Source organism: Cupressus sempervirens, chromosome 7 (genome assembly GCF_028749045.1).
Source record: "Cupressus sempervirens isolate cs-2001-9-10 chromosome 7, ASM2874904v1, whole genome shotgun sequence".
In the NCBI taxonomy this organism is placed as follows: domain Eukaryota; kingdom Viridiplantae; phylum Streptophyta; class Pinopsida; order Cupressales; family Cupressaceae; genus Cupressus; species Cupressus sempervirens.
The window spans coordinates 459,283,744-459,355,832 of record NC_143124.1 but is presented as its reverse complement, the minus strand read 5'-3'; the positions used below and the strand labels follow the sequence as shown (position 1 = coordinate 459,355,832).

Sequence of the window (72,089 nt, the reverse complement as noted above, 5' to 3'; positions counted from 1 at the left end):
ATTAACCCTAGGAACTCACACACAAACCCCTCGTTATGTGATGAAGGGATATTAATAGGAATGTCATTATCCTTAACCTAATTGAAAAGATACTAGTTAGCAAGTCTACATATTAGTGATTTCTATTCAAATACATATCCTAGGATCCAATTATTTACTTAAATGATTTAATAGATATGACCTTAGTGTTTGTGGTTATGATAGACAAGTATTGTGATAGTGTATAGAATCGTAATTTCATTATGATAAGAAAGATAAATGTTGATACACATTTTTTATATTGAAATGTTTTGAATAGTTTATGGAAATAATTAGATGGAAGTTACCTGAATAAGTTAGTGTGGATTAAATGATATTGGAATATTCTACACTTATCTACATGTATTTTTATATTATTTCATTGGACTACTGACATTGAGCTAAGTGTGCAGGAAAGTGGAACCATGGAAATTCTTGGGGAAACAAGTTCCAAACCTTGTGAACATAGTTTAACCAAGGCGAATCTTCGGAAGATTCAAAAGCCTCGTTGTGAAAGTATTTTTCTCCATAATTGTATGGTTTCTTGCTTGTGAATATGTTTAATCATATATTAGATGCATTAAAGGCATGCCAAGGAAAATGTAATGTATTTTTAAGTGTGTCACTTGACACTTGTATAGTCTATGTGTTGATGACATTCCACCTATAGTATTGGTCTCAAGGTTACTCAATCTCGGTCGTCTTCCTTCTTTTCAAATTAATGCTTGAGTACACCCATTTGGGAGAGAGTGTTTGGATGGGTCACATCATGTTGGAATTCGAATTCAAACTTGACAAGGAGTTTAGGGGGTCTAGATGGGATCCTAAGGTGTTATTTTATTGTTAAAAAGCCACCCTAATGGTAGTATAGCAGGTTAGGGGCCTAAATTTAATTATTTTAATGTTTTCCTAGCTTTGGGAACCCCTTAAACAAAGCCAACTTGAACCAATTCGAAATTTGAGTTTTTCTATGATAGAACCCTCTCAACCCCACTTGGTCAACCTTCTTATTTTGGAGGAGCAACAATGTAAGATAGGGAGGCTTGATGTTTCTTACTAAAAAAAAAGGGTTAGTGGGGAGTCTTTTAAGGGGGTAGTGACAAGTTAGTGGGTTGTTCACCCAATCTCTAATTTTAGAGATAGCTAAGTTTTGGAGGGAGATTAAAGGGAGCTCTTCTACAACTATCCTTACCGTAGCTTGGACCGAGGTTGGTGACTTAAAACATATTATTTTATTCCTTTCCTTTCATATGAAAAGAAAAAAAAATATGCAACTGTGAAAAGTTATCAATGGAGTATGCATTGCATTGTCAATCTTGTGTTATGAGCTTGTCATTGTGTTGGGAAGAAGTGACTGTGTTTTGTGCTTTTGGAGATCCTTTCTTGGTTTTGTTTTTTGGTTCTTCATTTTTTTTGTTGTTGTTTCTTGTTTGAATGTGAGAGTTGATTGTGATTATGGGTGTGAAGGCTTCACTCACCCTTGGGAGGGCAGAAAAGCCTTGGGTGAAGGGAACAAGTTGGGCTTGACATTGCAAGTGAGAAAAGAAATCTTTTTTTTTTACCTCATGATGAGGTTTGTTATTATCATGGAGCATGGGCTCCATCATGGCCATGAAATCTTATTGTTTGGGAGTTATAAGGAGGTTTGGTGGATGAGGAGAAGATGGTTTTTTTTGAAGGCCTTGAGAGGCAATGCAGTGGCAATATGTTGTTTATGTTGTGGTGGCCTTGAGAGGCAAAATGCATTGGCAATATGATATTTATGTTGTTAGAATTTCTCCTCCTTGAAGAGCCCACCTTCACCCAATGTTTTATGATTCTAATGGTGAATCATTGTGCAAGCCATGGAAGGGTGTTGATTTGTGTTTGTATTGTGTATTCATGCAAAATTTTGTGATGTAGGTGTGTAACCTGTTTGGTTCTTGTTTCCCCGACTCGGTGGGTGGCTTCAAAGGAGCCTAGGTTGGGAGGTGAGCCTCCATGGTTCCTATTTTGTGTGTGTTATGTGCAAGTTTTGTGAAGATGCATGCCATGAAGTATTAGGGTTCCACCATTGTCAAAGTGGAGAAGATCCCAATGTGTTAAAAAAAAAAGGCTCACTGTTCATGTTTCTCAATGTTCATGATTTTGAAAGTCTCTTGTCTTGTTTCAATGTGGTGTAAAAGAGATTGTGCTAGTGTTACCATGTGAGTAAGTAGAGAGAAGAAATTGAGAATGTTGTGCATATATGTCTCCTTGTAAAGAAATGATCATTTGAGGTTTTATGTGTTATGAAGCACTAGTGTGAGTTGGAGAATACACTGATATCATTGTTACCAAATTAAATATTATAGAAGGAAGGATGTAAGGCTGTATGTTTATATATTTTTATTTTATTTTATATGGAATACTCCATGTTAGATTTCATGTGTTATGAGATAAGGTTGTATGTGATTCTTCTCTCTTGGATGTATTTTTAGATATTAATTTCCTAATTGCCATATAGAATAATGTGATGTGATGATAGAGTTGATAAGATAGAAATATATCAGTTACATTGAAAGGATATATGTTGTGCATTTCATAACTTGGAAGAGAATTATTAAGTTTATACTTCATTATCTATGTATAAACATCCATACATTGGACTCTTTAAGTTCTCTTAATTTTCTAAGAAGACAAAACCATACTACTAACAAATATGTTCACTTTAAAAAAAGAGAGGAAGTTTTGATGGAATGAAATGAAGTATTACATGAGTAGAGGAAAAAACCATATTGCAACTTTCCTGTAGGACCCATTCTCCTCTCTGGAAAATGTATGGGATTTGGAAAAATGATCTTTCCTTATTACAGACCATAAAAAAAATAGTAATATCCATAAATATGCCCTAGTAGATGTAATAATGCCACACTACATATATCAAATCGCCAATTTTAAACACTTAAACTAAAACCCAAGTCATGAATTTAAATATTTATTTCATACAATGGATTGACCAACCCAGCATTACCTTAAATGATGAACAAGCAAAATGTTTGCACAGAAAACAAAATGTGGTCCCCATTTTGGCAAGTTGTCTTGTTTCACCTTGGGGCCGTACAAAAAGGTAGTCATGAGTGCTTTATTTGACTAGTCATCCCTTTTTTTTAAAAAACCTCTACCTAAGTAGCCGACATGGAGATTTGGTGCAGGTTATGTTGGTTTGAAATGCACTCCACCACGCCTAGGGAATAGGGAGCCCATACGTATAAACAAGGTGAGGATAGATGGAAGTTATTGATAGGACTATGTCCTGTCACATTTGACTCCTAGGGACCAATCCTTGCATGCCTTGAGTTGGGAGAAACATAAGAGTCAATCATGCTCTTTAAAAGGCGAGAGTTGGGCACATGACCCTAGGATAGAAGGGGGTATGCCTAAAGGGAGATAGCCTCTTAAATAAATAAATAAATAAATAAATCAAATTAAGTAGTAGTTGGGGTACGTGCAACTCATGTAGAGGCTAGGTGGATTTAGATTTTTTTTTTTAAAGGAGAGAGCATATATATATATATATATATATATATATATATATATATATATATATAATGTAGTGGGGTATCAAGTGGGAATGAGGCATAGTTTAGTTTATTATTGTTGAAAATTTTAAAAGGGTTAGTAATTAGGTAGTAGGATTATTTGAGTAGCCTAGTATTGCAATGTTGTGGTAGATAAGTAATGTTAGTTTAATTAGAATAATAAAACTCACTTAGGAATTTCATTACCAATAAGGTATATGGATAAGAGGATAACTAGTAATGTATATAATTAATCAAATAATAATAATAATATTAGAATTTAGATTTATAATGTATCTTTTTTTTGAATTATTGAATAAATTATTTTTAAAAATAAAAATAAGAACTTATAGGGTCGCAATTTAATAATGGAACAAACACCTTAGACATTCCACACAAGGAATGGTAATTTAGTGCATTAAGATTTTAAATGTGAGTAAATCTAATCTTTCCTAGGGGAGGTAAAAGTATGTTTGGAAATTAATATCATTAAATTACTGAGGTTAACAATGTTAGATCTTGTGACACGACATATTAACTCAAACTTAATTAAATGCATTGACTTACTCCCTCATTTGGAAATATAGATATTCAAAATTGGATGGATAATGAGTAAATAATTTATTTGAAGTAAGATCATTGAACGGTCAATAGTTAATTTATTTATTTTTTGTATTAATTTAGAAAATGAATAACTAGCTTTAAAATATAAATTAATTAATTTAAGGGAAAAAAATTAAAATAAAAAAAAAAATAAAAAATAAAAAAATTTGGTTGTATTTTAGCTAGTAAATTTTAGGGCATGACATTTCAGAACCACAAATATTATAGCTTGGCACCTTTTGGCAAACTATGATCTTGCATATACCCAACATAAGCATAATGTCAATGGATTTGTTTAATTGTGGGTTGGAGAATCATAAGGATTTCTTGTCTAGAATGATTAAATTAGGTTTTTTTTAATGTGGAGGCATCACATTTACCTAATGGTATAGAAGGATCTTTAGTTAGATGCAATAATGATTATGTAATGTAAAGGGACTCCCATAGAGGAATAAATGTAATTGGGATGATTGATAGTTTGTAGGCTTTTCAAGACTGGTATCATGTAAAATCCAAGGATGTGAGTGCTACACACACACACACACACACACACATACATACATATATCTATATATGTATGTATATGTATAAATCTATATGTATATGTGTATATGTATATGTATATGTATGTATACATATATATGTGTGTGTGTATATGTGTGAATGTATATACATATGTATGTACATGTAGATACATACATACATACATACATACATACATACATACATACATATATATATACACACACACATATGCATATACATGTACACATACACACACACACGCATGCGCGCTTGCGCACACACACACACACACACAAGCACACACACACACATACATATACATACATACATACATACATATATGTATGTATGACTTAATTATATCAATGACAAATAGTTGTTTATGTCACATTGAGTAGATGAGATCAAAATTTTTACTACCATGATTTGTGTTGACTCAATAAGAAAGAAACAAATAATTAATTAATGTGTTTAGATTGATTTGGATTCTAAAGATATTTTATCCAAGAGGAGGAATTCACATTTAGAGGGAGTCTATAATTTTATGATAAGAAACTATTGATGGCAATGTTAGAAAATTGATAATATATTTAGAAGAAGTCTGAAATTTTATCAGAAGAACACAAAGATGTGAAGGTTAAAAGGTAGGTATATATTTCAAAGGGAGTCGCATTATAATGTGGATTTTCCAATACATTTTTATTTAACATAATTGTTCTTGAGGTATAATTCCTTAAAATGTAGCTCTCTTTTAGAAAGACTTGAGATTTAAGTGCTTATTATCACTCTTTCATGTGGTTCATGGTGGATGTCATGTGTGTGATGCCATGATAGCACCATGCTAGAATATTTCTGAGTTTTTCTTGTACTAGTGTGTTTACAATCTACATAAGATATGGTGAATATAATTCTATGGTGGTGATATGATAATGATGGATAGTTACACATTTTACCATCATTATGTAGTTAACATCTCACACTAATGGTTGACATTTCATGAGGTAATATTTATAGATCGCCAAAATGGTAAAAATTTTGTGAATGCATGTGTGTGAGTGCACACACATGTGTGTGCGCACGTACATGTGTTTGGTAGCTTAAGTGTCATGCCCAAAATGCAAGGACATGAAGACACCAACAAAAACTATTTTTTTATTTTTTTATTTCAAGAGTGATAATAGGATTAAATGTAATAAATAACTATTCGAATAGAATCACTAAACTTTCTCATACATATTTATAATTACAAATTTTAAGTACAATTCAATTGCAAATTTTCTTAACATATTTTAAACTAAATTGCATAACTTAATATGTATCACAATGTTATCTAATTAACTTCAATCAAAAGAATATGATTTCGAATCAAAAGAATGTCATAGGAAGGTGAAACATCATTTTATCCATTTAACATAAATCAAGTAAATATATGCAAAACTGAAATACCAAAAACATCATATGCATGAATATTACTCAATTTTTCCTTTTTCTATTAAACCACCTAGTTCAAGGCTCCATTGGGAAAGAACCAGTAAGAAAATTCAACATCCTTGCCACTTCAATAATAACTTTAAAATACATTTTTTTAACACAAGATTTCAATCCTGAACATAACTGAATTTCAACAATCAATTAAATTTTCTTCTTGACCCTTAACAAGGGATCTATTTCAAATTATGCAAAGCATCACAGGGATCATGGAGAGAACAAAAACTGACTAGGTGACAAACAAGGAACACAATCGGACCTTCATTTCCATATTGGGTTTTCACAATCGATAAAAAACTAGGGAGAAGGTGGATTTTTCCAATAGGAGATGTTAGACACAACACAAAATAGGTGCCCAATCGGGGCTATAACTCAAGAACTTCTGTTCTTCCAATTTTTACATGCCAAAACTCATACGTGATTTGTGCTGACAAGTAGGGGCCCATAACACCCTACCCTCTCTCCCTCTTCTCATCCTAAGAAGAGACTCTACACTGTTGGAGTCCAACTGAAGACCTTTCCTAAAATTGGCCACTTCTGCCTTATTCGAGGGTGAATAATGCCAAAACACCCATACAAGAAAACTTCAAAATTCAAGCAAAAAATGAAGGAAAAGCATTTAAGAAAACATGTTTCAATCCTTCCCAAGCATACCCAACATACATACAAGAATACCAATGAACAACACAATAACATAAGCATGAACAAAGCATGAACAATATGAATAACATAAACAAAATGAGTTGAAGAATCCTACCTTCACAAAAAATTTATGGCCAAATGAACTAGTTTGAGAAGAGCATTCCCTTCCTTCTCCTTCTCCTTAAATCTTAGATTCCACTCTAAAACTAGAGGTTGGGTAAACACTCAAAACCTACTCAAAAATGCCTCTAAATAAGATCATAACTCAACCACCTCAAAAAGGCAATAACTCCCCCACTTGTCTAAAATTCTAGAGGCTTCTAACTCAACTAAACCTAAGGCTAACCTCAATGTGGAGTTAAAATCATTCAACCCATGATGAAATAATTCAATTTTCGCACTAAATAAAAAATGGAGTTTTTGAGTGACCATAAAAGTCAACAAAAGGGGCTAGGAAGGTGGAAAATGTCCCCAACCCATACCCATACCCTTTGGGTACTTAGATTTCATGATTTTAGGCCTTAAGGATTAATGAGGGACCTATCAAAAGCTAGGATATTTTTAGGATTAATAAAAACCATCTAAAATATAGATTACTCACTAATCTTGATTAGGATAATTAACCTCGATTACTCACTGATTAGCAAAAAGGTAACTAAGCTAATCTAACTTAGATCTTTAGTTTACTTGGTTAATCCTAACTATCATGCTGGAATGCATATACAATTCACAAGTGTCAAGCAACACTATAAAAGCATTGTTACGAATCATTAACATTTAAAGATTACAAAATGATACATTCATTCAAACTATGATACAAATAAAACATGAACAACAGGTTTGCATCCTTTGTTAGATTCAACCCTAGTTTCCACAATCGGTACATAGGTTTCAGTTTCATTTCTCTATTAGATTTCTTGGCTAAAATATCCTGCACACTCATTGCACACATTAGTAGCACAAAAAAATTACATGCATATATGTATATAATGTATCAAGGAAATTACATAAGTTAAAACATCCATCTTTCAAATAAGTTAACTATTTAATTCATTTCTACTCACATTTAATCATCAGAAATCATAAAATCAATATAACATAACTTATCCATTCATTTAGATTAAAATACTAGAATAATCATCGTTAGGCATGCATATACCTATCATCATAGACATCACCAATTAATGAATACTAAACTATCTGAAAGCATAAAACCTAACCCTTGAGTTACCAAAATCAACGCCCTTATTATTTGGTCAAAATGCCTCGTATGTTTGTTAGTGAAATTTAGTGTTTAAGCAGTTGAGATAATGTAGTAGTTCTTGAATCACTGAGTAATAAAATGTATAGATGTATCCATTGATCTAAAATTTATTAGGACATTCACAACATAAAACATTGCTTCATATCTATTCTAATCTCCTAAAATAGATTTAACAGAGAAGTTCATATTTAATAAGTACATGCGAGGAGGGACCTTACATTAAGTCAGATAAGCTCATTGTACTAAAATGAATTTATATATATTATATACATAATCTGATATAAGTATATATGTGTGTACAGTTAAATAATAAACTACTATATTAATTCAATAGTAATGAAAACACATGTCCTATAAAAAAGATACGTCTGTCCATATCTTACTGATAATATAAAGAAAGATTATTGTACTTGGAACACATATATCAAGAAGGAAGTATTGTTACATCTTCAAGTGATCCTTTCAAAATTTACATGGTAATAAAGCCTAATTGTAGATGTAAATTGAATGAAAAATATAAGATAGAGACTTTGAAGCATGAGGGCGTACAAGTTCTGCATTTGACAATCATGAGTAAACTATAACACTAGATATATTAGAAATCATGAGTATTAGAAAGAGTATACATATAGCATTTAGAAAATATTAATTTCCAGTAAACCACAAGGAAAGACATCACATATTCAACAAGCATATAAAATACCCATAAATAACTATAAACAAAAAGAAAGACTTTATGTGAAGGGTGTTGATTGTAATGAATCTTGACTTTTTTATTATAACACTCGAATTTTATTAGTTGATACCGCCTAAAGGAGGGAACTTATGTTTTCAGATGACTTTTTGCATTAAATCTTCCCTATAAAATCATGAAATTTCAAAAGCATTCCCACAAAATTAGCTTCCTTTCAATTTTGTCAATTTTTTGCAATTTTCAGATTGAATATTTCTTATTTGTCATTAGTGGATGGCTTTATTCTTGGTGTCCTTTTCATTTTCTACATCCAAAATTTCTTAAAATATATGAATGTGGTGTCGTAGTTGTGGCTAGCAATAATAAGGAGGTGATGACATGTAGTAATTAGTGTGGCATTATATATGGTTATGTATCTATGACTATGCCCTTTGTTTGCTATTTTCAATCACTATATATTTTAGAAATTGCTTTATAGGATATGGATTGTTCATTAGGTTGGCTAATTGTAGTTCCATTATGCTAAGCTAGGCATGATATGAGCAGCAATCTTGGTATCCAAACCATCTAAAATCATGAAAATATTTATTCAAGACTATGTCAAATCCCCCAAAGGCCTAATCAAATTCATCGCTATGGCTAGACTAATGAAATACTAGTTTCAAGTTTTAGGAATGCCCCAAAATGGTGAGGATTGGCCCAATGTAATGACATTGTCAGAAAAAACCAATCCCTCATTATTTTCACTTCTCAATCATCTAAAGAGGCCTCATAAGAAATTTCCTACCAATGGAAATATGTAGTAATATAAGTTCAGTCATTCTTAAGTCTGATCCTATTTTTGCTACCTCCATTTTTTATTTTGATTTACACGGTTTCTCAATTCGCTTCCTCATTTATGCAATGGAAAAACACTCTAAAAAGGAGGTTGATTGATTGCATGAATTAAATAGACCTACTAATTGTGAAAAATTTCAAATATTACCCACAATAATCTCCTTTTCTCTCATCATAGTTGTTCCCTTATTGTTATGCATTAGATCACTTGTAAACTAGGTTTATTGCATAAATTGTTTAACCTTGTAATTTGGAAAATGCATTTAGAATGCAATAAGGTCTCAAATAAATACATTCAATTCATTTAGGATGATGAGAGGAAGAAAAATAAATGATTTTTTCTTGTCAAATTTCATTTTTTCTATGCCCCCTCCATTGGCTTTGAACTTTACTCCTACTTTCCTTAGTTTCACTACAGATGGAAGGTTGAACCTAATGTCTGATGGCTATGGACATGAGTTCCATAAATCCTCCCTTTAATTTTATTAAACATAATATTTTCCCAAAAAAAGATAAGCCATACAACATGTAGTGCCTCTCCCATTTGAATTTTGTAAGTCATCCTAATGGATGCACCCTTGATGATATTTTGTTGTGATGGGATCATGATTGTGACCCTGAGTGGTCTACACCGTTGAGGTGTTTGGATTTATGTTTCTATATAAGTTTCTTTGATTATGCTTTTGACTGATCTATGAGATTATGATGTGATTTTTGGTTCACTGAAGTTTGTGCTAGTGGTTACCAAGATTGATGTGGTATCATGAGGTCGTTTCGTGATTACCTTGAGATGTGTGCAGAGATTGCGCTATGTTCTTTTACCATGCTACACTGGACTAGGTTCCTATAGCAGTGGTTAGTCATGTTTATGATTGTGTTTTCTTATGTGTTTTAAATGCCTTTTTAATGTAGAGTAATCAATCTTTATTAAATGCATTAATGATTAGAAATGGATTGTTCATGTGAGATTATTTGGTTATGTGCTGTGGACATTTACCTTGTTATATTTCTGATTATAGAGATATTTGTTACTCATGTATGTTAAATTTGAGATGACCTAAGGGTCAGATATTATACCTGGTTTTCAGTATCATAGATGTTATACTACTATGCTATTCACTTAATCATTTTGCATGGGGATGCCATTTTGAGATGACAGTGTGTTTTATGCTGATATCTGGTTACTTGGTAGTTGGACATATCTTTGATTATGTTATGTGATGGATTTAATGCTATGGTTATTTACTTCATTCCTATGTTGTTATGCTTTATGCGAACATGAGTGATGTAAATAGATTATTTTAATCTAATTAAATAAATGGTTAAATTAGGTGATTTAACACATTATTGCTTTGGATGTGTTATTATATGCAATTGCATGTGATCGTGTTGTTTAGTGTGCAAGATTTATATCCCTAGCAGTGGCACATGGAGTTAGTGATTCAGCCATTCATATTTTACCAATGTCGTCCTTGTATGGTCAAAGTATCCTTTATTAAAATGTTTAAATTAAACCTTTTGGTGATTATTAAATCTGAACTCATTTGCATTATGTGATTAGACCAGTAAGCATGTCTATGCATTTAGAGGTTCGCATTGTCGCGAAAGTCGTTAAGGTGATTTCTATGTTTTTGGGCTTTTGGGCTTTTTAATTGTTTTATTTTAATTTTTGGCAGCTTTTCCATAGATGAATTCCTATTTATAGGAATAGTCTATTTTCATTTGGGTCGATTCAAGGTTTAACTAGGTTGGTTGGTTATTTGCCCTAATCGATTATTCACTCAAAAAGTGAATAAATATCCAAAGAGGAATTTAATTCTTCACTTCTCACTTTCAAATTGGAAAGTTGGAGAGTAAAACCCAAAATCCTCTTCATGAGGATCTACTATTTTGTTCGTTGTGGGAGCTACGGGCATGGGATTGTCGCAAGGTTGAGCTCATTGGATCCAGCTCGGGGAAACCTTGGATTGCCGCAATTTTCAGCCACTTCTGCGGGCGTTTTATTTTTTGGTTCAGTTTACCGTTTTGCCCTTTTGGCTGTGAGGTAGGGCTTTCTTGTTTTATTGTTTCTGCTCCATTTCTGCTTCTTTTTTTGGTAGCCATTTGTTTAGAGGTTGAGAAATAGTGTTCCCCTCCATTTTTGTATGTTAGTTCTACTCGGTTGGGCGGGTATGAATATTTCCTTATTTTTTGAAATGAGGGTTTGGAGTTTTGCATCGTTATGCTGGCCATTTTTGCATACGGTGTCCATTTTCATTTATTTTTGGATTTTGGGGTTTTTGAACCGAAAGGCCAAATGGGTTTTAATTTTACAATTTTTCCAAAATTTGGGGTTTTTACCTCGTTTTGCATGCTGCGATATTTTCTCGAGTTTTCTTGGCACAATGTGGGTTGTGGACTTGGATGATTCATTTGGATATCAGTCATACCACTTTTGCACTTGTTTTGTTGCATTGGGATGCATGTCACACCCATGCTCTTGAATTTGTGTTCGGTTGAGTGATTTGTCACCTGTTGTTATGATTTCTTTTGGACCTTTTCTTTTGTTTCATGAATGCTAGGATTCATGTAGAATCCATACTCTTTGATTGAGGCCAGTTGAGTAAGTTCATGAATTTTGGTCTTTTTACATCATTGGGATTCATGTAGAATCCATACTCTCGGATTGAGGCCAGTTGAGTGGTTTTATGATGTATGGTTTTATTGGCTTTGGGATTCATGTAGAATCCATCCTTCCTGTGTTGCTTTCAGTTGGGTGTTTTGTTTTGCATTGTGTTCTCATTCATGTCCTTGTGTTATGATCTTCATGATGGTGGTGCGCCACACACAAGTACATGGGCATACATTTGTCGGAGGACTTGCGGGTCTCGACCTTCCATGTCTTTTCTGGGAGTTTTGATCATTGGGGTTGGGATGGGAGTATGCATGCCCACAGGCACTTGTCATAGGATAAGCATGGGTAGGGTAGGGTAGCATCTAGAGGGGGCTTCTAACTCGCAGCTCGACGTTCATGGCGCCGGAGGTTGACGAAAGATAAGAAGTTTTAAGAAAGTGATAACTAAATAAAATGTGTCAGTGTTAATAAAATTTAAGATAATGAAAAGATCTTCCTTCGTGTGATGGTTCCAAGGGAGTCCCTTGAGAGTGTTGCCACACATGATCCGAGCTTGGGCTTTTCGATGCCAAGTGACTCTCCAGGATATCAGCCCCTACTTAGTACCCTATTGAGTGTCTGACCAGGACCTGTACTCCTTGCATTGTCTTAGGTTCTTGGTTGCAGCCATCATATTGTCTAGCATGAGTGTTAGCCATGGATGTTGTGATTTTTGTGTGTTTGTGGTTGGATCATTATCTCCATCAGCACGGTGGATGTGGACCTACGGGTGCCATGTGGTTGGGAGGCATAGCTACCTTCACCACTGGTAGGGATCGATGTACAAAGACGATCTTTTGTCCTAGTGCGACCGTTGCTGGATGTCTTCACTTGGTACTTCAGATTCTGGAGTATGCTTTCTTGTGATTTATGCTTTCATTGGAATGCTTGTATATCATGTTTAGATGATGTTATTTTGTTTGGCGTATTCCCTTATTATGATGTTTAGCATATGATTAGATGATGTGATTTGATTTAGTAGTATATCTGTTGCTTACTGCTGTTTAGCATGTGATAGGTGATGTTATCTACTGTAGGATTATCTTATGCTTTTCTACTAGCATGTTAGATTTCCTTATGCTTATATTGTTGCATGTTTTTAGTAGTGACATCCCTATTATGACAGTATCGACGATTTGGTTGGTGGCTTGGGATGCTACGTGCGGGGGATGGCTAGGACCCACGATGGTCTTATGATGCTATTGATAGTTGGGAGGAACCGCGTACTTAGTTTGGTTGTTTTGTTCCTGAGATTTATTTTTGTACATTGCAATGTTGCTTTTTTTCTCTTTGATGTTTATTTCAGTACGTTCTTTGTTGTTATGGCTTAGATGGATAGATGTTCTCCTTTTTGTGTTGTTGTTGCACTTGAGTGTTCATTCGTCGAGCCTTTGTGGATCCGGTACTCCCTGGTGTGGAGGTTCTTTGCTCTAATTTTGGTCCTTTTTGCTTCTAGGAGTGTTTTCATGTTTCTATGGGCGACATTTGTTCAGCATGGTGTGACACTTTAAAAGTATCGCACGCCCATGTAAACTATGTCGTACGACACTGTAAAGTATCGTGGGCATTCTTGAGAAATGTCGTAGGATACTGAAAAGTGTCACATGCCTTCTTGAGAAATGTCGTATGATGCTGAAAAGTGTCACATGCCATCTTGAGAAATGTCGTACGATACTAGAAGAGTGTCGCACGCCTTATGGAGAAGTATCGCCCTCCCTTAGTAAAAAGTGTCGCATGGTTTTTGTGAAAAACCTGTGCGTGCCATCAGCAGGCACTTTTCTTCATGATCCGATCTTTTTGAGAGTGGTTTTGGATACCCTTTTGGGCGTTCTTCGACCCTATGCTATTGCATTTTTTTATTCTGTCAGTTTCTCTTGAAATCAAGTTTTCGTGTTTCTGTTATAGTCTCTTGGCGTTTAAAATATATCATACTTAAGATATATTTTAATATGTGACAAATCATTTGAGATAGGTTTCAGACCTCTCGGAGATAAGTTATGGATTCTAGGATTTCAGGCTTAGCTAAATTTCGGGATTCTGCATTTTACACCAGCTTGGTGTTTTGTTGATGAGTGGTCATTTCTTGTGCCCTCATCTTGTTGTGGTGGTTGTTGGCTTTTTTTTGGGTGTGTCAGTTGGGTAGTGACGTTCAGAGATTCGTTGGTTGTCGGGATTGTATTGAAGTCTTCCGTTGTGATCTTTGTGATCCCTGTATGATGTTGTCTTGTGCATTCATACTTGTAAAAGAAAAATATCTTGGCTTGATTTGAATCCTTGTTTCCAAGGATCTCCAGGCGGGGCATTACACAACAATAGAATATGACTCCTCTTTGTAAACCTCAAAAGGTCGATATGTGTTAGCAAATACTACATTCAGTACAAAGTCACTTTTGTCCTAGGCTAATTCCACAAAATTTATCTCCATTTAGAGAACTTGAACTAGTAAAAAAACATAGGGATCTAATTCTCCAATTTCATCACATCTCTAATGATTTCAAGAATTGTGTTGTTATCACATTTTGGCTAGAAAATTGGATGAAATTGGGGGCAAAATATATGACATTTTTTGCAATTTGTAGGTTGAAATAGGGTGATGTTGTTTTAGAAGAACTCAAGAAGAAAAGAAGCATTCCACACTATTTTCCAGTAGAGGGTTGTATTTTATTTCCTTATTGTAGCAATCTCTAATTTGGCACTCCATGGTCTTCATCTTGTCAACAATAGAGAAGAAGTTTTTTGGGGGATAATTTCTCCTGAATTCAGTTGGATACCCTACACATAACTTAGGATCTATGCTTCTCCAAGAATGTTAGCTTTAGTTTTCCAAAGTGTTAGGTGGCACTAGATATGAGTTTAGGAATATACACCACTTCAATTTCATCGATTAATGTCTTTGGTATGTTGAAAATGTAGAGCAGTGTGTGCTTTTAATCGTGGCATGCAATTACTTCACCTTTAACCTAGATGTGTTATTCAACTTCATTAATTTGTAGTCTTGTGGACTTTACTATATATTTGGGTACCACTATATATTATTTCAAGTAGGATTAAATTAAATTATGTCTTCTATGTTTTGTCTTAAAATAAAAGAGATTGGTTAGTGCATTTCCATTTTGAATCTCATTTCCATTCTGCGTTCAATTTTTGCATGCTATCTTCTCATTGATAACTAGCCAACGCCACTTGCCCAAATGTTGAAAGATGAGTTCCAATCCATTGTTTAAGCATTTCTAGACTTTTGGTCCTACACAAGTTCAACACTCTTAGAAAAGAGTAGCATTTACAACTAGCTCTTCTACCCATTCATTGTTCCCCACTAAAGAATACCTCTCCTAAAGCCCACCAAAGGAAGGCACTGGTGCTCCACAAAGCCATTGTTCAATAACTTATCATATTCTTGATTGGCACATCACCATTTTTATCATAGATGTGTTAAAGAATTGTGTGCACTTATTTTATCTTGTAAATATGTCTCTCATTCTATGTCCTAAAGAAGAGCTTACGAACATCATATCCTATCACGATTGAGAAGTTTTCCTACTTCAATCAATGGCTAGAATTTTAATTTTAATTTTCTATTCTTTTTTCTTGCTCTATGTGAGAGTTATCTATGTACATTGATGGTTTATCTTATGTATCTTTCGAAATGTGATAGGCCATATTGCAAGAGGTCATATCCCCTTCTCTCAATATTGGTATTACTTCATAATCTTCACCACCACTAAGTGGGCTTTTTGATTGCCAAGGAATATATTAATGCCAAATTATACCTTAATAAATTTAATCTCATATAGTTCTTAAGATTAATTATTTTCATCCTTTGTTGTTGAGTAGTTTCTTATAGGTGATTGAAAATATAATGAATGAAATTTGCTTTGAATCTTTCTTACGGAAATTCAAACATGATTGCAAGCCTCAACATATGACTTGCATGAACATACATGTGAGCTTATATGAAGAATTTAGCATAGAAACCTATGGAGGTAAAAGATAACCAAATATGATGGAAGGAGTGTTGAAACTTAAAATTATAGGAGAATATACAAGTTAGTTCATCTTTTTTAGAGTTGTCATTTTTATTCTTTATTTTTGGTTTACTCTCATTTCAACATTTTTTGTTTGAACCATTGGTATTCTCAAGAGTCATATCTGAATAAGAAGTTGTACTAACATTTTCATATCTACCTAATTTTTTTTTGGTATATCCTTCCCTCAAGCTAAATTGTTGACCAAGTCCTCCTTTTTAACCAACCTTAACTGAAAGTGATTTATTCCAAAGCACCACTTATTAAGGTTTGAAACATTTCTTGGTATAGTAGGTAAGTTTCCAAATACTCCTTGAACCTTTTGTACCCCTTTACCCCTTTACTAAGTTCAAAGAACACTAAGCTACATTGAAACCTTTGTACCAAAGGAACTTGTTCACAAGTTCAATGTTTCATTTGTTCCTCAAATCAATGTCTCTTGGTGGATCCACTTAACATGTCAGGTATACATGTGGTATATAAGCCACGCAAAAAATGGTTGTCTTGTCATGATTGACCTGGTAGCGGGTGATGTGATGACCTAAAAAGTTAGCACAAGAAATTAATGGTTGAAGTAAAATTGTCATTAATGATTGTGTTGGAGCTTTGATTTAAAGCTTCAGAAATAAAGATTTGGCACATGTAAAGAGGGATAATTATTTGAAGTACTTTCCTCCCAGTTTAATATCAGTGCCTATTTTTCCCCATCATCTTTCCTTCATGGCATGCCAAATTACTTCCATCCTCTATGCAATTAATGATCATTTCCTCTTTTTCAAGATGCATCTAAAAGAAAGTTTTCCCATTTAAAAGAGACATTAAGTTTCTTTTCTTACTTGAAATAGTAGTCATAGGAAAAATGGAGAAAAAAAGCCTTCTTCCATAGTTCATATAGTCATCACTCTCTAGGTAATCCTTCCTTTTTCTAGCTATTTTTCTCCTGCCTTTTGAGTGAATCATATTTGTGGCTATTTCCTTTCTTTTGAATTCAAAGTAAAGCTCCTAAATCATGAACTCTACAATACATCTTTTTGGGAACACTCATAGTTTCCAATGTAGGTCATCCATGATAGCTGATACAAACTTGCTAGGGGTTGATTTGGGAAGTGTTTCAGAAAGATTATGCGAAAGATTGGCCAAACCTTTTTCTATTAAAGTGTTGGACACAAACTTGCTCATTACTTCCACTTTCTTGCTAGCTTATCCTTTCCCAAAATTGATTCAAGAATGCATACATATGTACAATGTGTCTAAAGGAAATATATTGAAGAAGGATGGCATTTTTTTGTTGAATGTCAATAGCAAGACCATATCTAGCTTGTTTCACCTGGAAGAGTAGCAATTTTCTGACCTTACCTTGGCCTTGTCTACGACTAGATTTTTTGAGAAAGAAAGTGATTATAGAAATGTCATAGTAAAAAGCTAGACCAAATCTTTCTATAGAGGTGGTTTGAGGTTACCTAAAACCTTTAAGAAAAGCCTAATGACTACTCAAGTCTAAGATATATAATGGTTCTTTTACATAAAATTTGTTCCTCTCTTGATGTCTCTATTTTTGAAAATTCTATGTACTTCTACATTCAAATTGTGATAAAAGGTTCACAATTTATAGAATGGGTAGAATTAATAGCTAACTCTCTTATAGATAAGTTGAAAGGTGGTTTAAATCTGAAAAAGGATTTTTCCATGTCATCTTATTTAATGTACATGTTAGTTGCCACTCAAGATTTGCAACATTTCCCACATGAACCTTGGACTAAGGATATCACCATATACAATTATTGTCTATTGTTACACAAAGATAAAGTCTTGGAATACTTTAGAAGGGTTCATGATCTATTTTTTTCTAGAAATTTGTGTCTTGATATGAAAAGCTCCTTGCAACATAGATTATCACTTGAGTCTTAAAGACTCATCGAATCTTTTGGTATCTTATACATCCAATTCCTAAGGTTCACTGATTTGAAAGTAGGAGGTTTTGATGAGGAACCTATGTGTCTTCCCAGATTTTCCTTTGATTGTCTGATCTTGGTAGAAGTAGCGTGGAAATTAGTCTTTGTGATAAATAAATTCTTAGTTGAAGAGGCCTATGATATCATTTTCCCACTTAAGCTAAGAAAATTGACATACAAAAGCATGGAAGATGCAAAGTGTATAAGTTTGGACTTGGTCAAATTTAGTTTTGGTTCCTATCAGGCTAGGCCAAACTTTAATAGCAAAGGAATTATCTATAGCTTGTTTGATACTTAGGAAAATACTATACATATATCCACTATGGATGATTTTTGGAAAGATTGTACATATGAATTAGAGGTGAAGAGAAGGGGGTTATCCACATTCACCATTTCCCAAATCCACCTTTTTCAATTGAAATTGGGTATAGATATTACATACATAGAAGAAGATGGGATAGACATCCCAGTTCCTCAAGAAATTGAACTACTAAATATAGATTGGGATTCTAAGGAGGAAAATAATATTCTTGAAAGAACAAAAAATGTGATTAAAAGGATAAAATTTTGGTTTAAAATGAAAAAAGACACATGTGTTTTAATAACTAGGTTGATCCTATTTCTAATGTTCATCTTACAATTGTAGGTCATAGAAGGTCATCAATGATTTCTAAGAAAAATATTCATAATCCCCCTCTTGTGCAAAAAACTCATTATAGAAAGAAGGCTAAAATGTCAATACTAGTAAGTCTTCACTAAGTTATTCAAGTTGATGGCAACTAGGACAAAGGCCAAGGGAAAGAGCTCATTGATAATAGCTAGAGAGTTCAAATGAGTATGGGTTCATCTCCTCTAAGGATGCTTATCGTAGCTACCCCACAAAAAGCTACTGAATCATAACAAGATGCTATCACTCCTCATTAGCTTGTGGTCTCAGTGTATAGAAAAAGGAGTTTGGTTTTGATTTCTTTCCTAGTTGATGGCATTATGACTAAATATACCAAGAAGGCCCCCACACCCAAAGAACCAAAAGAAAAACTAGGATAACCTTTGATAGTGCAACTAGGAGAAGTATAACCGAGGTAACCACCTATAATGAAAAAGAGGGAGATAACAAGTTGGACTTGAGCAACTTTGAAATTACACACATAGAATTAGGGGTAATAAACTGTGAGACAAAAGAGCACTAGGTAGAAGCATCTACAAACCAAATTGTGCTACAATCACAAAAAGATGAAATTAAGAAGAAAAAGCTAAAAGCTAAAAATAATGCAATGGCTAAGTATATAAATTCTAAAAGGACAAAGATAAATTCTCGATAATCAATCACAAATTGCCTTTGATTCTAATGCCCCTAAAAATTAGTAGTTGTTAGAAGATTTAAAGAAAGGAAAAATGACGACATCTATAGTGTCCAGTTGGATTAACCTAGTAATGAGCCAAGTCACTAAACTCGTGCTGAATTTTCATGAGATTGTTTCTCTAGCAAGGATTTCACTTGATGAATCTCATGTTCAATCTAGGACATGAAAAATAGAAGTTGAGAAACTATTAGCCATGGTGTCTTAATTAGTGGAAGTAGAATATTTTGCACCAGAAAAATTTATCCAAGTGAACCCATTGCAACATGTAGATGTAGGGCTGATTAAGGTTCTAAAGAAAAACATAGCATGGAGGGTGTCCAATTATACTTTTGTGATCTAAAGGATGCAATCATGTGAAAAATATTTCAAGACATTGTAGGAACATATAGGTAGGGACTTTAAGTCCATCAGCTCGACTTTCCCTAGCCCTCTTAAAGAAGTAGGTTTTGATGTAGAGATCATGGTCAAAAAGCATTAGGAGTGCATATAATTTGTAAGAAAAAAAATTGATCGCACATTATTTGAATTCTCCAAGGTGGCTAAAAGTGAAGTGATGTTAGGAATATTCACTCTATGATTCACAAATTACTTCGACAATGTGAATAAAATGAAGCTGGACAAAGATATCTGGAAGAAGTATTTGTAGAGCATCAAGAACCCAAAAATTACTACCATGACTAAATTCATGAATGCATTTAGAATGTGGAAGCTCACATGTGGTTAGGATGATGTTGCAAGTGAGGAAGAAGAGTAACTACTTGACTAATCGATGGATGATTAATGTTTTATGTTTAATTGCTTTCAAAACTTTTTAGTTTATGGTTTTAAAAGGTTAAACTCTGGGTCTACGTACCCATTTTCATGTGGCTTTTCATAACTACTTCTAACTATTTGAGAATCAGGTTTTTAGGGAGACTCTCAAATAGCTTTCTATTTCAGTTTGAAACTCAATAGCTCTAAGGGTTGGTTTTTTTTTATGGTTATCATGCTATGACCACTTTCTCTTAATTTTATAGTTATGTAAGTCTTTATGAATTTTCTAGTATCATTTATGAATAGTGTTGTTCATTTTCAAAAGGAATGGTTGAATGTACTCGTTATTGATTTAGTATTGAATCAATATTGAATTATTGAAATTCCTTTGATGCTAGATATTTCTTTTTATGGTGAATATGCATCAATTTTGATTATTCTTTAAAATGTGATTGAATAGAAAAATTGTCCATTCCCTACTACATATGCATTTTTGTTTATTTAATTGCGATTATTTAGATTATTCCCTCTATCTAAGAATATAGATGGGATGCCTTATTACTTTCGAGTTAAAAGTAATTCTTATTTGAAAGGCATTTGTGATTGAAAATCTAATAAGGGAGCTGAACCTTGCCAAAATTTAGATAGCAATTGAAGAAGTGGAAATTCCTCAAATGTTGGAAAATTGTGTTTGTGTTGTGAGATTTGGGCATAGAATCTTTTATTTATCTCTTTTATTTAAAGACAAATCTGTTCATCAACAATACATAAGAAAAAAGAGAATTGATATTAGACTTAGAGAGAGTTTAATGCACCATCAAAAGAATTATTTGATGAGGAACTTAGAGCATTGATATCAGATTTAGAGAGAGTTTAATGCACCATCACAATAATTATTGAATGAGGAACATAGAGGATTAATCTTTAGGGAGTATGAAAGTCCATATGTGTCAGTATAGAATTCTAGTAGGCCTACCCCCTCTATGTATCATGAGGAAGTGATGACTTCTAAATTATTGCTACTTGTATTTTCAAAAGCTATGGGAAGGTGATGATCTTATGATAATTTAACTTTTTATATATAGATTTGATGTATCTATTGAAAATCAACAACTAAATATTATATGCCATTCACTTGAAGGTCTATGAGTTGTTTGGATAGATATATAATAGGTATTTGGTGAATATCATATGTTGATATTCTACAATCCACGACCTCATTGAGAACTTGGTAAATGTCATGTGTAGATAATTTGGCAGAAATACTCATGATATAAGATGTGATATCAACCCTTATTAAGTAATTGGTGAATATCATATGTTGATATTCTACTAACTATAACTCATAGTATTAGGTGCATATCATCTTTTGATAATTTGGAGGCCAATACTCATGATATCAAATGGAATATCAAAATGTTGAACACCATCTAAGCATATATATTCTCATATTACATTGATATTGTTAGCATGAATTTTGATGATAATACATTGGTGGAGTATCATAAGCATTGAACAATATTGATATGTTGCATTAATGATTGTATTTGTCATTGATGTCAACATAGAAATGATTTTGTTAAGACTAGAAGAATAACAATTAGTAATCCTAGTATCCATAGAATTTGAGGAAGTTTTATATGATGCATAGTGGAGGACACGTTCCTAAGGTTATCCTAGTGATGTGGTTTAAAGGACTAGGTCTGATTTGATGTTGTATGGATGTTACACTTGTTTTACTAGAAGTAGTGCAAAAATAGAGCATCTTTTTGGTAGTTTCTAATGGTTGCATTATATCTTTTAGCCAAGATGTAATGAAGGTGATGCATAGATAATAGTAATAGAGAACAGTCATGTGAGAATGTTAACATGTGCACAAGACATGGTTACACACATGTGACATTTTGTATAGACTATGTGCCAACAGTGTTGTGAATTAATTAATTATCTTATTTTAATTAATTAGGAAAGCCTCAAGAAATTATTATGAAGATATGGTATAAAGGAAAGTTGTTTCTCTTGTTTCTAGAGAGACCTAGATTTAGAGGATCAAGTGGAATGTGAAGTATTAGTGTGTAACTTGGGAAGGAGCATAATTCTTACTAAACTCATGTAAGCAATCTAAGGGATCATTAGGTGCGTAGTATGAGATCTAGTTACAAGATTTGAAAGAGAAGAATTCTAGTTGATAGGATAAATATGAAGGAAGGAAGTACATTTTAGTTCTATTATTCTATAAGGAATAATACTGAGAATATTTGGATAGTGTGTTCTTTGATGTTAACCTTGAAGTTTTTTGGGTAGTGGGTCCAACTATCTTCCACAACTCCTAATATGGTTGGCACAACTCATAATAATGTTGGAATCTCCCAACAAGGACTCATATGTATTGAATGTTGTAATAGACTCCTAATAGGGTCTACCCTCTAACAAGGACTATTTATATTAGTACATCATCTTGTGGGTACCATCCTCACTAGGGTTTTCATTTTGATCAAGGGTGTCCCTAGTTAACATATCTGGTGTTAATTGTGCATGAGTATCTTGTCATGGTTTCAGGTTAATTTTTATGATGATATTTTTATAACTGATTCACCCCTCACCTCACCCACCCTCCCCTCCCTTTTAAGTTATTTCAGTGGACTATATATTCTAACAATTAGCATCAGAGTATCTGATCCTTGAAGATAAGGCTCAAGAAATTTTGGAGATCAATGGTGAATATGTTCAGGAAAGATAGTCCACGACTCAGTGGGACCAACTATGATAGTTGGAAGGAAAAAATGAAGACTCGTCTACTATGCATGGGTCCATGATATTGTCTTTCGACAAAAGCTAAGGAAATTATTGAAGAATAAAAGTTAGAAGAATGTAGTGAGGGAGAAAGAGATTTGTTCATGTGTGACATGAGAGTCAAAGAAGCCCTACTATCTGCTCTTCTAAAGAATGAATACAATTAGATAAAGACATTTTAAACTTCTCATGAAATTTGGAAAGCATTCGATGTTGCTTTTGAAGGTGATGATCATGTAAAAAGAATGAAATTAAAAAGTTGGATTTGCAAATTCCAAGATGCTATGGAAGATGAATCCAATAGAAATTATGTAGGAAGACTATTAGGAATTGTTGCAGGTATTCAATCTCTCGATGTAACTAAACATGATGATGAGGTTATATGGAAGATCTTGAAAAGTCTATCACCACCATTTAAGCAAAAAACTTAGATGATTCAACTAGTAATGTCCTACACCAAATAATTCACAAAGGAAACTTTTCTTGGAAGATTAGAATTTGTAGAAGCAAAAATGAGATAGGCTGGGCAATTAGCAAAAGTTGAGATAGCTTTCAGTACTATTCATAGTTGACCTAATCTATTAAGTTGTACAAGCACAAGAGGAGACTTCACAGGTAGTAGAAGATCTAAAGAAGAAAAGAAGATTGGAGAAGGAATAGCCCTTCTGGTAAGAAGATAAAAAGATGGTAAGAATATCTTTAAGTGTTGGACTTGTGATGAATATGGTCATTTTGCATCTAAATTTTCTAAAAGAGAGAAAAAATTTAGAGGAAAATTCAAGCCCAAAAGAGATAAGGATAGATATTGTTTATATGCTAATGAGGGCAAAGAATCTAATGAAAAAAATCAAAGTGAAAGTGATGATGAATATAGATTTGTGGCTATTAAGGAAGATAACCTTGATAGAGAAATTAATGAAGAGGGAGCTCTAGTTACCCAAGTTGAGAAGAAATCAGATTGGATAATTGATAGTGGATGTTCACATCACATGACTGGTGATATAATTTTTTTTGTTAAGTTTAGAAATCATGATGGAGTTATTGTTAGAGTTGGTAACACTGAAGCCTATCATATTATAGGGATTGGATCTATTACTCTCAATGGTAAAACTCACATTGATGATGTTTACTTTGTTGATGGTTTGAAACATAATTTTTTAAGTGTTGGATAGTTCGAAGACAAGGGATATTAATTGCAGTTTGTAGAGAAGACTTGCATTGTCAAAGGAAAAGATGGTAAGCTAATTAGTACTGGAATCACATCTAGAGGTAATTTATTTAAGTTGAATCCTACTAAAATAACATGTTTGATTGCAAAGGTTGATAACAATTAGTTATGGCATAGAAGGTTTTATCATATAAACTTTGATAATATTGTAAAGGTTGGTAGTACATTTGTAGTGAGAGATGTACCTAGGATTATTAAGCCTACTAATGTTGTTTGCAAGGAATGTATTTTGGCTAAGCGGAAGAAATAGTCTTTTTCCAAAAAGGTGTTCTCTACTACAGAGCAATTAGAGATTGTTCAAATAGATCTGAGTGGTCCTACAAGAACTAGAGGATTCTTTGGTAAAAGGTAATTTATGATTTTTGTTGATGATTTCACTAGGATGCTGTGGGTAGCATTTCTTAAAGAAAATTTTGAAGCTTTTGAGAAATTTAAGATATTCAAGAATAAAATTGAAAATGAATCTAGGGTTATCATTAAGTGTTTAAGATCAGATAGAGGAGGAGAGTTTACTTCTAGAGAGTTCAACATGTTTTGTGAAGAGAATTGAATCAAGAGACAATTATCTTCACCTAGAACACCTAAACAAAATGGGATTGTTGAAGGAAGGAACAAGTCAGTAGAAGAAGTAGCAAGAGTAATATTTTTCCAGAATTATGTCTCAAAGAAATTTTGGAGAGAAGTAGTTAAAATTGTAGCATATACTTTAAATAGAGATAAGATCAGAAAATGTATGAGTAAGACACCTTATGAGTTATGGTTTGGTCAATCACCGTCAGTCAATTATTTAAATTTTTTTGGAAGTAAGTGTTAAATAAAGAGAGATGATGATATTGGTAAGTTTGATCCTAGAAGTGATGAAGGTATGTTTCTAGGTTACTCATCAAAAAGAAAAGCATATAGATGTTTCAACTATGAAACTAAGACAATAGTTGAGTATGAAAATGTAAGGATTAACAAAAAGTTTGGTACTAAAGAGAAGATGGTAGATTATAATTCTAATGAAGAAGAGGATAATTCTAGAATTATTCAATAGAATGTTGAAGTTCTTTTTGAGACTAAAAATGACTTGTAGAATGATGTATCTATTGAGCATATATTACATCAGAGATTTGAACCTAGAGAAGGGATAAGAGTTGAGATGTCAACTCCTACTTCTAGTAGAAATATGACAAAGAATCACCCTCTAGAGAAAATAATTGGGAACAAAGATAAAGGTGTAATGAAAAGGAATACAGTGAATGAGGAATTATACCAAATTTCTCAAGTGGAACATAAGAGAACAAATGAAGCATGCAAGGAATATTACTGGATGACAGCTATGAAAGAAGAACTAGATTAGATTGTGGAGAATGAGACATTGGAATTAGTTCCTAGACCTAAAGACAAGAATGTGATAGGAACCAAATTGGTATTTAGAAATAAGATGAATGAGAAAGGAGAAGGTTGTAGGAAATAAGGCTAGACTTCTTTGCAAGGGTTAATCATAGTAGGAAGGCATAGATTATGGATAAACCTATGCACCCGTGGAAAGAATGGAAGTAGTAAAGATTTTATTGGCTTATGCAGAAAGAAAGAATTTCAAAGTTTATTAGATGGATGTCAAGGCAGCTTTTGTAAATGGAGAACTTGAAGAAGAAGTCTACATTGAGAAAACTAATGGATTCCCTTTGATAGAACATAAATATTGTGTATGAAAACTAAAGAAATCATTGTATGGTCTAAAGCAAGCACCCAAAACCTAGTATATAAGGTTGGACAGGTATTAATCAATGTTTGGATTTATCAAAGGTAGAATAGAAGGTAATTTGTATTTAAAGAAAATTGATTATGACCTACTTATCATTGTAATATTTGTGAATGACATAATATTTGGAGAAAATGATGAAGAAAGTGACAAGTTTGTTGAAGAGATGAAAAATGAATTTGAAATGAGCATGATAGGAGACATGAAGTGTTTCCTAGGATTGCAAGATTGTGTAGAAAAAAAATGGGATATTTATTTTACAAACTAAGTATTTGAAAGATTTGTTGAAAATATTTGGTTTGGAGAATTACAAGCTTGTTGGTACACCCATGATAATTGGTCACAAGTTATCTAGTAAAGATGAGATATTTAAAGTTGAGCACAAGAAGTATAGATCTATGATTGGAGGATTGCAATATCTAACTCACACCGAACTAGATATAGATAATGCAGTTGGGATGGTGGCAAGATTTGAAGCTGATCCAAAAGAGTATCATTATAAAGAAATAAAGAGGATATTCAAATATTTGAAATGTACATCTCATTATGGAATTTGGTATGATAGATCAAGTGATTTCACCTTGTACACATATACTAATGTAGATTGGATAGGCAATATTGATGACAGAAAGAACACCAGTGGTGAAGTATTCTTTCTTTAAGGAAGATTGGTTTCTTGGTTGGGAAAGAAACAAGACTATATATCTCAAAGTACAACTAAGGTAGATTATGTTGCAATAGTAAATAACTGTAATCAAGTTATGTGGATGAAACAAATGTTGAAAGATATTGGGATTGAGTTCATAGAACTCGTTATCATTTACTATGATAAAAAGTATAGTAAATATGTATAAGAATTTGGTATTGCCTTCTAAGTTGAAGCATATATCCATAAAGTATCATGTTTTAAGAGAAAAGCTAGCATAGAAAGAAATAAGTTCAATATATGTAAGAGCTACAGATTAGATTGTAGATATCGTTATGAAGTCATTTCCTACAAACACTTTTGAGTACCTAAGAGTTATGCTAGGGGTTATGCCCCCACCTACTTTAGAGTTGTTGATGCAAGGAGTGCATCAGTCTAGTGGTATAGAGAACTATGGTTAGACTAAACTGAATGCTAATGCTTCCTAAATGGGGGAATATTTGATATGTACTAAGTCGTGAAGGACTCTTGGTAATTGGTAATTGGTATTGAACAATGTCTTTGGACACTTGAGCTTGTTGATGATTGAGCAGCTAATTAGCAATTGATATGTAAAAATTGGTATTATGATCGATAGCTTTGACGTTGATGTCAATGGGGGAGAGAATGTACATGAAAAACATATTACAAGAATGTACATAAGCAGTGAGAAGAGAAGCACCTATTGAGATGGCAATGAGGGAGAGTTATCTCTTTAGGGAGATTTAGAAAGATTCCTATAAGTGCACTATTAGAAATATAAATGCACACAAGGAAGTTTTCATGTCCCCTATTCAAATAATTAAAAAAAAAAAAAACTTTGTTAAGGCAGGCAGGCTCCAAAAAGGTGAAATTTCGGAAAAAGGGGCTAATCTTTGGAAACCAATGGACTAATAAATAAAAATTATTATTAAATTATATTTTATTAACCCCTCTTGGACGTGAGTTAGGGTTATGCCCTCTTTAAAATGGGTTTGGAGGCATTTTGGGCTCATTCTACATCTTGATTCTTGCTAATTTTCTTGTTGTTCTTCAGAGGCTGCCAAACCTGTGGAGAAGGAGACCCAAGAACGGGAGTTTGCAGGTTTCTAGGAAGGCTAAGGATGGGAGTTTTAAGCCATTCCAATCTGCATGCTCATACAGAGTTTTCCTTTGTGTTGAATAGTGCCGATTTGGGTGTTTTCGGGGTTGTTTTTGGTTTGAGTTTGGGTTTTCAGTTGGGTGTTTCATATCAGTTTGGTTTGCTGCTGTATTTCAAACTTTATGATGTTAAAATATGGCTGAATACATGTATTGGGTCGTGATTAAACTTCTGAGATAGTTTATGAGTGTTTTGTGGTGTTTCTGGGCATTTTTTTGTGTTAATTTCGGGAGCCCGATTGAGCATAGTTTTGCCCTACATTTGTGAGTTGTTGTGTAAAGGCTATACAAATATGGAAATGTCATTTTTTAGGTTGTTATGCTGCTGAAATTTCTGTAAAAATGTCCATTTTCAGATTTATTAATAATTTGTGAAGTTGTGAAGTTTTTGGCACTAATTTGGACATACCCGATTTGGGTTTTATTGGGAAATTGGCAGATCTTTGTAATATTGGTTGTTTAATTTTAAAGTTCTGATTTGAGGCTGGAAATATCATAAAAAAAATAGTAAAGGGACATTTCAAAAGTACAAGTTGCACAAAAGGAAGTACAAGTGCAAAGATGAAGCAAAAAAATATTGGAAGTTATTTTTTGTGAACAATTTTTTCCAATCCTAAAAGAAGAAGAAAAATAGTACAGTATTCTAGAAGATTTTAGATTGATGAAGAGGATTTGAGAAGATGAAAACAACAAAGTACAATTTGGTATTCTTGGAACCTAGATGGTTTTCATCTATGTTGCCATTGATGCCAAAGGGGGAGATTGTTAGTATAAATGTTGATGATACTACATTGGGGGAGTATCCTAAGCATTGAAGAGTATTGATATGTTGCATGCATGATTGTATTTTTCATTGGTGTAAACAAAGTAGAGATTATGTTAAGACTAGAAAGATAGTAGTCAATAATCTTAGTATGTGGAAAAGCTGAGAAAGTTTTAGATGATACATAGTGGAGGAAATATTCTTGAGGTTGTCCTAGTGGAATGATTTAAAGGAATAAGTCTGATTTGATGTTGTATGAAAGTTACACATGTTTTACTAGAAACAATGTAGAAACAAAGCATCTATTTGGCAATTTCTGATGTTGTCATTATATATTTTAGCCAAGATGTAATGAAGGTGATGCACAGATAAAAGTGATAGAGAATAGTTAGATGATGATTCCAACATGTACACAAGACATGGTTTTACACATGTGAAGTTTTGTATAGACTATGAGCCAACGGTGTTGTGAATTAATTAATTATCTTATTTTAATTATTGGGAAAGCCTCAAGGCCAATTCAAGGAATTATTATAAAGATATGGTATAAAGGAAAGTTGTTTTCCTTGTTTGTAAAGAGACTTGGATATAGAGGATCAAGTGGAACACAAAGTTTTAGTGCATAGTGGGACAAGGAGAAGAATGCTTACTGAATGCATGAAAGTGATCCAAGGGATTATTGGATGTGTAGTATGAGATCTGGTTACAAGATCTAAAGGAGCAAAAGTTTGGTTGATAGGACAAAGACAAAGGAAGGAAGTACATTTTAGTTATATTATTCTACAAGGAATAATACAAAGATCATTTGGATGAAGGGTTCTTTGATCTTAGCCTTGAAGTTGTTTGGGTAGTCGATCGAGTTGTGTTCCACAAATCCTAATAGGTTTGGCACATATCCTAATAGGGTTGGAACCTGATAATAGGGATTCAAAGTCTCCTAACAAGGACTCATATGTACTAAATTTTGCAACAGACTCCTAATAAGGTCTATCCTCTAACAAGGAATATTTGTATTAGTACATCTTCTTGTGGGTACCATCCCCACTGGGGTTTACCCTCTGATGAAGGATTTCTCTAGTTTATAGATCTAGTGTTAATTGTGTAAGAGTATCTTGTTGTGGTTTTAGTTTATATTACTCACATGGTTAGGTTTATTTAAGGTTAATTTTTTTGATGATAGTTGTATAACTAATTCAGCTCCCCCAATTATATTAGTGGATTATATATTCTAATAGAGATAATATTGTTGGAAACAATTAATTAATTGTGTATTGTATTTGATGTTACACAAAATGTCATATCATTCCCAGTTAGTGCATGTTGAGCTCACTTAAGCATTGAGGATAGTTTTCTGTGTCTGTCAAGCATTCTAAAGTTTGGCTAGTTCAAAAGATAGTCTCTACCGAGTTCACTTGGGCAACAAAGGAAAGTTTGCAGAACTTGAGTGTTAACTGAGCTCACTCATCTAATAGAGTAAATGTTGGATAGAACCAATGTTAACTAATCTCACTTGATTACCAAAGGAACTTTGTGAAAATGTAGTGTTAACCGAGTTCACTTGGTTAACATAGGAAAATCATTTATGAGTTAGTGTCTATTGAGTAGGATAAGGTAATGAAGGGTTTTATTATTTTGGCATATTGAGTTCAATTAAATATTTTTTTGGTTCTAGCCGACTGAGGAGATGAATATTAATTATTCGAAGTTATATTCAAGCCGACTTGAAAATGTCTAAGATATAAGTATAAGGTCAAGTTAAGGATTGATTGTTTGGAACATAATTGAAAATTTGATAATATTTAGAGCAAGCAAATTAGAAGGATAAGAAGAATATCCTTTTTGAGATGTAAAGATACATTTTATTAGGAAGGATCATGTATATAAGCTAGAATTGAGATCTATAATTAGCAATCCAGTTGCATAAGAAATTAGCTCATCTCATTGTTACTCTCTAACCATTGTAGTAGTGATCTAAATCTCTTAACATAGTTTTCTTAACAAAAATTTACAAAGCCTCTAACAAGGTGGCATCTATTAAATTGTCTAAAGACCTCTAACAAGGCCGCTCATAACAAGGTGATTAAATCCTCTAATACGGTCACACCTAACAGTGTATTTTGTAATATTTAATAGGGCTGGATCCTAATAGGGCTCACTTGAGAAGAGTGAAAATTAGTCACTAGTTGCAATTGGTGGTTTTTCCTAATTTGAGATTCTACATTAAATATTGGTGTCAATTGTGTCCATGTTATTTCTTTATGTGTTTATAACTAAGTTATAGTAAGAGATCAATCATAGATAAAATTTTAATATTTTCATATTAAGAATTTACTGAGCTATTTCAGTGTTTACTCAGTTACAACATTTTTCTTTGTGTTTACCGAGTTACAATAGAGTTTAGTTTTTATTTGTGTTGATTTCTAAGGGATCAACGATTTATTTTTATGGTAACTTATTCACCCCTCACCTCTTAGTTACCGCTCTTATATTTCCAACAATTTGTATAGGAGAATTCGGTGTTTGCAGAGAAGGTTTGAAGGGCCAAAGCTAAAGATTAGGATGTCTTATAGAAGAGAGATTCCCAAGTCGAACTGAGACAACTTTGCATCATGGCAAGGACTTATGAGGTTACATTTGGAAACTATCTATGAATTAGGTTGTAAATATCTTGATAGTAAATAGAAGGCTCCTACTAAAACATTATCAATTGAAGAAATTGCTGAAAAGAAAAATCATAACTTCATGATGGTTGACATTTATTTTGCTCTTAATTATGTTGAATTTGATGAAGTCAAAAGTTGCATTACATCTTATGATATGTGGATCAAACTAAAAATCATCTATGGAGGAGATGATAATGTAAGAAGAGCTAAAGCAAAAGTCTCGTAGGAAAATTTGATTAGATGAAGAAGAGAGAAGATAAAAACATTAGAAAATATGTTGAATGAATTAAAAGAAGTGTAAGTGCAATCAAAGAATCTAGAAGAGACATTTATGAGAAAATAATTATAAGAAACGTACTCCAAACCCTTCTTCCTATCTATGCAATTAGAGTGTCTACTACTCAAGAAATGAGATGTGATCCAAATAGAAATATAAATTTAGATGCTCTAGTTGGAAGATTGATGGCTTTTAAGTTGGATAATATGATAACTATGTCCCTAGTTCCAAAGGTATTGTGTTTGCATTTCAAGTAGAGAAGCTTTCACTCAAGAAAAAGGGTAAGAAATCAAAAGCCATTCAATTAGAAAGTGAAGAAGAGGAATAAATTTTAGATAGTGATCTTGAAATTTTTGAAGCTCTACTTGCAAGGAAATATTCCAAAGGCAGAGGAAAGTACAAAGGCAAGATTCCTCTAATCTATTCTTCTTGTGATGAAATTGGTCAGATTGCTACAAGATGCCCAAATAGAGAAGACATAGATGAAAAGAAAAGAAATAAATTTAAATGCAAGAAGGAATTCAAAAACTACAAGGGCTACAAGGACAAAGGTGAGAAATCTTGTTTTATGGCTAATGATTTTGGTAATAGTGAAGATGAAATGGTATATATTGTTGTAAAAGATGAATCTAATGATGAAAGAGATAAAATGAAACTTATCTCTCATGTTAGCAAAAATGATACATGGATTATCAAATAGTGGCTACTCACATCATATTATTGGAGATAAAACAAAATTTGAACACATGGAACATTATGATGGTGATAGCGTGAGATTTGAAAACAATGAACCTTGTTGCATAAAGGGAAAAGCATGCATCTCATTAACCAATGGACTTAGATGTGACAATGCTTATTGGGTTGAAGAACTAAAGCATAATCTATAGAGTGTGACAGAGTTGAATAACATTGGGTTCAAGGTAGAATTCATGAATGGTAAGGCCAAACTACTGGATGGAAAAGGAAATCTGTTTGGACTTGACAAACAAACAAAAGGTAATCTATTATATCTAGATCTTAGTGAAAGTTCATATTTTATTGCTCAAGCAAAAGAAAGATGGTTAAGTCACAAAAGATTATGCCATGTAAACATTGATAATATAGCCAAGATAAGAAAAAATAGAAGAGTAGGAGGTATTCCTAGCTTGAGGAAGCCTGATATTGGTCTATGCAAAAATGGTCAAATTAGTAAAATGAGAAAAACTAGTTTTAAAAGAATGAACTATCATTTTGAAGAAGTATTGGAGCTTGTTCATACATAATTATGTGAACCCATTGGAATAGAGAATTACAGTGGAGATAAGTGTTTCATTCTTTTTGCTGATTATTATTCTAGAATGATGATTGTAATATATCTAAAAGAGAAATATGAAGCTTTTAAAAAATTTAAGTGGTATCTAGCAAGAGTAGAGAAAGAAACTAGAGAGAAGATAAAATGCTTGAGATCAGATAGAGGTGGTGAATTCATTTCCAATGAGTTGAATGAATTCTATAGTAAAAAATAAATTAAGAGAAAGGTACCTATTGAAGATTTGATTGAAAAGATCATTATTGAAGAAGGGAGATTGTTGCAAAGAGGGAGATTATTGATAAAGAATATTTTCAATCATTGTTTTGTCATTGATGTCAAACTTGCTATTTTCTAGATTGACAATTTCTTATAAGTTCCAAGTACTATCACTTAGTTGATTGATGAAGACGACTTAATCAACAAGATGTATTGATAATACACTTGAAGATATAGAGGTTGGCTACACTTAGAAACTCTACAAGAATAAGTTGTAACAAAGTTATCTACAAAGCCTGACCAAATTCATTAGTAGTTGCTGAGCAAGCTAGTTCATGCCAAGTAGATTATCAGTTAGTGTTGAGAAAATGCAAAATCTAGTGTGTGCTGAGTGAAACAAAAGGTGTTGAGAAAGTTTAGGTGTCGAGCTACATAAAATGTAATAGGTGTCGAGCATAAGTAAAACTTAGTTGATGCTAAGTGAATCCATAGTAGGTACTGAGCATCACTAAAACATAGTTGGTGTCAAGTAACATAGTATGTGCCAAGCATTGGAGAGTCAATAGTGTTGAGCTACTACATTATTTGAAAAGTCAAAGATTTTCCAAATTTGAGCCAACAAGTTTGTTACATTGAAGTTTGTGAACTAGATGGAAGATAAGAATGATGAGCTGGTGTTACAGAATTTTAGGTAAACCATGTTTAGACAAATACAAGTGGATTCTACATGAAGTTTCTAGAAGAAAATAAGATAAGGGGTAGATAAATTGTATCTTACCTAATCCATTTGTACCCCAAACAAGAGTAGGAATATTGGAGCAGAAAAAGTATTTCAAACTTCTATTTAAGGAGCTACTAGTCACAAAGCAAATTTGTTAGTTGGAGAGAGTGTATGGGTTCAAGAAGAAGGCATCAAGAGGAAAGATTATAGTACAAAGACTTTTCTTCGATAGGTGACTCACAAGGAGAATAAAGAATCAAGAAGACAAAGCTTGAAAGGAGGACAAGTTGTTAGAGCTACAAAGACTAAAAGCCAGGAAATTTTGTGAGCTAAATTGAGATCTGAAATCTGCAAGTTATGTTGTGAGTTGTATCAGATTAAAAGCCCTTATTGTTACTCTCTAGCAATTGTATTAGTTAGGGTAAAATCCTATGGACTTAGGTTGGTTTAACAACCATTTTTAAAATCTTTTAACAGGGTGACATTCCAACTGAATGTTCTAAGGTCCTTTAACTAGGCCCACTTCTAATAGGGTGGTTGAAGTCCTTTAACAAGGTCACATTTAATAGTGTGTTTTGTAGCCTTTAATAGGGCAAGCCTTTCATAGGGCATCACTTCAGAAGAGTGAGAAAGGAGTAGCATGTTACTAGTGGTTTTTCCAAAATTAGGTTTCCACGTAAATCACTATGTTATGTGTTGATATTTCATATTTTATTCCTGCATGTTGATTTATCAGTAACTTGCTAAGAAGAATGTTAATATTGGATGCATGGTTAGTATAGATGGGCTTGCTATACTTAGTGAAAAGTTTTATTAGGAAATTTGGACCTTTAATAACTGATTCACCCCCAACCCAACCCCACCTCCTTCTCAATTATTCTAAAGCATTTCTAACAATTGGTATAAGAGCCATCTACTGATTTGTTTTAAAGGTATTAAAAGTAGGAAGATCAAGATGTCCAAGAGGGAAGTTTCCAAGCTCAATAGAGATAACTTCATTGTATGCAAAATTTTAATGAAGCTACACCTTAGATCAGTAGGTGATCATGCACAAACCTCAATTGAAGTAGAACATGTTGATCCAATAGGTGTTCCTACTATAGAAGATATGAAGAAAAAGGAGGAGAACAATCAGGAAATGTTGGACATTGCCTCTTCCCTCAACTATGCTAAATTTGATGACATCAAGGGATGTAACTTTCCATTCAAGATGTGGAAAGCCTTGTCAGGTATTTATGGAGGAGATTAGAATGTCCAAAGAGAAAAAAGAGAAAGCCTCAGAGGAAATTTTGATGACATGAGAATGGAGGAAGGTGAGAACATTGCTCAATATGCCTCTAGAATAAAGTAAGTAGTGGAACAATTGGAAGCATTGTTGATAGGAGATTTCATAGAGACAGAGGTAAATTCAAAGGTAAGTTGCCTATCATTTGTCTTGATTGTAATGAAGTAGGACATATTGCTACAAGGTGCACACAAAAAAAGAACTACAGAGAAGGCAACAAGCACAAGAACAAAAGAGAAGATGATAGTAGAGATTATAAAGACAAAGGCAAAAAGTGCTACATTGTTGAAGAAGAGGACTCTAATGAAAATGATGATGAGGTAGTCTATGAAGCCATGAAGGATAAGTTAGATGAAGATGAGGCAACAAAACTAGTAAACTGTGTGAAGAAGAATGATAGCTAGATCATAGATAGTGGATGCTCACATCACATGATAGGAGATAAAAGTAAGTTTTTTACCTTTAGTTAGTATGATAGAAATAGTGTTAGATTTGGAAATGATGCTCCATGTCTATTCAAAAGAAAAGGTTCCACTAAGCTTACAGGGAAATTTTTATGTGATAATACATATTATGTTAAAGGCTTGAACTAAAATCTACTAAGTGTGTCATAGTTAAGCAATGTAGGATGCAAAGTAGAATTTGAAAACAAAACTACCAAAATCTATGACACTAATAGAAATATGATAGGAAAAGGAGACCAAACTAGGAGTAATCTATTTTACCTAGATATGGAGGATGTTGCATGTCCTATTGTAAGAGTTGATAATGCATGGCTATGGCATAAAAGGCTATGTCATGTAAAATTTGATAACCTAATTAGCATTAGCAAAATAAAGAAAGTTAAAGGTTTACCAAAACTGAAGATGCCTGACAATACAATGTGCAAACAATGTCAACTAGGAAAGATGACCAAGTCAAATTTCAAAAGAAAAAGCTATACTTCCAAAGAATTACTAGAGTTAGTCCATACTAATTTATGTGGCCCAATAGAAGTGCAAAGCTACAAAAGAGATAGATATATAATGCTATTTGTGGATGACTATTCTAGGTTGATGATTGGCATGTTCGTAAAGAAAAAATTTGATGCATTTCAATTGTTTAAGTAGTATTTAGCTAGGGTTGAAAAGTAAATAGGGAAGAATTTGAAGTGCCTAAGATCAAAAAAAGGAGAAGAGTTCACATCAAAAGAATTTGAGACATTTTGTAATAATAAAGGAATTAAGAGACAAACATCAACACCCAGAACTCCCACATGTAGAAAGGAGGAATAGATCAGTGATAGATTGCGCAAAAATATTAATGATGGAGAAGAATGTTTCTCTAAGGTACTAGAGAGAAGCTATAAGTACAACTATCTACACCTTGAATCGAGTACAAATCAAGAAAGGTACAAATGCAATACCTTTTGAATTATGGTATGATCACCCACTCAATGAAAAACATTTCAAAGTGTTTGGTTGTAAATGCTATATTCTTAAAGATTCTAGAAATGGCAAGTTTGATACACAAATTAATGAAGACATATTCCTTGGATACTCCACTAGAAGTAAAGCATATAAGTGCTTAAATACTAACACTAACAAAATTGTGGAGAGTGCAAATGTAAACATTGATGAGCATACAGAAGTTCAAGTTAATGAATCCAAGAAATTAGAAGAGTACATATCCTTTGTATACTTCTATGAAGGAATGCTTACTAAAGAAGAAGCTACTAATCAAGTTGGGAATCAACAACAAGTTTTAGTATCAGCTAAGGCACATCCAGTGAATGTTGAGTTGCATTCAGAAGCTGAGTTGCAGAATGAAGAAAATGCACATTCTAATTTTGAAATTAGTACACATGAAAGAGATGCTAAGCTACCTAAAAGAGATGTGCATAATGGGTTTGAAAGTAAAAGACCAAACATGGAAACAAGGACAAAACCAAGGCTATACAAGTATGTGAGAAGATATCACCTTGCAAAAAAAATCATTGGTGACAAGGAAACCAGACCTATGACAAGGAATAGACTAAGAAATAAATCATGTCTACTAAGCAAGATTGAACCCAAAATAATGAAAGATGCACTAAAGGATGATAATTGGTGTAAAGCTATGAAAGAGGAGATGGATTAGATAGAAAAGAAAAAAACTTAGACCTTAGTTCCAAGACCAGCTGATAAGAATGTGATTGGTACCAAGTGGGTATTTAGAAACAAGCTAGATGAGAAATGTGAGATCACAATAAATAAGGCCAGCCTAGTTTGTAAAGATTATGCACAACAAGAAGGAGTAGACTATGGGGAAAAATTTTCCCCTATTACAAAGATAGAAGGAGTAAGAACTCTACTTGCATATGCTACTTACAAAGGTTTTGAAGTCTACCAAATGGATGTAAAGTCTACTTTTCTAAATGATATACTGGAAGAGGAAGTCTACATATAACAACTAGAGGGATTTGTTGATGAAAACAATAAGGATATGGTTTTCAAACTATATAAAGAACTCTATGGTTTGAAACAAGTGCCTAGAGCATGGTATGAGAGACTTCACACATATCTTGTGAAGATAGGATTTGAGAGAATAGATGACAACACAAAACTATATATCAAGGAAGAAAAAAGTAAAGACATTTTGATATCTAAAATCTTTGTTGATGATATAATATTTGAAGGAAAAGATGCACTATGCAAAGATTTTTATGATCAGATGAAACATGAGTTTGAGATGTTAATGTTTGGGGAAATCAAATTCTTTGTTGGATTGCAAGTACATCAACTAAAATATGGCATATTTGTGACCTAATCAAAATATATCAAGGAGATACTCAAGAAATTTGGCTTAAAGGATTCAAAACTAGTCAGTACACCAATGGTAATAGGACATAAGTTATCCAAGAATGATGAATTAGCTAAAGTAAATCAGATAATGTATATATCAATGATTGGAAATTTGTAGTATGTTATGCATAGTAGACCAAACATTGCATTATCTATTGGAATAGTGGCAAGATTTTTTGCAAACTCAAGAGAAAATCATCTTATGGTAGTAAAAGGAATAATTAGGTACCTAAAGGGAATAGATGACTTTGGCTTATACTACAAGAGGAGTGAAAAGTTTGAGTTGAATACCTACACTAATGTAGATTGGGAAGGTAATATAGATGATAGAAAAAGTACCAGTGGACAAGCACTTTTCTTAGGTAGAAGATTAGACACTTGGACTAGCAAAAAGTAATGTTGCACCTCATAGTCCATAGCAGAAGTTGAGTATGTTGTTGCTACTATTAACTGCACCAATATTGTATGGATCAAACACCTACTGAAAGGTATGAAGGAAGAGATAATAGAATCTATGATACTCTATTGTGATAACACAAGTGCCATTAACATAATAAAGAATCTTATGATGCATGTGTTGGTGTTTGAAAATGTTACCCATTTCCAATTACCCTAATGAGAACAAAACACATCTAGGGGCAGCTAACTCCCATTTTCAACATGCCCATTCAAACACTAGGCCAACTATAAGGCTATACTCCTTCTGCACTTTAGGCTCTGCAAAACCTAGGTGGGTAGACCTATAGATTCCTTATATGGTACCAGTTATCCAAGCATACACTGAATCTAATATGAAGTAGATAAAACCCTTAATATCTCCTAATGGCTTATGAAACAACATAGATTCTACAATCGCTAGGTGCAAACCTATATTATTCATAAACTGAGTGAGGGTTTAAACTTTTATGTCCACTTCAACATGAAGGGAAAATGATTGATTTATATTGAGAAAAGACAACATGTCCAATATGCAGCAAAAACTTAATGATCCTACAAATGACCAGTGCCTTATCCATTAGGGCAATCCTATACTCCAGAATTATGCATCCTTGAACATCACTCAACATATGGCATATGTAGAAACCTTCATGTTTGGTTTGTTCACCTTATGAATCAGACAACAATATCCAATATAACCCCATACTTCCACGCATCCTTCTCAATGAATCTGCAACCTTGTCTAAAACCACAAGCAATTATATGACTCCTTGAGTCAAAGGCAAGAAAACCTCAAACATACAACTGGGCAATTGCAAATAGGTTCAAGATCTTTGTTCTTGAACATATAAAATTACAAATTCAACAAGAAAGGAGACAAAATTATATTGAAATTCAAAACCTTCTGCACATTGTATTTATCTCCTTGAAATAAGTACATTAGGAATGCATAAAACAAGATACAAGATCACACTACTGTATCAAAACTATCTATGAAATTCATATGCTATTCATACAAGATATGCTGGGTGTGTGGCTTTCACAGCCTAAGGAGAGCTCTAAGAACTGGAAAATAGAAAACCCACCAACAACCTTTTTTCAGAGAAAGAGAGGGAATAAGTAAGGAGAGGGCAATTCTTAGATCTGGTCTGAAAAATTGATAGCTGTCCACTAGGAAAACCCTTTCAACAGGTTAAAACCTCTTTCTGATCTTCTCTCCTAACTGGTAAATCAAATCTTTATAATTACACCTCTCAAAGGCTTCAAAAATATGAGATATTTGATTCCCGTTGTAACTGATTTCTGCTCCTAAAGTGAAAACACGGTAAAAATTGAAAAAACCAGTTACAAGGTAATTTCTAAAAGCAAATGAACCTTTTAGAGTCTGTTTTCTCCATATCCAAACTTCACCAAGTATTGAGATCTGCTCTATAACCACCTTTGATGACTCATGATCAGATCTACTCATTGTACTGAGAAAACCCCCAAAAACTATAAAACTACTTATAACTTGAACCACTGCAATGTTGTGCAAAATTTGACCCCATATTTGGAAAATTTAGGCTCTCTCGATTCCAATGGTATATTGGAGTTCATATCTAACCTCTCAGAAACGCCCAGAATCTCATTTTGAAAATGACTCCTTTGTTATAACTATGGCTCTGCACATCTTTGCCCTTTTTTTTTTAAATTTTGAAAAATTTGAAAAAAAAACTCTAAAGTTAAAACCTTAGAAACAAAGACCCCCTTTTTGATTAAACAAAAAACTGAACGTGAATCTCTGTTTTGAAAAATAATTTAAAATAAAATAATTATTTTTGCATTTCAAAAATTTCCCTTTGTTTATTATTTGGCCCACTAGGCGCCACCCGACTACTACGTGGCAGTCCCTGATTGGCTGCATATTCACCACATCACCTGCCTACCTCGCCCCTGGCCCGAGCCCCGTTGCCACATGGCGCAAGCCTGCATTCTCGCATTACTTATCTTTCACACAACTCTTTTTGCGGGGATGTGCACGCCGTCGAATGCGGCCACGTGGCGACATCCGGATGCATCCCCGATTTTGGTGCCATGTCAGCTCGTATGCAACTTTGATTAAAATTTATTTAATGTCACCTTCCGCTGACATCATTGTGGGACCCCCAAGCCTGCGGTGTATGCCTTTCAAAAGGCTTCTTTCTTACAACAACAAACTTTCGATGTGCACAAGCATTTAAGGAATAAAAACTTCACCATGGAAGCAATGTGGAATAAACAAAACATGTTCACGGCTTCCCCTGCTGCCTTTAGCGGCTTCAAAACACACCCTCCTCACATGAGCAGCTTTTATGCCTACCACTTCTTTGCATTAGGTGTTCTTTTATGCATGTGGCTTCTCGTTTTAAACTGCAGGTTGACTATATCAATGGTTGCTCTCTTTTGCTTGCTGGAAGCTTGCTTCAGGCATGTGGTCTTCCTTTGCATGAGCTCCCTGTTTGCAGACTTAATGGCGCCTTCGCTTTGGATAGAAACAGGTTCAAACTACCGTGAACCTCCTTTTCTTCTCAAGAGCATGATTTCCATTAATGTTACTGGGTGCTTCTTCTGCCTTTAAACACGTGGAGAGTTCTCTAGTCTTTGGCTGTAGACTTCTTTGTTAACACTGGCATGTTCCTCGTGCGTGGGCTCTTTTGAATGTGATTTCATAAAATGTTTCCTCCTTCTCATGCGTTAATGCTTGCCGCTGCATTTGAAACGGCTTCTAAACATGCTCAGCTGCAGTCCTCTCATGGCGTCCTACCTCAAATCTATTTCAAACTCCCTTGCGACTTTCCTTTGAAGTTTGATTGCGGCTTCTCAGAATATATTCTTTCTTTGATAGCGCTGATTGCATTTTTCCAAAACATGGGCTTTCTTTCTTTTCCAAAAATGACTCCCCTACACACACAGATATGTCCTTTGCTTTTTCCAGATGGACTTCAGCTTCTGCTGATTCTGTTGCTAAGCTTGAATCGGCTTCCTTACAGGATTCAAGTTTTGCTGTTGAATTCTAAAGCAACGATGACGCAGCTTCAAGCTTAGAGTTCAAATCTTGAGCTAAAGCAAGTTCCTTTTTAAGCATTTCAAGCTCTTCCATTGCATTTATTGTTTTGCATAGGCTTTGTCTCAGCCTTTAAAGGCGTGGGCTTCATCATTTTTTTAGACACCTAGCTTCATGTGGGCAATTGGGAGCTGGAAAGAAAAGTTTTAAAAACAATAGCAAATGTTTAAACACATAGGCTTGGGTCCTATTTGATTTGACCAACGACTTAAACATTAACATTTTCCCTCCTACATGCGAAGATCTACCTAGCCATAATGGTGAATGGACTTGGAACCACATGGTCTGTTTGGGTTGCCCCTGTCCTTTCTTTACACGGTGACTTCTTAAGATTAACACAGCGTTCAACTGCTACATGGGTTGTCTTGAATGAACCACCCCTTTTCTCAACATAACACCTCTGATGTGGGGTGCTTCAATTTTCTAGTGGCTATTCCTTGCCATTGACTATTTCTTATGTATGATATTTTTTTTTTATCAATGTACCCTATTTTTTAATATTTGCAAATGAGTTTTTCTATCTTAACTTCAGTGCAAACTATCTTTTAATAGCCTGGTAGTCTAAGAAAGGAGAGGTGATATGAACAGTCCTTTGCAATCTATAATCTAGTTGTAGCCAACCGCTCATGTACTTGACACATTTTTTTTTATCTCACTTGAGTTAAAAATGGAAGTCCAAACTTGCCAAACTTTTCAAGAAAGTCATTGTGTCTGATAAGTCTTGCAGGTCACCCCCATAAAGTATCAAAAACCTCAATACCTCTTGGAAAAGAAGTCACATTATGTTCATTTTTCTCTCTGCAACCTTCTTTACCAATCTGTTGCAGATTAGTCAAACCCCCAAAATGGGTTCGACTAAAAAAAATTTCATTTTCAAATGACTGAATTGCAAAGTTGATCAACTGACCTTCTTGGACTAACTAGAATCTAATTCAACCACTGAACCATCAATTAAAACTCACTTTCACTTATTTGCAAATTGTCACTTTTATGCCAAGAGGTACCTTGACTACCTTTAAAAGCTGACCCAGACAACTGACCAGGCTCTGAAAATTGGCCCACTAACTCTCTGTAGCACATTCTTGCACATTGTCAAGTCTCATCTCATGACGAGTTCCTAGTCAAAAGATATTGACCATCGAAGTTGCCATCTCAGAATTATCTACAAGTAAACACATTAGAAAAAAAAAACTGGGTTGGATTTGGCTTGGAAAACTAGGCAAACAGACACTTGAGGTTCTAAAAACTGGGACACTGGTACTTTGCCATGAGGACAGTATGATTCTACAATTTTGGCTCATGACGAATAATAGGTCAAATTTGGCAGACGTTCAAAGTAGGCTACTTGGAATTGTTGACTGGAAACATTGACAAGATAATGATTTTTGCAAATGGAATTAACCTTGAAAAGTGTGCATACGGATTCGTCAAGTTCTAAAAATTGGCACACTTGGGGTATTTTCAGAGTACATCACAGTGGTACAATCCATTCAATCTTATCAATCACAGATCTCAAGTTATAATGTCTCGAACAGAGGTCTTGATAAATCTGCAAATGCTGACACCAGGAAAAATATAGAAATTCCATTTGAAATCGCGTTTGAAAACTGATCAAACAGATTGGTCATACGTTGAAACTTGAAACATAATAAGTCTCTGACATCTAAAATGCAACGCAAAAGGAATTTAAACATTCAGATTAACTAGTCAAAAGTTATAGTACGTCAAATAGGGCTTCCCAGATTTTGAATATTTTGCAAAAACATGAAAACAGTAACTGACCAAATTCGAGGGATTCAAAACCTAGACAAATGGACTCGAAACGACTTGAAATCTGAAACATAAGTTCTCAAGTATGGAAACTAGACACTCTCAAAGAAAAAAGTCACAAAACCTTTTTGGGTGTGAGATATTCAAATGCCAACATGGCCTCTTGTCGCTGTTTGATACTAGGGTAGAATGCAGATTTGAAATGCACTCAAAACAAGACTTCGCAAAATGGTTCATAATAACGCTTTAACTTCATGGAACAATTAGACACACTAAAAGTAGGGTGTTAGAAACATTAAACACCATTTATGCATTAACTCAACAACAGGGTACATAGGCATCAAAAAGCTTTCATAGGGCTTAATTTCTCAATGGTGCTCAAAATGTGGGCTACAATTTTGAGCGCCAACAGTATGCTAAAACAAAGTACATTGCAATTAAGTATCAATATGTAAGAGAACTGGTGGAAGAAAAATAAGTAAAGATGGAATATGTCAACTCAAAGGAACAAATTGCTGACATCTTCACAAAACCATTACCTAAAGATGCATTTGAATATCTTAGAGGTAAGTTAGGGGTGACACCCCTATCCAAGGTTGCTTAAGTAACAAAAAAATTTCCCTACATGAAATGAGTTGATTGTTGAAATGATATAAATTGATGTAGAGGATACTTATTTTAAGTTTTACCTAAAGTAATTAAAGTAATGAAATTCCAAAGAAGTCACAAGTAAGGTGATAGAGGGAGAAATTGGAATTCCTAAAAATGCTACACTTGCATGATCAGATGCTAACATAGTATGTCTGTGGCATTGTTGTCAAAGAGGGAGAAATAGCAGAAACTGATCAGACATGTAGAGAGACTATAGGATCAAATGTTTAGAAAGGAAAAAATAGTTAAGAGAGAGGAAGCAGAAGAAAAGGAATTAGTCAGGATAACAAATTAGAGAGGGAGTGGAACAAAAGAAGAAGGAGAAGATAGTGTATAATTAAAAGAGATATCCCTAATACATTGAGAGAGGGAGTTACTTATAGAATTCAGAGGGAGTCATAAGAAATTCTAAGTTTATGATAGAATTAATAGTTTTGGATACAAAGTTTCTTTTTGGCATTTGACTTACTGTTTTAACCTAGTTAGCATTTTGATAACTTGGTTGACTAGTTTAGTTTGCCATCAATGCCAAAGAGGAAGATTGTTGAAGATCTGATTGAAAAGACCATTATTGAAGAAGGGAGATTATTGCAAAGAGGGAGATTACTGATAAAGAATATTTTCAATCATTGTTCTGTCACTGATGTCAAACTTGCTATTTGTTGGAATGATAATTGATTATAAGATCCAAGTACTATCACTTAGTTGATTAATGAAGAATATTTAATCAACAAGATGTAACAAAAGCACCTAAGGGAAAGGTTGAGTTATCATATTTTAATGAAGTAATAGGATTAGTTAAGACAATGGTAAAGTGATGTATTGGTAACACACTTGAAGATACAAAGGCTGGCTACACTTAGAAACTCCAGAAGAAAAAGTTGTAACAAAGCTGTCTACAAAGCTTGACTAAATTCATTAGTAGGTGTCGAGCAACCTAGTTCATGCTAAGCAGGTTATCAGTTAGTGCTAAGAAAATGCAAAATCTGGTGTGTGTCGAGTGAAACCAAAGGTGCTAAGCAAGTTTAGGTGCCAAGCTAGATAGAATGTAATAGGTTTCGTGTATTAGTAAAACTTAGTTGATGCTGAGTGAATCCACAATAGGTGTTGAGCATTAGTAAAACATAGTTGGTGCTGAGTAACATAGTATGTGTTGACCATCGGGCATATGCACCGAGTTGTGGTGCCAAAAAGGTGACAACAAATTTTTTTTTTTCTATTTTAAATAGCGCGTACGCGCTTTTAAAAAAATAAAAAGTATGTATGATGGGCTGCAAACCCGCAACCCATCATTTTCATTACCATTTTCTTTTACTCCTACAGCGAGCAATTCATATGCGAGTTGAAGACTCAACATGTGCACCACCATTTTCCAAAATGCCTCCTCGTCGACGAAATCCAAGACCACAAGCGCACCCACGATGATGCCGTAAGTGATATAAACCTAACTTTGCATTGTTTGATATTTTTTCATATTGTTTTGTAAGTTTTTTATATTCTTTTGTGGGGTTTTTACAAATTTCATTTAGATTTGTTTATTTATTTGAATTTCAATTGATTTTTTATCAGGAAATGTTCATAATCAACCAGAAAATCCACAAGAACATCAAAACCCTCAAGAACCCCAAAACCAAAACCCTCCTCAAGAAGAACAAATTCCACAACCCAAACCAATTGCAAGACCTCCACCAGGCACACAAGAAAATCTAAAAAATGAAATAGAGAGAGGCAAAACTGAATTAGAAGGAATCATTTCTCGGTTGAAAGAATTCGGACAAACCAATCCAATAAGGGCTCAATTGGCATCATCCCTCGAATCCATTAACACTCAGATAGCCTCAGTTAGTGGTCATTTAGATATTTGGCGAGCTAAGAGGGATGAACAAAAAAGATTTTATGCAAATAAATTGTCATATGAAGATGTTAAAAAAAAGGAAATACCAAAAAGTAGTATATGTGCATTATTTAGAAAACCTGGTGAGCAAAATACTGTTAGAGAGGGTACTAAATGATTCCCCATCCATTGGTGCATACATGATGCTATTAGAAATAATTTTTGGGATAGATGGTGGATGGTTTTTGATGCCCCTCCTTGCAAAAATCACAAGGTCCCCATGTATTTTTTGAAAAAAAATTATATTGTGAGTTTGTCCTTGGGGAGATCCCCAATTATTTTGATATGTTAGACTCCCAGGGTAGAGGTGGGGGTTCATCATTTGAGAGGCCCAGAGCACGTCGTGATCCTAATGTAGTTAGGGCACCCGTGGTCCATCCACAGCGTGAGCATGTGATTATTCCTTCAGTTGTGAAGGAACATGTAGAGGCCAACACTCTAGGGACCATTAATGCTTTGACACAGACCTCCATCCATTCCACGAGCCCATTAGTTGAGGGGGAGCCTTCTATACGTCGTGGTCACATGTGCACTTCATGTGGATCCCTATGCACATTTGGCACTCATGTCGGAGATGGTGGAGATGATGGGCTTGTCATCGATCAGTTCCTGAATGAGACATTTGGCATTGACACACAGGTAAATTACTAATTTGATCACATTTCATACATATAGTGAATGATTAATTAATTAGGATTTATTGACATTGTTCAAAATTTAGGGTCAAAGTGTTCCTGGGCCTAGCAGTGATCCTCCAGGCCCATTTTTTGTCCTTTCGACGAGTCCTGAGGTATGTATCAATTTAATCATTTTAATTAATACATATATTTATTACGTAATCATATTAAGGATTGACCAAAAAAAATATGCATGTGCATCAGTTCTCCACAGGACCCTCAACCTTTACCACAGATGTAAAGCAGAGACATCATACGAGCTTCACACAGGTACAGTTGTTTCATGTTAATTTAATTCATTTGATTATATTTATTCCATGTTTCATGTTAGATATAACGTGTATTGTATGGCGTGTAGCTCATGATGTCGGACACACCTCCTCATCTGCGACAGTCTGTTGATAGTGGAGTGGTCGCAGCTGTGGCTAGCTCACAACCACTGACGGAGGTATGAAAGAGTTTTCTTCATTTTAGTTGTTGTTTATAATAGTTAATCTCAAAATTTCTAATGTTATTTATAAGTGATTATATTTATTGAATTTTTGTAGGGTCTTGTCACGCCTGATCGTCCACGAGCATTTGAGGTGGACTTACAGAGTGACTATTTGTTGGCGGTAAAAAAATAATTGATTTTATGAGTACATATATTTGATTTCAACATATAATAAATATTGATTCATATCTAATTTCTTTGTATTAGTTGGACCTGGAGAAGAGCCTCAACAAGAGGTCAAGTGAGCATGTCAGGAAGGCCCCGTCATCTCCATTGTCTCCCTCCACACGACGGCGGAGGACGTCGAAAGACTTGTTTCCTTCCCCTCGTGGGAAGGAAAAGATGTAGTTGAGATATTTGATACATATATATAGAGACTTGTTTCCTTCCCCATGTATATATATAAGCATCTGAGAGACATATTCGATACACATTTGATGTACATATGACATTCTATATTTGATGTATGACATTATTGGTTAATATATGATATGTTTGTTCATATACGAAATTATTGGTTATCATAATATATTATGTGTTTGTTAATGTATATGACATTATTGGTTATCATTTTATATTATATGTTTGTTCATGTATGACGTTAAATTAGATATGTTTGTGTATGACATTAAATTAGATATGTGCATGTATGAAATTAAATTCAATTGCTAGAGAGTTGCCATTATGTCTACCAACTAGTAGATGTTCTTTTTTGCTTTATTAGTATTTCTCAAAAACTGCAAAGAAGCTGTTTCTGGTAGTATCTACTATAGTCCTACTCAAATATGCTTTCAAAAATACTTAGTATGGAAAAGAAATGTCTATGGAAAGCTTGTCAAATAGGATATTAAAGAACTAAATGTGGATAGTCATTAGTACCCATCAATAAGAACACAAACATCTTTCTCAAGAAAGCCATATGACATTAGCAAGTAATTTATAAATTTCCTTTGGAAATAACTAGAAGATGCTATGAATCTTAATACAGAGTTAATCATGAACTCATTATTCCATCCAAGAAGCATATATCACCCTAAGCCAATTAACCGACAGGATAAAAATTAATTCAATTTCAACAAAATTTTGAGTATACCAAGCATCTTAGGGATTCTTACAAGAATTAACACGATGTTCACAAGAGCATTACAAGTTCTTGTAATGCTATTTCACATATTGTAATCATATTCAGTTTTGAATGGCCATTTGTGTTACAAGCATAAATGTTCTTTAAGGTCTTTTAATTCTAGACATGAATTTTATTATGAAGCTTTTTTATGACAACCCACTCAATGCATATATTTTTGTTCCACATTATGATAATTTGACTTTCATTGGTTGATTTGGGTCTAGACATGACGTTATTCACTACCTTTTTTATATTTTTTTTTTTGTAGTGAGGTTCTGGCCTGAATGAATGTATTAATCATCAAAGTTGTGAACCTTGGTCAAGATCCTTACAAATATATTTTCAAATTGGACCTCAAATAGTTTTCTCAGTCACCCCCTATACACAGATACTGAAATTGTAGTTAATTACAAAATTAATACTGAATTAACACAAGTTTAATTGAGAATTATTATGTACCTCAATAGGCTAGATTATTATTGACCAGGAAGCTTTATCTTAGAGCAGTTGGTTTCCTAAATCTTTAGTGCAATGACAGTCTTATGGAATGTGGAATTAGGTCTGCTAGCTAAGGAACATTCTTTAAAAGGTAGAGGAAACTCAAGACTCACATGTTTCCAATCAATATAAATGTTTAAATCGTTTCTCTAATTTTTTCTATTTATGATCTTCTTCAAACTTAACTTTCTAAATGCATTGATGGGGAAATAAAGATCTTCTAGGAACTAAACGCTAATCATGTTTAATACTTACAATTCTCTATTTTTATCTAATAATTTAAAAAAGATTGTACAAGTGTTTTCAAAGAGCAACACTTGTCACTAACATCATAAGAAGGAATATCCAAGGAGTCTTACCACTGATCCCCCACCACCAAATTCAAGAGAAAACAAAATTCCACTACTAAAGAGATAGTAACAATGATCATCCGTAGTCTCTCCCTTATCACAAAATGATTACTATCAAAATTTGCATTTCCAATTGCGTCATGTGCATTTAAGTGATAGTAACATTTTCACTCTCTTACCTAATGTCTCCCATTTCTGAAACTCCTAGGGAAGGGCAAGGCCATCTTCTCAGTACTTCAAAATAAAACGAGTTCCATTTTTTCACATATTGATAATCGTTGACTTAAAGTATAGTCGAAGTATTGACAGCCCATAGATATGCCCCATCAAAGATCGCAGCCCTGTGGCATTTAGTGACCCTTAGGGACATTCTGGTTCAGCGTGCCTGAGAACGTTCGAGCACTGAAGGGGATAGGAAGAGGTTGGGGATAGGGTTTACCCGACCACCCAGAGCTAATGGAGTAGACAGTTTGATCCCATGACAAAAGATGAGAGAGATTTGGCAGTTGGCAACTTTGTACTAGCCAACACTACAAGTTTCAGCATCACCCGAGATGGCATTGTAGAATGAAAATGGAATGTGATCTCCAAAAAGTGAGAGAGGTTATTGTAGGTCTTTGCAACACAGTCCTGTAGGAACTAGAATCCCATCCATACCTCGCACGAGCTCCGAGATATGCTCCATCAAAGATCGCAACCCTATGGCATTTAGTGACCCTTGGGGACATTTCGAATTGGTGTGCCTGAGAACGTTCGAGCACTAAAGGGGATAGGACGAGGTTGGGGATAGGGTTTACCTAGCCACCCGGAGCTAATGGAGTAGACAGTTCGATCCCATGACAAAAGGTGAGAGAGATTTGGCAGTTGGCAACTTTGAACTGGCCCACACTGCAAGTTTCAACATCACCCGAGATGGCATTGTAAAATGAAAACAGAATTTGATCTCCAAAAAGTGAGAGAGGTTATTGTAGGTCTCCGCAACATGGTCCTGTAGGAACTAGAATCGCATCCATACCTTGCACAAGCTCCGAGATATGCCCCGTCAAAGATTGCAGCCCTATGGTATTTAGTGACCCTTGGGGACATTTCGGATTGGCGTTCCTGAGAATGTTCGAGCACTGAAGGGGATAGGACGAGGTAGGGTATAGGGTTTACCCGACCACCCGGAGCTAACGGAGTAGACAGTTCGATCCCACGATGAAAGGTGAGAGAGATTTGGCAATTGGCAACTTTGTACTGGCCCACACTACAAGTTTTAGCATCACCCGAGATGGCATTGTAAAAAAAAAATGAAGTGTGATCTCCAAAAAGTGAGAGAGGTTATTGTAGGTCTCCGCAACACGGTCCTGTAGGAACTAGAATCGCATCCATACCTCGCACGAGCTCCGAGATATGCCCCATCAAAGATTGCAGCCCTGTGGCATTTAGTGACACTTAGGGACATTCTGGTTCAGCGTGCCTAAGAACGTTCGAGCACTGAAGGGGACAGGAAGAGGTTGGGGATAAGGTTTACTCGGCCACTCGGAGCTAATGGAGTAGACAGTTTGATCCCACGATGAAAGATGAGAGAGATTTGGCAGTTGACAACTTTGTACTGGCCAATACTACAAGTTTCAGCATCACCCGAGATGGCATTGTAGAATGAAAACGGAATGTGATCTCCAAAAAGAGAGAGAGGTTATTGTATGTCTCTACAACAAAGTCCTGTAGGAATTGGAATCTTATCCATATCTGGCACGAGCTCCGAGATATGCCCCGTCAAAGATCGCAGCCCTGTGGCATTTAGTGACCCTTAGGGACATTCTGGTTCGGCGTGCCTGAGAACATTCAAGCATTGAAGGGGACAAGACAAGGTTGGGGATAGGTTTTACCCGGCCACCCGGAGCTAATGGAGCAGATAGTTTGATCCCACGATGAAAGATGAGAGAGATTTGGCAGTTGGCAACTTTGTACTGGCCAACACTACAAGTTTCAGCATCACTCGAGATGGTGTTGTAAAATGAAAAAAGAATGCGATCTCCAAAAAGTGAGAGAGGTTATTGTAGGTCTCCACAACATGGTCCTGTAGGAACTAGAATCACATCCATACCTCACACGAGCTCCGAGATATGTCTCGTCAAAGATCGCAGCCCTGTGGCATTTAGTGACCCTTGGGGACATTCTGGATTGGCATGCTTGAGAACGTTTGAGCACTAAAGGGGATAGGACAAGGTTGGGGATAGGGTTTACTCGGCCACTCGGAGCTAACGGAGTAGATAGTTCGATCCCACGATGAAAGGTGAGAGAGATTTGGCAGTTGGCAACTTTGAACTAGCCCACACTACAAGTTTCAGCATCACCCGAGATGGTGTTGTAAAATGAAAACAGAATGTGATCTCCAAAAAGTGAGAGAGTTTATTGTAGGTCTCCGCAACAAAATCCTTTAAGAACTAGAATCGTATCCATACCTCGCACAAGCTCTGAGATATGCCCCGTCAAAGATCGCAGCCCTATGGCATTTAGTGACCCTTGGGGACATTCCGGATTGGCGTGCCTGAGAACATTCAAGCACTGAAGGGGACAAGAAAAGGTTGGGGATAGGTTTTACCCGGCCACCCGGAGCTAACGGAGCAGACAATTCGATCCCACGACGAAAGGTGAGAGAGATTTGGCAGTTGGCAACTTTGAACTGGCCCACACTGCAAGTTTTAGCATCACCCGAGATGGCATTGTGAAACAAAAATGGAGTACGATCTCCAAAAAGTGAGAGAGGTTATTGTAGGTATTCGCAACACAGTCCTGTAGGAACTAGAATCGCATCCATACCTTGCACGAGCTCCGAGATATGCCCCATCAAAGATCACAGCCCTATGGCATTTAGTGACCCTTGGGGACATTCTGGATTGGCGTGCCTGAGAACGTTTGAGCACTGAAGGGGATACGACAAGGTTGGGGATAGGGTTTACCTGACCACACGGAGCTAACAGAGTAGATAGTTTGATTCCACGAGGAAAGGTGAGAGAGATTTGGCAGTTGGCAACTTTGTACTAGCCGACATTGCAAGTTTTAGCATCACCCGAGATGGCATCGTAAAATGAAAATGGAGTGTGATCTCCAAAAAGTGAGAGAATTTATTGTAGGTCTCCAAAAAGAGTGTTTAAAAATGCAAAAACAGTGGGGGCTCCTTTGTATGGTTTGGGAGTTTGACCATTAAAACTAGAAATTGTCCTAGTAGTAAGTGCTGGTAATAGTTTTGAGATTTGATTGTTGAGTGTTGAGAAACCTCAAGTTTGGGTTTTTTCTTGTTGGTTTGAGTCTATAATAACCATTTCCATCTGAAAAGTCAAGTGTTGAAACCATTTAAGAAGTATTTGCATAGTTTTCCCTAAAATTTGAGTGCATAAAAAGGGGTATGTGATTGCTCCCAAGGTGGATTTAGTGTTTTCTCCAAACAAGAGTTGCATTTTATGTTTGAAGTCATCTAATATAACCAAAGTGAAGGTGGTTGAACAATTTTGGGGTTTTAGAGACGTTGCAAAGTAAGAGTTCTAGAAAGCCCTATGGTAAAGGGGCTAGAAAGGAGGGTTTTGTAAAAACCATTGTAAAGTTGATCATGAGACCAAAAAAATAAAAGAATCCTTGCATTTGAGTCATTTATTAAGACTTTTTTGGGTCATGGGAGTTCCAAAAGTCAAGGGATTGTGATTTGCTTTGTAAATGGCCTCAAACTAAGCCTAGTTGGCAGACTGAAATAGCCAGTTTTGAGTGATATTTTACAAAACAAGTGTAGTTGGTTTTGGAGTATATTTTAGAGTGAGGAAAAGGGTATTTTAATCACCCAATAGTTTAGGACTGGCAAGGGCTAGTTGGAACAAGCCTAGAAGAGGCAAAATTGAGAAAGTGTAAGAGATGAGTTGCAAAAAAAAACTATTGTAGATGATGCAAATATTGACGAGTTGTAAATCGAGGGGGAGGAAATCACTATTGAATCCTTCCTAAAAATAAATGGCTTATTAGATGAACCAATTAACACTTTGTTGAGGAGTTATGGAAAAAATATGAAGGGACTAGGTACAATTGCACCTAAAAATACCCAACCAGAAAACCTGAACTAGCCAGTGGACTATTATAGGAGATAAAACCTTGAGCATACAACAAACATTGATATTAGATTAACCTTTCTAATGCAAGAATCACAACCAGATTGGTTGTAGGAGGTTGTCACAAACCTTGGGTAACCAAATACTTGTGGGGATGAAAATGTTTCCGTTTTAATTCCATCCCCACCACATGTTGACCCCAAGGACGTCATCTAGTGCTTTGAAAATGGTGGCAACCATGATGAAATAAATAGTTAACAATTTTTTGATACCCAAGCCCAAAATGACTATGATGGAGATGATGATTTTATACGTTACATGCCACTAGACAGAAAACAACATAGTGGTTTACCCAGTAGATTCCTATAGCTACCAAAGAAAAGGCTACAAAATTCTAAGGAACAAGAGAGACTAAGAAGTTATTTGAGGCTAATGCACTTTACATGAAGGAGAAGATCAGGGATAGGAAAGATGGGAGAGAGGAAAAGATTGCAAGAAATGAGATCTTATATGCTATAGAGAGGGGAAAATGAGTTGCGGAGAAGGTTGCACTAAAGGAATAGAAGAGGAAAGAAAGAGAGGATAATCTAAATGTTTGAAAGAGATATAGACCAAATATTGGAGGTGCACCTTCAACAAAATGTTTATCATAAAAAATAGAGCCTAAACAATCCCAAATTCAAACATACGAAGGTCCAACTAGAATAATGACTTTAAATAACCAAATACCAAAGCCAAACAAAGGAAATGGGACATTTACCTTAAATGAATAAATTACATGAAGAAGGGTGGCTGGTTATTTGGAAATCTACTTATTTTTCTTCTCTCCCTCCTGTCATCCAAGAGAACATGCAATGAAAGAAAAATATCGTCACAATAAGAAAATATGAAAAATATTGTTCTAGCTTTAAAAAAATTGGAGACATCAAAACATAAAATCTAGATTCTAAACAAATCAAAACATAAAATCTATGATTTAAACTAAATCTCATCACTTACACATCATAACAATACGGTCCACCTTATTCATGTGGACAGTCTTGGGGAAGAGGTTGCAACAATGTATTTGAATCCAGTTGATCACTTTTTCTCTCTCTCCCTCTCTCTATATTCAATCTAATGAGCCAACTGGATCTGCTCGACATTTTAATGTCTCAAGTATTGCCTCGTGGTCTGACTCACGAACTCTCCAAACATTCTTATTATGTAGTTTTCCACCATATTTTATCAAGTGGACATTTGATGCGACAACAAGATTTGAATAATGAAGAATCTTCCTCTCTGTTTGCCAATCCTCAAATAACCACAAGTTAGGGTTCTTCATAGAATATCGTCTAAGCCATGTGCCGGTTACAACCACCGCACTAACATGGTACTCTAAACCTTCACCATCTATAACCCAGTGATCCAATTTTTGTTTGGCTTGAACACAACGACACAAATAATAATCTTTCCCTTCTTCATTGTCTTTAGGTGCAATAACAGCAAAAACATGGCCTGCAGTGACAAATGTACAAAATGCGGTCAATAATTCAGAAAATACTTGCGTAAAAGTTATAGAGTTACATATTGAAATTACAAAGATATATAAATATATATATTACCAGGTTGCACTAGATCAGACAAGCGGTCAAAGTCAATAGACGATTCCATCTGTACCATTTCTAGTGCTTGTGGGGGATGATAGGTGTCAATTGGGTCCAAAACCCGTATATCCCATTTGTCCACCCATTCAGTCGACTCACAGTCATCCCAATTTTCCTCTGCACATGATGGACAATAGCATGCCATTTTTTGTGTGTGGATACTCCATGAACCTGCATCAGAGCTTCTGAAAGAGTGCAACTCACTGGATCCTGTTAGTGTGCAACAATCCTGATATGGTGCAATGTTAGTATTATCTATCAACCAAAAAAATCTACGAACCATAGACTCACCTTCCTTACCTGGACCCATTGTAGTGTTACACCACTGGACGATGGATTTTGCATCTATCAATATTGCTCCATCTTTGTACTTTAGTTCTTCACGAGCTAAGGCTCTTTTGATGCATGCGCCTGCACCATCGTGCTCTCCCTTTCCATGACCAGCCTCTGTGAAATTCCACATGTATTGAATTCTACACAACTTGTGCATCCTGCTCAACCAATAGAACATCCGTGCATTCTTGAATTGAGATGCACAATTATCTGACCAAATAATGTGCTGACGATATGTGATGCCCCTGTTAGCCAAATCTCCATAAAATAGTTGAAAACAACCATGTACGAACTCTGTAGAATGTGATCGATCATCACTGATGTAAAAATGGTACTCCCTCAAAATCTTCATGTCATCCTCTGTACTTGTAGGTGAATGCATGAATGTTATGTGAACAAATATGGAAACCTATTGAGAAGTATAATACTTTGCTTGCACCTCATTTTGTGGTTTTAGTGTGTAGTTCTCTGCAAAATCTAGAATCGAAACAATGGTATCCAGTGGAAACGTATCCTTGCACAACTTGAATTGCAAATCTGGCCATCGAGCTCTATGGGTATGCCTTGCATACTCGTAAATAATGTTTTCATGGAAAATCTTCATGAACTCATACACTGAGATCTTTTCAATGACTAAATCACATCTTTTACCATGTTTCCCATCTTTTAGAGCATATGTCACTGTCTTAAATTTTCCATAATCTACTATTTCATTTCCAATTGCATGTGTACTATCCATATGTTGACAAGTTGATAAAAGTTGCAAAAAACCATAAAATAAGCACGTACCATCCAAGCATGATGTCTTGTAAAATTGTTGGCCGTCCCTTATTTCACATAAAATGTTGGATATGAATTCCTTTGAAGATCTTGGTGGCTCATTTATGTCACAATCTTGCAAAACAAACTAAGAATGCAAAATTATGCATATATGCCTAAAAACATCAAAATGGTTAGAAAATTCAATATGTATCCTACAACAACAAGTTGTGCATGTGTGATTTATCTTCACATAAAAAGGTTTACCCATCTCAAAAAATCTTTGACTTATTCGAATTTGAGGATACATACCAATAAATTTTGCAAAAAATTGTGTCTGAGTTGTGTCCAAAAAATGTTTTGCATGTGGCTCGCGATTTTGGCTACCAATCCTCCTTCTTACAACATCTCTTTGATTAGGGGAAACACGTGTGTTATTTTTCTAAAAATCTTCGATCAATGATTTCAAGGCTTCACTAATTTCTTTATCCTTTCATGGTAGTCTACCGCTAAATGTCCATAACTCATTTTTTGTTGGATCTTCCAATCTCTCATGCCTTAGCATGGCTCTCCTTAGAGTACCTCTACCAATTTTTAATGTTTTGCTTGTCTTTCTCATGAGTCAAGATTTCTTCATTTGGCTACTTACTATTGTCGATGTAAGTACTCATCTTGCGATATTACTATCTTTGGTGCATGATTTAGAACTCACTTTGTCATAAGCATTCATTAGATTCTTTACAATATTTTTTTCATTTGAATCATTCATCGTTCTTAGCCCAAGAATCTTCATGATAGGCCTAAATTTTAAATTCCTCATCATTTCAACAAATAATTGGCATTGGCCTGTAATATTTAATTCATCAAAAAATAATCTCCACATATGATTAACTTTTATTTGACAAGTACGCTTGCTAATCTTGTCAGGCATTGATTTCAAAATGTTACTATCAATATCAATCAAATATTTTGGTCTTCTAAAACGAATTCTAGAAGGTGTTATAATCTCTTCAATTCTCTCAACATTTTGAACATCAACATAAGGTTGAGTGTATTGCGTACCTTGAACCGAAGATGATGTGCCTTGGCAATAAGATGCAAAAGATGGAATATCACCTACTTGATGTGTTGATGTTGTGCCTTCAACATGACATGATGGAGTGTGTATATCGTCGGATCTACAAATCGGTGTCTCTTCAACATGAGAGGACGATATGACTTCAACATTGGAAGATGGTGTAGCGGACGATATGACTCCAACATTAAAAGATGGCGTAGCTTCACAATTCAATTGTCTTCTTGAGCGTAACAATCTCATTCGTTCTCTTTGTCTTTCCAATTCTTCCTCTTTGTTTCTTAGTACTAGTGGTTCTTGATCCTCTTTGAAGGTCAATTCTTCATTATTGCTTTGCAATTTTCTTTGCTCACGTAGTAATTTCATTTTATCTCTTGTAATCGCCAAATCTCTCTCCCTATCTTCATTTGTTTGATTTTTTGGTTTCTTCCTTGGCATGATGATGATTTCTACATGTCAAATTATTCAAACATTTGAATTACTTAAAATGTGTAAATTAAAAATTATTCAAATACATATAAAAATTATAATTATTTGAATTAATACACAATATATATATATATATATATATATATATATATATAATGACTTGTCAAATTTCTAACCATTTCAAAATAACATTTCATTGAAACATACAAATTTCAATGAATTCACTATATATTAAACAACATGTCAAATTATAATCAAATTTGTATCTATATATCAACAAACAATATTTAAAATAGATTGCACTAACCTTTTCTATACAAGGAATATTCAAAAAGTCTTCAAATCGTGTATCCAATGATTGAATTTGGTGTTTGTTAGCTTCCAAAAGTGTTTTCCACCTTGAAATAGTGTTTGTTAGCTTGAAATAGTGTTCGCCACTTTGAAAGAATGTTTGCTATGTTGAAACCTGCAATTTCTATCGGGATAACAAAGTGCAGAACAGAACAAAAGCAGAGAATGAATGAAACGGGCCCCAAAGTTTCTTTTTGACAGTTTTTAGGTGTTTCACATAGTGCGTACGTGCTATAGTGCGTACGCGCTATATTAGAACACATCACTCTCCACCCTCCCTACTCTCTCTCTCTCTCCCTACTCTCTCTCTTTCTTCCTACTCTCTCTCCCCTCTCCCATCCTTTACTCTTTAGATCTCTCACACACACTCCCATCCTCCCTCTCCCACTTCCTACTCTCTCTCTCTCTGCCACCTCCTACTCTCTCTCACACTCTCTCCCATCCCCTACTCTCTCTTACACACACTCCCATCCGCTACTCTCTCTCCCCTCTCCCATCCCCTAAACTCTCTCTTTTGTAGATACACACTCCCATCCCCCTCTCTCTCTCCCCTCTCCCATCCCTTACTCTCTAGATCACTCACACGCACTCCCATCCCTCTCTCTCCTCCTCTCCCACTCCCTCTCCCACCACCTACTATCTCTCTCTCTCTCCCTCTCTACTCTCTCTCTCTCCCATCCCCTACTCTTACTCTTTCTCTCTCTCCAATCCCCAACTCTCTCTCACACTCTCTCCCATCCCCTACTCTCTCTAACACTCTCTCTCATCCTTTCACTCTGTCTCTCTCATCTCGTACTCTCTCTCTCTCTCTGTCACCTCCTACTCTCTTTGACACTCTTTCCCATCCTTTCACTCTATCTCTCCCATCTCATACTCTCTCTTTGCCACCCCCTACTCTCTCTCACACTCTCACACTCTCTCCTATCCCCTACTCTCTCTCTTTCATAGACACACACACACACACTCACACTCCCATCCCCCCTCTCTCTTCTCTCCCATCCCCTACTCTCTAGATTTGTCACAGGCACTCCCATCCCTCTCTCTCCTCCTCTCCCACTCCCTCTCCCAGGTCACCTACTATTTCTCTCTCTCAAGTTCTCTCTCCCTGTCTACTCTCTCTCTCCCATCCCCTACTCTTACTTTCTCTCTCTCCCATTCCCAACTCTCTCTCACACTCTCTCCCATCCCCTACTCTCTCTCACACTCTCTCCCATCCTTTCACTCTATCTCTCCCATCTCATACTCTCTCTTTGCCACCCCCTACTCTCTCTCACACTCTCACACTCTCTCCTATCCCCTACTCTCTCTCTTTCATAGACACACACACACACACTCACACTCCCATCCCCCATCCCTCTTCTCTCCCATCCCCTACTCTCTAGATTTTTCATAGGCACTCCCATCCCTCTCTCTCCTCCTCTCCCACTCCCTCTCCCAGGTCACCTACTATTTCTCTCTCTCAAGTTCTCTCTCTCGCTCTCTACTCTCTCTCCCATCCCCTACTCTTACTCTCTCTCTCTCTCCCATTCCCAACTCTCTCTCACACTCTCTCCCATCCCCTACTCTCTCTCACACTCTCTCCCATCCTTTCACTCTGTCTCTCCCATCTCATACTCTCTCTCTCTCTCTCTCTCTCTCTCTCTCTCTCTGTTGCCCCCTACTCTCTCTCTCACTCTCTCCCATCCTTTCACTCTATCTCTCCCATCCTTTCACTCTGTCTCTCCCATCTCGTACTCTCTCTCTGCCACCCCCTACTCTCTCTCACACTCTCACACTCTCTCCCATCCCCTACTCTCTCTCTTTCACAGACACACACACTCTTATCCCCCCACTCTCTTCTCTCCCATCCCCTACTCTCTACATCTATCACGCACACTCCCATCCCCCCTATCTCTCTCCCTTTCCCTCTCCTACTGCCTACTAGATCTCTCTCTCTCTCAAGTTCTCTCTCTCCCTCTCTACTCTCTCTCTCTCCCATCCCATCCCTTACTCTCACTCTCTCTCTCTCTCATCCCCTACTCTCTCTCACACTCCCATCCCATACGATCTCTCTCTGCCACCACCTACTCTCTCTCACACTCTCACACTCTCTCCCATCCCCTACTCTGTCTCTCTTACACACATTCCCATTCCCCCTCTCTCTCTCTCCCTCTCCCACTCCCTCTCCCCCATCCCCTACTCTCTCTCTCCCCTCTCCCATCCCCTACTCCCTCTCTTTCATAGACACGCACTCCCACCCCCCTCTCTCTCTCCTCTCCCATCCCCTACTCTCTAGATTTGTCACACACACTCCCATCCCCCCCCTCTCTCCCTCTCCCACTCCCTCTTGCACCACCTACTATCTCTCTCTCTCTCAAGTACTCTCTTTCCCCCTTTACTTTCTCTCTCCCATCCCCTACTCTCACTCTCTCTCTTCCATCCCCTACTCTCTCTCATACTCTCTCTCTCTCTCTCTCTCACCCCCATCCTGTACAAGCTCTCTCTACCACCCCCTACTCTCTCTCAAACTCTCACACTCTCTCCCATCCCCTACTCTATCTCTCTTATACACATTCCCATTCCCCCCCCCTCTCTCTCTCACTCCCTCTCCCATTGCCTACTCTCTCCCATCCCCAACTCTATCTCTCTTACACACTTCCATTCCCCCTCTCCCTCTCCCTCCCACTCCCTCTCCCATCGCCTACTATCTCTCTCTCTCTCCCCCTCTCTCTCCCATCCCGTACTCTCACTCTCTCTCTTTTCCACCCCTACTCTCTCTCACACTCTCTCCCATCCCCTACTTTCTCTCTTACACACACTTCCATCCCCCCTCTCTCTCCCTCTCCCACTCCCTCTACCATTGCCTAATCTCTTTCTCCTCCATCCACCCTCTCTCTCCCTCTCTCACTCCCTCTACCATTGCCTACTCTCTTTCTATCCCATACCCTACTCTCTCTATCTCTCTCTCCCCTCTCTCATTCCCTACTCTCTCTCTTTCAAACACACCCATCCCCCCTCTCTCCTCTCCCATCCTCTACTTTTTCTCTCACTCGCTCTCCCTCTCCCACTGCCTACTCTCACTCTCACTCTCTCTCTCTCTCTCTCTCTCTCTCTCTCTCTCTCTCTCTCTCACTCTCTCCCTCTCTACTCTCTCTCTGCTACCCTCTACCCTCTCTCGCATTTTCACACTCTCTCTCTTTCTCTCTTACACACATTTCCATCCCCCCTCTCTCTCTCCCTCTCCCACTCCCTCTCCCATCACCTACTCTCTCTTCCATCCCCTACTCTCTCTTCCATCCCCTACTCTCTCTCAAGCTACTCTATCTTCCCCCTCTCCCATTCCATACTCTCTCTCTTTCACACACATGCACTTCCATCCTCCTCTCTCTCGCTGTTCCACTCCCACCACCTACTCTCTCTCTCCCCCATCCCCTACTCTCAATCTCTCTCTCCCAACTTGTACTCTCTCTCACACTTCCTCTCTCTCCCATCCCCTACTTTCAATCTCTCTCCCCCATCCCATACTCTCTCTTTTCCACCTCTACTCTCTCTCTCACACTTCCTCTCTCTTGCATCTTGTACTCTCTTTGCCACCCCTACTCTCTCACATTTCCTCTATCTCCTATCCTATACTCTCTCTGCCACCCCTACTCTTTTTCACTTCCTCTCTCCCCTCTCCCATCCCCTACTTTCTCTCTATCTCTCTCACACACACAAATAGCCATTCCCTCACCCCACCCCCTTAGCTCTCTCTTGGTTTTGATTTGCAGTTTAGGTCTCAATAGTGCGTGTGCACTACCTCGAATTCAATAGCATTTTAATAGGGCGCACATGCTATTCAAAGCTTTGCATTAAAACCAAGCCTAAGGCTTGGTTTTGCCTTGGAGATCCAACCCAAAGGTTTGGAGTTTATAAAAAGGTCTGAGACGTATTTTCCAGCAAACATACAAAAAATGATTGATTTTTCTTGTGTGCTCCCCTTCAAGATTCTTCGTGGTTGGGTATCAATAAGATCAGGTTACATAACATTATAGGTCTATGTGTTAGCTATCTAACCATATAATTTATTTTTAATTTGAAATATTTTAAGTCTTTCATCTATAATTTCTTTTGAATGTATGTTCATTTTTTGTCAAAAACCACCATGTACTAATTGGGCTATAGATTTTAGCTCATTCATCGAATTTTGTAACAACTTAGTTTTTTAGAAACTAGACTCCATTATACACACTTTGAAAAAAAGAAGTTTTGATTTTAGATTAGTTTTCAATCATTTATAGGGGGAGCACATCGATATTTCACATTTTTGGGATGGGTCTAATTTAAAAATTCATTAAAAAAAAATGCACATTATAAAATTACCCGAAAAATCTAGGATAAACTACATAATGTTAGGTAACTTTTGACTAGAGCGATTAAAGAATTTCAAAAAAAAAGTTAAAATTTTAGGGGGGCCACACTTTGTACTATGTTATGTTTTTTTGGAATAAACGGTACCACTTTCTGTGGCCCCCTTTTTTGAGGACCTAAAACTAAACCATTTTGAAAAAAAATTAATAGTTTAGAAACTAGATTCAAAGGACTACGACTTTTGTTTTTGTCATATCTTAAAATTTTGAGCATAACTATCTTCAAATTCTTGTTGAAGTCCAAAATTTGCTGATTTCAGGAAAAAGGTGTCCACTTATACCCCCCTTTTGGCACCACAACTTTGTGCACTTACCCCATCAAAAATTCAATAGTGTCGAGCTATTGTATTATTGGAAAAGTCAAAGATTCACTAGATCTAAGCTGACAAGTTTGTTACCTTGAAGTTTGTGAACCAAATGGAAGATAAGAATGATGAGCTAGTGGTACAAAATTTTAGGTAACCCATTTTTAGGTCAATATAGGTGGATTCTACCTGAAGTTTCTAGAAGAAAACAAGATAAGGGGTAGATACATTGTATCTTACCTAATCCATTCGAACCCCAAATAAGAGCAAGAAGATTAGAGTAAAAAAAGTATTCCAGACTTCTATTTAAGGAGCTACATTTCACAAAACAAAGTTGTTGGTTGGAGAGAGTGTGTGGTGTCAAGAAGAAGGCATCGAGAGGAAAGAATAGATTACAGAGACTCTGCTTTGATAGGTGACCACAAAGGTGATTGCATTGGCACAATGAAAATGAAGACTTAGGGAGACAAAGCTTGAAAGGAGGACAAGCTGTTAGAGCTATAGAGACTAAAAGCCAAGAAATTTTGTGAGCTAAATTGAGATATGAAATTTGCAAGTTATGTTGTGAGTTGTATCAGATCAAAATCCCTTATTCTTACTCTCTAGCAATTGTATTAGTTAGGGTAAAATCCTATGGACTTAGGTTGTATTAATAGCCATTTTGTAAATCCTTTTACAGGGTGACATTCCAAGTAAATGTTCTAAAGTTCTTTAACCAGACCCACTTCTAACAGGGTGGTTGAAATCATTTAACCAGGTCACATTTAATAGTGTGTTTTGTATCCTTTAATAGGGTATGCCTTTCACAAGGCATCACTTCAAAAGATTGAGAAAGGAGTAGCATGTTACTGGTTGTTTTTCCCAAATTGGGTTTTCACGTAAATCACTGTGTTATGTGTTGATCTTTCATGTTTTTTTCCTGTATGTTGATTTATTAGTAGCTTGCTAAGAAGAATGTTTAGCTTGGATGCATGGTTAGCTTAGATGGGCTTATTATACTTACTGAAAAGTTTTATTAGGAAATTTGGACCTTGAATAATTGGTTAACCTCTCACCCCTCTTAGTTATTCTAAAGAATTTATAATAGTATTAGCCCCATGCACTCCTCAATAAAATGGAATAGCTGAAAGAAGGAATAGAGCCATCATGGATTGTGCAAGAACATTGATGATAGAAAAGAATGTTGCAATCAAATACTAGAAGAAAGCAATTAGTGTTGTAGTGCATTCTTTGAACAAAGTACAGTTGAAGAATGACTCAAATCAAACTCTTTATGAACTGTTGTATGGCTACAAATCTAATGTAAGTTACTTGAAAATATTTGGTAGCAAATGTTATATCATGAAAGAATTTAGGAAAGGAAAATTTGATGTCAAAGGTGATGAGGGCATATTTCTTGGATACTCGCACAAAAGTAAAGCATACAAATGTTTGAATTTGTCTACTCATAAAATAATAGAAAGTGCACATGTGAGAATTTATGACTTTACAGAAAAGAGTGAAGAAGAGAGCAACAAAGAACTTGAGGATTATAGAAGATTTATTTACTTTGAACCTGATATAGTGCCAAATCTATTTGGAAGTTAGGAGGCCTCACCTACTCAGTGTCCAAAATCTCCCGAAGCTACCCAGTTGTAACCAGTGCAACCCAAGTCACATAGTGAAGGACTTGAGTCATAGTAAGAATTTACCAAGTAGTTCATGGAGAAAACAAAGTCCGATGGACCTGAGTCATAGACAGTTGGACCCAAGCTTAACAAAGAAGATCATGAAGAAGTTAGTGGAACAAACTCCAAATCCAAATTACCTATGTTAGCAAGATATGTTAGAAGGCATCATGCACCTAATCAGATCATTGGAGAGAAGTTAGATGGAACAATGAAAAGAAAGAAATTGAAAGGTACATGTTTGCTTACTAAGTTTGAAACTAAGAATGTAAAAGATTCTTTGGATAATGAAAGTTGGATTGAAGCAATGAATGAGGAAATAGAATAGATAGAGAATAATAAAACAAAGGATAAAAATGTAATTGGCACAAAGTGGATATTAAGAAATAAGCTAAATGAAGATGGAGACATTTCCAAAAGTAAAGCAATGTTAGAATGAAAAGGCTATTCTCAAGAAGAAGGTATTGATTATGGTGAAACTTTTGCTCCTGTTGCACGATTAGATGGTGTTAAAACTTTACTAGCATTTACTGCTCACAAAGGATTTAAAGTTTATCAAATAGATATAAAATCTTCATTCTTGAATGGAATTCTTGATGAGGAAGTTGACATAGAACAACCTGAAGGTTTTTTAAATCTTAGCAAAAGAGATATGGTCTATAAATTACACAAAGCATTGTATGGTCTCAAGAAAGCTCCTAGAGCTTGGTATGAAAGACTTCATAACTACTTGATAAAGATTGGTTTTCAAAGAACAAATGATAAACATAGTTTGTATATCAAAGAAGGACCAGACAAGAAGATTGTGTTGAAAAAAATATTCATGGATGACACTTTATTTATACGAAATGATGACTTTTGCAAAATATTTTTAAAAGAAATGAGTAGAGAATTTAAGATGTCTATGTTTGGAGAGATAAAATTCTTTGTTTGATTACAAATCCAATAGAAGAAAGATGGTATCTACATCACCCATTCTAAATATATCAAGGAGATACTAAAGAAGCTTGAAATAGAAGATTCAAGACTGGTTGGAAATCCTATGTATACTAGACATAAGCTTTCTGAAAATGATGATTCCAAGGAGGTAGATCAAACCACACATAGATCAATGACTAGGAAATTGTAGTATGTAGTACATACAAGGCCTAATATTGCATTAGTAGTTGTTGTGGTGGAAGGACTCTCAATAGATTCCAAAGAAAATCACATGATGGAAATCAAAAGAATCATGAGATATCTAAGGGGTACTCATGGCTATAGTTTATAATACAAAAAAGGTGGCAATTTGGAATTAAAAGAATTCACAATTGCTAATTGGGTAGGAAGCATTGATGATAGAAAGAGCACAAGTAGTGGAGCATTCATTCTTAGTAAAAGACAAGTGTCTTGGACAAGTAAGAAGTAGAATTGTATTTGTTAGTCCAAAGAAAATGTAGAATATGTGGAAACAACAATTAATTATTCAAATTTTGTTTGGTTCAAGTAACTATTGGCAAGTATGAAGATAGAAATCAAGGATCAAGTGTTTATCTATTGTGATAACACTAGTGTAATTAATATATCAATGAATCCAATGATGCATACTAAAATAAAGAGACAAGATTGGAATATGTGAATACTAAAGAAAAAATTGTAGACATATTCACTAAACCATTACATAAGGATATATTTCTATATCTAAGAAGTAAGTTAGGGGTCATTCCCCTATCTAAAGCTCACTAAATGAAGTTCAATTATGCATCAACCAGATCATATTAAAGATCAATCAATTGATGCAGTATTGACAAGGGCACATTGCAAATGAATCAATACATTATGTACATTGATATTGACTAAATTTTATAATTGGCATGATATGTCAAAGAGGGAAAGTATAGTTGTCATATCAAATTTTTTTTTTTTTTGACTATGTCAATGAGGAAGAACTTGGTATGATATCAAAGACACAGTTTTCTATCAAAAGAAGATATTGAAGGTAGAGTTTTTCTAAAAGAGGGAGAAACAAAACGCAGAAGGAGTTTAAACTCATAGAGGGAGTTTTCATGGATGAATCTTAATGAAACTAAGTATATGCTCCTTATCTTATTTTTGCTCTAAAATTTCATTATATTATGACATGTTGTGTTGCCATCAATGCCAAAGAGAGAGATTGTTGGAAATAATTGATTAATTATGTATTATCTTCGATGTCATACAAAATTTCATATCATTGCCATTTAGTGTATGCCAAGCTCACTCGGGCATTGAAGACAATTTCCTATGTCTACTGAGCATTGCAAAATTTTTCTAGTTTGAAAGATAGTGTTTACCAAGTTTAGTCAGGCAATAAAGGAATGTTTGTAGAATTGCATGTTAATTGAGCTCACTCAGCTAATAAAGGAAATGTTAGATGGAACCATTGTTAACCAAGCTCACTCAATTACCAAAAAAACTTTGTGAAAATGTAGTGTTAACCAAGTTCACTTTGTTAACACTAGAAAATAATTTCTAAATTAGTGTCTACCAAGTAGGGTGGGCTAACGAAGAATTTTCTTATTTTGGCATATTGAGTTTAATAGAATTGTTTATTGGTTCTAGTCGATTGAGGAGATGAATATTAATTATTCTAAGTTATATTCAAGCCGACATGACAATGTGTGAGATATTTAAGTGTAAGGTCAAGTTGAGGATTGATTGTGTGGAATATAATTGAGGATTTGATGATGATTAGAGGAAGTGACTTAGAAGGATAAGCATAACATCCTTGTTGAGATGAAAAGATACATTCGATTTGGATAGATCAAGCATAGAAGCTAGAATTGAGATCTGTAATCAGCAATCTAGTTGTATCAGAAATTAGGTCATCTCATTGTTACTCTCTAACCATTGTAGTAGTGATCTAAATCTCTTAGCAGAGATGTCTTAACAACTATTTGTAAATCCTCTAAAAAGGTGCCATTTCTATTGAATTGTCTAAAGACCTCTAACAAGGCTACTCCTAATAGGGTGCTTAAATCATTTAATAGGGTCACACCTAATAGTGTTTTTTGTAACATTTAACAAGGTTGGCTCCTAACAAGGCTCACTTAAGAAAAATGAAAATTAGTAACTAGTTGTAATTGGTGGTTTTTTTCAAATTGGGTTTTCATGTTAAATCTTGGTGTCAATTGTGTTCATGCTATTTCTTTTATGTGTTTGAAACTAAGTTAAAGTAAGATGAATCATAGATAAGATCTTAAGATTTTCATATTAAGCATTTGCTGATCTATTTTAGTATTTACCAAGATACAACATTTTTCTCTGTGTTTATCAAGTTACAACAGAGTTCAAATTTTATTTGTATTAACATCTGAGGGATCTGAGAATTATTTTTGTGGCAATTGATTCACCCCTCCCCTCTTAGTTAGTCCTCTTATATTTCCAACAATTATATGGTCATGTGTTTATCTTTCTTAGCCAAGAGGAAGTGTTAATTCTTGGTATCTTCAGCTAGACAAACTAAGGAGATTGAACTTAAGTTATATATATTATGTTATATATTTATATGTGTGTATGTAGTTAAATAATAACAAAAAATATTAATTAATACATGTGTCCCATGAAGCAACATGTCTATCCATGTTTCATCCACAATATAAAGAGATATTATATAATTATTTTTTTTTAATAAGAAAATTTTAGTTTTAACGGGACCTCAAACCCATTATAGTCAAACCAAAAGGGTAAAAGCACAAACCTTTGTCACCCTTTTATAAAGGAAAAACCTAACAAAAGTATAATTGTTCACCTTTAATGACATAAAATTGGTATTATTATTTGAAATTTGAAAATGAAGTAAAGTAATGAAATGTGTAGAAATGGATGAAGTTTGTGATTATAATTTTTAATAATATTTTGGAATAAGAATTGATATATTTTCCAAACTTTTATAGATATTTTTTTAGCTTCTAAAAAATGATAAATATTAGGGTTCTAGTAACCACCACAAAACTATATGGAAATAAACTTATTTTCCTTTGATCTCAAACTATGTTATAGATAACATATATAGTTAAAATAATCAAAATAAAATTTGGTTTTAGACCTATATTCTCTCTTTTATAATTATTCAAATTTCAACTCATTTGAAATTGATAGTTTTCCTTGCCCACCACATTTTTCAAAACAAATCTATTTTAAATAAGAGAAAAACTATACATTATTGAAGAGGGCTCTCTCCTCTAGAACATCATATAATTTTTTTTAAACAATTAATATGATTAAATATTTTTTTCTTTCTTAAAACTGACATCTTTCCAATTGTTAAAAAATGTGCTTGTAGAATTTTTTAATTATAATATACTACATCTAATTAAAATACTATAAATTATATATGATAATATTCTTGACTCTAAGCTCTATAAAATGGTGTTTATATATTATTAAAACAATATCATAAAAAATAGTAAGAGTTATTGTACTACCACTTTCTTGAAATAATTTTAATTCTTTAGTAGTTGAATTCAAACTAGTATAAAACATGCATTTAATAGACATTTCCAATTCGAAATGTGTGAGACCATATATAACTTATCTGTAATGAATTTATCTAAATCATATTTTTGAACAAAATTGATTTTTAGATAGAAATACTCAATTTTAGTCATTCTGATAAGTCAACTTGAAAAGTGACACAACTTTCTAATTTTACCCAAAAGATTTTACATGTAAGACCCAATAAGAATATGTGTTAGGAAAGCCAACAACACCAAAATGAAACAAAAGAGAATAATAATTTAGAAAACCAAATAGAATCAACTAGTGTGAGACACAAACAAGAATAAAACAAAAAAAATAGCAACACATAGAGCACCAAGGATGAGACTAGGTCCTTCACATTAGTTGTCATATCCTCTTTGAGATAAGTCATTATATGCACCACACTCTTTAACTAAAATCAATCCTAAGGAGGATCAACAACCAAATTCTTCTTCATTGTTTACCTCATGCATATGTTAGGCCAACCAACCTGCTAAAAAAGTGAGCGACATCCAAGTCCAACAACATTATCACCATAGTATCATAACCCAGGTTTTCAACTATAATGTTGAGGCAATCCATAGAGGCATACATGAAATCCTTACAACTAATGAGGATAGCCTTAATGAAAGTTTCCATTTTGTTAGTTCTCCCTATTAAGTCATAATTTTTTCATAATCATTCATTCAACATGATTAGCTTCCACCTTCTTCTTTCCCTCCTAAAGAACACACTGAAGCTCTTCAAATATTCCTTTAAGGAATTTGTAGGTCACATTAAGAGACTTAATGGTAATGAAGATACAGTTCTCTACATAGAAAGAGTAAAAGGACATAACTTTTTTCATCTAAAGGATACTAAAAAGTGAATTAACCTTAATCTCCCAGGAATACTTGTCCAAAAGCCTCACATTAGCCAATTTAGGATTGACAATATTAAAGAGAAGGTATACCTTTATATTTCTCCTTCTCCTTAGACCATTCTTCTCCCTTCTAACTATGTTAGTCAAAATCGAAGGGGAGATAGAGGTATCCCGCTCCATAGAATCCTCATAATCTACCAAAATAGTGGTTTCCTATCAACATCCTCCCAACATTCCATAATTAGATTTCTCTCTTTAGGTTCACTCTACTCTAGGGAAGTATTTTTCATCCACTAAAGGACAGGGCAAGGGAAAATTGGCAATAATAGGATTAGGGCACATGTCAGAATAAAATATAATGGTTAAGTTATATGATATATAATTATAATTATATTTTATTTAGGATAATACTAATTAACTAAAAATGAAAATCTATAAATCATAATGCTTCCACAAAATAAATATATAATCTATTATTAGGAAGGAAATATGAACTATTAATTAATTTCTTTTTATTTTATTTTACTCAAATGCCAAGGCTTGTATAAATATTATTATTAAATAAATGACATAGGTGTACCCAAAATGTGATGAGAAGAATCATGGGTGTACCCAAGAATAAAGCTAAAAACCAAAGATAAAGACTTGGAGTCCTTCATGAATACAAATGAAGGTTATTACATAGTAATTGACCTTAACAACAAAACATACTAGAAATAGAAAGATTGGACTATAAAATAAGAAAACTCATAGGCCACAAGAGCAACGTTAAAATTTTGAAGGATCCATCATATGCTCTAAAACAAAACCAAGTAACATATGCTAAAAGTTAATATCATGCTCCCCGCAACCAAGAACATTTGAGACATGGATCCTCGTGAATGTTCATATCATGCCCCCTACAGACATGAAAATTTGAGACTTGGATTAGAGAAGATTAGGATGGAGACACGGGAAGATGAATACCTGCAAAAGCAACCTAGTTCAATGGCAGTTACTCATTATAGGCCAGAGAATCCATCATGTTGAAAAAGTAGGAAATGTATTGAACCAAGTCGAGTCCTCAATTAGTGGTAGACTATTAATAGAAATATGAATTATTTCCCATGAATAATCATGAAACCCTAAAAAAACTATAGTCCTTATAATGGGAGTCCTAAGAGAAATTACAACCATGTAAATTGGAGATCATGGGTGGCAAGAAAGTACACAATAAATCTCAGTTAATCCATTGTTTTCCATTTTTATCTTGAATGAAAACACCAGAAATAGAATCAATAATTTATCTCACATTATTTATCCATTGGAAACTTCAAAATTGGAATAGAATAGCCTTCATTTTGATTTAACAGTTGGGGATAGGGGACTTTTGAAGTTTAAAATGCATGCCTTCATTTTGTACCATCATTACAATTCATGTAATAGAAACCAAAATTGGTGTGAATTTTAGTGATATCTTAATTATCTGAAGCCAATAATCTTTGTTCTTATGTACAAGTAAATAATAGCAGCTACAATTGGAGTTGGTGGGAGGATGAAGGACCCAAAAGCTTGAAAAGTAGTATTGATTTCCATATCTTTCTAAAGTCTCTTCAATAAGGCAATTCTCTATTTTAGGAGTCAATTTTAATCGAAGAATGGAAGAAATATTGCTTGCCCCACACATAATGGCAGTTGAAGTTATTCTAGGGACTCAAAGTAATGATTCACTATAGTCGATAAAATATATAGTAAGATGCTGATTGGGTAGGAAGTGTTGATGACAAAAAGAGCACTAGTCATGGAGAATTCATTCTTGGTAAAAGACAAGTGCCTTGGACAAGAAAAAAGTAGAATTGTATTTCTTAGCCCATTGTAGAGGCAGAATATGTGACACCAATAGCTAATTATTTTAATATTGTTTGGTTCAAGCAACTATTGGTAGGTATGAAGATAGAAACCAATAATCTAGTGTTATCTACTGTGATAACACCAATGTAATTAATATATCAAAGAATCTAGTGATGCGTACCAAAATAAAACACATTGCTATAAAATATCTTTTTTTGAGAGAATTGATACAAGATAAAGAGGTAAGATTGGAATAAATGAATACTAAAGAATAAATTACAGATATATTCACTAAACCATTACTTAAGGATGCATTTCTATATCTAAGAGGTAAGTTAGGTGTCATTCCGCTATCTAAAGCTCACTAAATAAAGTTTAGTTATGCATCAACTAGATCATTTTGAAGATTAGTTAGTAGATTTAATATTGATAAGGGAAAATTGCAAATGAATTAGCACATAAGGTACATTGATATTCACTAAATATTGTGCTTGGCATGAGATGTCAAAGAGGGAGAGTCTGGCTGAGTAAAAGCACAAACCTATGTCACCCTTTTACAAAGGAAAAGGCTAACAAAACAATAATTGTTTACCTTCAATGACATAAAACTAGTATTATTATTTAGAATTTGAAAATGAAGTAATCTAATGAAATGTGTAGAAATAGATCAAGTTTAGGATTATAATTCTTAATAATTATTTCAAATAACAATTGATATATTTTCCCATTTTTTAAAGATAACTTTTTAGTTGCTGAATAATGCTAAAAATTAGAGGTCTAGTTCCCACCACAAATAGATAGCATATGTATCTAAAACAAACAAAAATAAAAATTGGCTTTAGACTTATATTTTCTCTTTTATAATGATTGAAATTTAAACTCACCTGAAATTGAGAGT

The 72,089-nt window shown here is 34.8% G+C and overlaps 1 pseudogene; it reads right to left on the bottom strand.

Annotated features, from left to right (window-relative positions):
- Positions 1-14,565: 14,565 nt before the first annotated feature.
- Positions 14,566-40,397, bottom strand: LOC149547532 (putative UPF0481 protein At3g02645; annotated as a pseudogene).
- Positions 40,398-72,089: the final 31,692 nt, after the last annotated feature.